The sequence below is a fragment of the Chiloscyllium plagiosum genome, unplaced genomic scaffold, assembly GCF_037043375.1.
Source record: "Chiloscyllium plagiosum isolate Xiang-an unplaced genomic scaffold, Cpla_swu_hap1 HiC_scaffold_17, whole genome shotgun sequence".
In the NCBI taxonomy this organism is placed as follows: Eukaryota; Metazoa; Chordata; class Chondrichthyes; order Orectolobiformes; family Hemiscylliidae; genus Chiloscyllium; species Chiloscyllium plagiosum.
The window spans coordinates 54,130,138-54,201,615 of NW_028270155.1; the positions used below are offsets into that span (position 1 = coordinate 54,130,138).

At 50.5% G+C, this 71,478-nt stretch overlaps 2 protein-coding genes across 2 annotated transcripts; both read right to left on the reverse strand.

The window, feature by feature from the left end:
- Window positions 1–1,479: 1,479 nt before the first annotated feature.
- On the reverse strand, window positions 1,480–3,305 carry LOC122558683 (leukotriene B4 receptor 1-like). Its single transcript, XM_043707470.2, has one exon. The coding sequence runs from the start codon at window positions 2,993–2,995 to the stop codon at window positions 1,997–1,999; it is 999 nt and encodes a 332-aa protein (XP_043563405.1). The 5' UTR covers window positions 2,996–3,305; the 3' UTR covers window positions 1,480–1,996.
- Window positions 3,306–10,327: 7,022 nt separating this feature from the next.
- On the reverse strand, window positions 10,328–30,963 carry LOC122558449 (leukotriene B4 receptor 1-like). The gene is made up of 4 exons (XM_043707039.2): window positions 29,992–30,963; window positions 22,626–22,678; window positions 20,564–20,690; window positions 10,328–10,443 (listed from the first exon to the last, which is right to left on the reverse strand). The coding sequence occupies exons 1-4, from the start codon at window positions 30,950–30,952 to the stop codon at window positions 10,328–10,330; spliced, it is 1,257 nt and encodes a 418-aa protein (XP_043562974.2). The 5' UTR covers window positions 30,953–30,963.
- Window positions 30,964–71,478: the final 40,515 nt, after the last annotated feature.

Sequence of the window (71,478 nt, forward strand, 5' to 3'; positions counted from 1 at the left end):
TTGACAATGCCCTCCAGCACATCTCCTCCACATCACGCATCACCATCCTTGAACTCCAACCCTCCCAACACAACAAGGACTGAACCCCCCCCACCCGCCCCCAGTCTTCAATTTCCACTCCACCAACCTCTGGATACAATGCAACATCCTCCGCCAGTTCCGCATCGTACCAGCAGAGATAAATTTCCCTCCCCCCCCATCAGCGTTCTGAAAAGACCATTCCCTCCGCGATTCCCTCGTCAGGTCCACCCCTCCCCCACCAGCACACACCCCATTCCTGGCACCTTTCCCTGCCACTGCAGGAAGTACAAAGGCTGCGCCCACACCCTTCTCCTCACCTCTGTCCAAGGCCCCAAGGGATCCTTCCACATCCGTCAGAAATTCACTTGTACCTCTGCCAATGTCATCTACTGCATCTGTGGCATCCGGTGTGGTCTCGATCAGCAAACACATCAATTTGGACCCCATTTACTAACCTCTCAGAAACAGAACCGGAAATGATATCACCCACCACAACAGACATAAATATAAAGTAGGACAGAACACCAGCGCTTCACCAGAGGCTCACTGATGATGTTGCCTAGTATGGTGACGAAATGTCTGAGAACAAACCTACCAACTCAGTGAGCAAACTTACAATATGAATGTAGTCTCTAACTTCACACCACATTTACCTGCATGGACTTCAGAGGCAGAGAAACTGATATGTCTTTTTCCCCCCATGGACCACAGAGCCTGCCTGGTGCTCTACACAGCTCAGGCTTGCTCCGTAACAGATCGATTCAGGGCAGAGTGTGTGTCACAAAAGTCCTTAGCCCATCCTGCACTTCCTCTCTTTTTATTATTTATTCACAGGAAGCGGGCATCACTGCTAGTCCAGTATTTATTGTCTATTCCTATTTACCCAGAGAACTGTTATGAGTCAACCACAATGCTGTGGGTTGGGAGTCACATGTAGACCAGACCAGTTGAGGATGGCAGATTTCTGAGAATTGACAATGGCTTCATGGTCATCAGCAGATTTGGAATTCCAGATTTTTTTTTAAACTGCATTCAAACTTTAAACTGCTGAGTTTAAGCTCAGTTCAAATTTTAAACTACTGAGTTTAAGCTCAGATGCAAACAGCTATTTTTACAAGCCCCACCCCAGAATGATATATCAGTGATGATTATGAAAAAGAACAGAGCAAGAGAAAATAAGCCTGTGTTGCAATGATGAGAGGGCAGGGTGTGATCATGCTGAGTTTAGTTGCTTGCCACAGAATCATTAAAAGCATCCCCTCTATGATTAGGCTGTGTACTTCTGTGATTTAGGTTTGTAATCAGATAGCTTTCAAATTCTTGAATGAGTACTGCAATCGGTGTTGGCTAGGCACCCTCATTTTTATCAGTCGGGGACAAACTCGCAGATTTAATTCCTGTCATTCAACCTGAGAAGATTTGCATAACTCATCTGGGCATGAGCCACCTACATTTCGCCCCACACATATATACTGCATGCTCACTGGCACCTTAATGCCACACCCCTGGCTGTTGCTGTGACCAGAATTGATGGTGCCATGTTGTCACAATCAGTGCTGGTGACATAACCAGTTTTACTGGCATCACAGCCAATACTGGTCTCAAATGCTACAGTACACAGGCGGTCCACTGGTGCCTGTAACCACTGGGTTTTCTCTCTGAAAAAAATCCATCTCCTGCTCCTGACAAATGCCCAACTATCAGCTTCTACAGGTGGCCAAAACATGAGCAATAAAAGGCTCCTGGTTTCAAATTTTCCTTTTGTAATCCAATTAGTTATGAACTGATAACAAAGCATTATGAGATACAAAGCAGTTTACAAAATTTCCAACATTTTTCAGGTCATGTTATTCAGCAGCAAGGACGTGCTGTAACACACAACTAATCTATAACCATTCCTCACTTCTTTTTAGCTAGAAAAGGCAACAATACATGGTCACATTGTCTTAATTTCTATAACAAAAAGGTTCCCCTGTTAAACTCTTGATTCAGATTGACGTTCCGAGTCGTTCATCCCTTTCTCCCTTCTCTCCTTAAAACTGTTCAGTTGTTCAAAGAGTTTTGCAAAATTTGAAGTTTTAAATCCATCCTTGAAGTTCCGAGCAGCAAAGGCATAAAGAATGGGGTTGATGGAGCTGCTTATGAAAGCCAGCGCCCCAGATGCATCTTTCATTGACTGGTAAGCCTTGTCCAGTTTCTGTGAGAGTTCTGGATTTGAACTCTTCACCAAGAGTGAAGAAATTTTAACAATGTTTCCTGTGTGATAAGGAAACCAGCAAATGGCAAACACCAGCACGATGCCTGCAATGAGCTTCACCGATCTGTTTCTTCTCTGAGAGACCATTTGTTTGATTCTTTGAGAAGCACTGACATATGAGATAGACAGAGTGATGAAAGGAATAAGAAACCCCACCAGGGTTTCCAACAGAAAGAGACCTATCTGGTGTCGGTCAGAGGAATAAGCTCTTTGATACGGCCGTCCATTTTCATCCAACTTGAGCTCAACTGCCACAGAAGGAACAGCCAGAAGTAAAGCCAGAATCCAAACGCACGCAGCCACTTTTCTGACTGCTGCCCTCTGCCACCAGGCCTGGATGCGGAATGGGTAGAGCGCGGCCACCAGGCGCTCCACACTCAGCGCAGTGATGAAGAAGACGCTGGCGTACATGGATGTGAAGATGAGGTAGACCGTCAGTTGCCAGAGCCGGATCCCAAAAATCCACGAATCGGCCAGAAAGTAAATCCAAAACGGCAAAGTTACCAGCACCACAAAGTCGGCCACGGCCAGAGACAGAATGAGAGTGATGGTGGAAGATCGCTGCTTAATGTTACCGAGAATTGTCACAATCACGACCAAGTTCCCCGGGACTCCGACGAGACAGGCCAGACTGAGGACAGCACACGCCACTGCATTTTGCACTGGCATCGCCTGGAGCGTCCCATTCCGACCCCCAGTTGTGTTGAAAAGGACCATTGCTTCTGCAGACGCCTTTCAACAACTAACTGCTTCTCGCGAACAAAAGCCAAGAGGGACTTCCTTGAATTTCACACTCTCTAGTTAATATCTTGCAATCTCTCCACCCGATAGAATCTTTCAGTGAAGAACAGTTTATCTATAATTACTTTCGTACTGCGAGAAGGCAAGTGCTGCTCCCTAGCAGATAAGTATTTGTTAGAAACAGGCACTTAAAGTACAAAGTATAGAGAGAGAGAGAGAGGGCAAGAGAGTACATTTCGAGTCGAGAAGACTTCGTCAGAGCTGAAGCGTAGAGAAATGTGTAGGAAGTGTGGCTTCCTCCAGTTAGCAGTGACTTTCACTGGAACCCTGCAGCATACCAAGGACAGACATGTGGGCATTTCTGCTATAGTTTAGGAGAGGATTAGTGGGTATAGGGGACTGATGGGGAAAAGATATTAGTGAAGATGAGATGTTCATCCAGTTTGCGCTGTGTTTCACTGGAACACTGCAGCATGCCCAGGACAGACATGTGGGACGCGAGCGAATGTTAAAATGACTGGCTATGGGAAGGTCTGGGTCCTGCTTGTGCATAGACCGCAAGGTTTCCGCAAAGCGGTCACCCAGGCTGCTTTTGTGTCTCCAATGTCGAGTAGGTCACATTTGGTGCAGCGAGTACAATACACAAGGCTAGAGGAGGTACAGGTGAAATGCTGCTTCATGTGGAAAGACTGTTTAGGCCCTTGGACGATGAGGAAGGAGGAAGTGAAGGGGCAGACGTTGTCCCTTCTGCAGGCGTTGTACATGGGAAGGTGTGCCACTCCCCAGTTTTATTTTGTACTTCACTTCATCCATCGCCTCAACAAAAGACTTTTTGCTCTTTCTTACAGACATCAAGGCATGTAAGCTCCAGCGACTTATAGATTTATGCCCCCCCAGCACCCAGCCCTTCCCAGCCCTCAAATACCATCACTTCCTGTCTCCCTGAGGTCACTTGCCCAATCCCAGCCCTTGGCATGCGTTCTCCATATCTGCTGACCTTCTCTTCTCTATGGCTGAACGTATTGTCTTTGACAAAGAACTCAGCTTCATACCCTTACGCCCCCACCTTTATGAATTCCAGGCTCGCCGTGATGGTGAACTGTTTTTCTGCCTCCTTCTTCTCCGCGCTCAATTCTTGGGCAGGAGCCCCCTCGCTTCCCGTTCCACTGACCCATTCACCCACCTCCAGTATTCACCCTCCACTTGGACCCCTTCCCCAGCCTCTTACCTGCCTTCAATCTCTTCATTGAAAACTGCCGTGTGACATTAGCCGTTTCAATGTCTCTGCTCCTCTCACTCGTTCTAACCTAATCCCTTCTGAAATTGCCACACTTCACTCTCTCAGGTCTAACCCTAACTTTGTTATCAAACCGGCTGTTAAAGATGGCGCTGTTGTAGTCTGGCACACTGACCTTTACCTGGTGGAGACTCAGTGCCACCTCTTGGACACTTCTTCCTACTGTTCCCCGGACCACAATCCCACATCCAAATATCAAGTTATTGTTGCCAGGACTGTTGCTGACCTCATTACCTCCAGAGATCTCCCCACCCCCATTGCCTCCAACCTTATTGTCTTCAAACCCTCAGCAGCCCCTTCTACCTCCTTCCCAAATTCCAGAAACCAGACTGCCCCAGTAGGTCCATTGCATCAACCTGTTCCTGCCCCCTGAGCTCATTTCCTCCTATCTTGACTCTATCCTCTGTCCAGACCCGGCCCACCTATATCTGCGATTCATCTGATGCCCGCCACCATATTGAGAATTTCCAGTTTCCTGTCCCTAACTGCCTCCTGTTCACCATGGCTTTCCAATCCCTCTCTACCTCCACACCCCACTAGGGATGGTCTGGGAGCTGTCGGCTCCTCAACCAGAGGCCTGAACAATCCCCGTCCACCACCACTCTCCTCCACTTAGCTGAACTTGTTCCTTCACTGAACAATTTCTCCCAATATTAATCTCACTTCTGCCAAGTCAAAGGAGTGGCTGTGGGCACCCGCACAGGTTCCACTTATGCCTGCCTCAATATGGGGTGTGTGGAACAATCCTTGTTCCAGTCCTACACTGGTCCCCCTCCCACAACTCTTTTCTCAGTACATTGACAACTGCTTCGGTGCTGCTTCATGGTTCTGCCAGGACTTTGAAAACTTCATTCATTTTGCCTCCAATTTCCACTCCTCTATAACTTTCACATCGTCCATTTCTGACACTTCCCTTCTTATCATTGACCTCTCTGTCTCCATTTTGGGGAATAAACTCTCCACAGCCATCCACAACAAAGCCACTGACTCTCATAGCTATCTTCACTACAGCTCGTCACACTCCACATCCTGCAAGGACTCCATCCCATTCTCCCAGTTCCATCACCTAGGTTGCAACTGTTTGGATGATACCACCTTCCAAAACAGCACAGTTGACATGGCATGCTTCTTCCGTGACCATTTCCCACCCTCCACTGTGGTTGACAGGGCCCTCAACCGAATCCAACCTATCACCCGTGCTTCCACCCTCACCCTTGCCCATCATTCACAACACAGTGATCGGCCTGCCCATCTCCTCACTTTTCATCACATCAGCCTCCACATTCAAAGGATCATTCTCCACCATTTCTGACAACTCCAGCAGAATGCCATCATCTTCCCCTCACTCACCCGTCTGCACTTTGCAGGGATCGTTCCCTCTGGGGCACTCCAGTCCATTCCACAACAATCAACAGTACCTCCCCCACCTCTCCACAGCACCTTCCCATGTAACTGCAGAAGGTACAACACTTGCCCCTTCACTTCCTCCTTCCTCATCGTCCAAGTGCCTAAACAGTCTTTCTACAGGAAGCAGCATTTCACCTGTACCTCCTCTAGTCTTGTGTATTGTACTCGCTGCACCAAATGTGACCTACTCGACATTGGAGACACAAAAGCAGCTTGGGTGACCGCTTTGCGGAAACCTTGCGGTCTATGTACAAGCAGGACCCAGACCTTCCCATAGCCAGTCATTTTAACAAAGTGTCCCACTCGCGTCCCACATGTCTGTCCTGGGCATGCTGCAGTGTTCCAGTGAAACACAGCGCAAACTGGATGAACAACATCTCATCTTCAGCCGAGGCACTTTGCAGCCTTCTGGATTTAATATTGAGTTCAACACCTTTAAAGTGTGAACCATTTCTTTTAGCTTGTGCTCATGTCCCTCCCCTCCCACATTCCACACACTGTCATATCAAGTCTATACCGTTGTCCTGCCATTCTCACATTCTGTTCACTGAAATGGAAACCACTAACATCTTTTCACCTGCACCCATCACCGCACCATCCCCTCCCCAAACTGCAGCATAAATGCTGTCCCTCCACGCTGCACTTCAGCTCTGATGAAGAGTCATCTAGACTCGAAACATTAGCTTGCTCTCTCTCCGTGAATGCTGCCTGACCCGTTGTAATTTCCTGCATTTGTTGTTTTCAGTACAGATTCAAGCATCCGCAGTAATTTGTTCCTACAAAATACATGGAGACATTTGCATTTACATGTTGTCTTTCATAATATCCTTAAAGTGCTTCAAAATAATGAAGTGCATTGATCACTATTGTAATGTCGAAAATACAGCAGCCAAATTGCATAGTTGCAGAGCACAAAACACCAAAACCAATATCAGGAACAATTTACACTTAGATAGCTCCTGCATCATAGTAAAATGCTCAACGTTGCTTCAGGAGAGTATTATTAAATAAAATTTGACATGTGCCACACATGGAGATCTTTAACAAATGACCAAAGTCTTCATCAAAAATAAGTGAAATTTCTGCTCATCAAGTACTGATGTCTGACAATCTGTTTGACAGACGAGACCCAGTAGGAGGTACGAGAGAAGAGCTGGTGAGCCAAGTGAATGGTTCATCAATTGTTGATATTGTAGATGGATAAACCATAACCAGAACATCGGGAGAGCTGCAATATTTCTCTTCAAGACAATGCTATGGGATCAACACCTCACTCAACATCTCATCCAAAAATGGCACCCCTCCTTTAGGGTGACACTGCAAGAGTGAGTTTGTTGAAATGAGATTTAAGAGACAACGTTTGGTAGTTAGCTGTGTGTGTGTACCATTAAACCAAGACTAACTCCCACATGCAGAACTGTTGAAGGAACTAATGCTATTGCCAAAGCTAAACTCTTATTCTTTCTATCAAATCGTGTTCTCCTCCTGTCTGCGTGAGTTTGCATCAGGTGCTCTGGTTTCCTCCCACAATTCAAAGATGTGCAATTTAGGTGGATTGGGCATGCTAAGTTGTCCATAGTGTCCAGGGATTTGCAGACTAGGTGGGGGAATGCAGGGTTACAGGGATGGAGTGGGAGGGCTAGCTGTGGGTGGGATGCTCTTCAGAGGGTCAGTGCAGGGCTTGATGAGTCAAATGGCCTGTTTCCACACTATAGGGATTCTGCAATTCTATGAAAAGCAGTTGCAAGTTTCTCTTTGAAAAGTTAATTTCTAAATTATGAGCTGCCAGAGGAAGTGGTGGAGGCTGGTACAATTACAACATTTAAAAGGCATTTGGATGGGTATATGAATAGGAAGGGGTTAGAGGGATATGGGTCAAGTATTGGGAAATGGGACTATGTTAGTGGGTGGCACTGTCTGTGTGGAGTTTGCATATTCTCCCCAAGTCTGTGTGGGTTCCCTCCAGATTCTCTGGTTTCCTCCCACAGTCCAAAAATGTGCAGGTCAGGTGAATTGGCCATGCTAACTTGTCCATCGTGTTGTGTAAAGGGGTAAATGTAGGAGAATGGGTCTGGGTGAGTTGCTCTTTGGAGGGTCGGTGTGGACGTGTTGGGCCGAAGGGCCTGCTTCCACGCTGTAAGTAATCTAATCTAAGTTAGGTTAGGATATCTGGTCGGCATGGCCAAGTTGGACCGAAGGGTCTGTTTCCGTTCCGTCTGACTCTATGGTTCTGTAATTACTAATGAAATTATAGGAATCTGGGATTTCGAAATGTGGCATTTCGATGTGCTAATTTCTTAGCAATAACTAAAAAGCAAGTCACCAAGCAAAATTATCAACATTCCTAAATGTTTAGTTTTTCCAAGACAGTTCGTTAAATAGTTAGCTTCCAGAAACATCAATACTTGCGAAAGGCAGATATGTAAATAAGAAGGTATTGATTCCACCTTGAGTTTTTTCAAGTGCTGACCACTTCTGCAATATAATAAATGTACACAGTCTTGATGCTGTAGAACAACTCCTAATGTACACAGGAAATGACAAATGCTGAAATATTTCACTGACAACAGTTCCTCAATCATTAGTTAGAAAGGACCATGTTTCTCTCTACAAACAAAGCCCAGATATACGTAATGTGGTCAGAACATATGTCTAGCTGTCAGACCTATATTCCTGCTGTTTGCGACACTCAGGTTCTTAGTTGTGGTGAAATTTGTTGTTACCCTCATTTTACTATTCCTCATACACTACCAGCTATTGTCAGCTGCCTACCTGAAAACTGGCTGTCCCACAGTGATACTACAATTGATATGTTCTGCCTGGGTCTAGGACAGCTGCCGACCAGTAAGATTGCTCTGTGCTCTGAGCAGCACCAGAATGCAGTGGTGGCCAGGCCACACACAAGAGGGTCCTGGCTAACTGCTCGGTCTGGGGATTTCTAACAGGTCTGACTGGAGCCGGGCTAGTGATGGGGAATACAGTGGGCTGCTGAGTCTTTAGAGGCCGGGAGGAGGAGAATGACCTCGCGACTGGAGGAGTGCCCTCCTCTCCCTGTCTGACAGCAGCCCATGCAGTGAAAGCTTCAGTGCTGTTCGTCACACCTATCATGTTCATCTACTGCACATGTAAAGTGGTAGAGACAGAATGAAGCCATTGAAAGGCCATTAATTGGCTGCTGTTGAGCCTCATTAATTCAAGATTAGAGCGGTGCTGGAAAAGCACAGCAGATCAGGCAGCATTCGAGGAATAGGAAAATCGATAGTTTCGGGCAAAAGCCCTGTTGATTTTCCTGCTCCTCGGATGCTGTCTGACCTGCTGTGCTTTTCCAGCATCACTCTCATCTTGACTCTAATCTCCAGCATCTGCAGTACCCACCCCCGCCTCATTAATGCAGGCAGGCTTCCTGATATCTTCTGAATCCAATACAATACAGGAGGCAGGTCGGGGGTGCGCAGAAAGCTGGGTGGCAGGCCGCCTGTTTTATTTTACGAGTGCCTCCAGCCCCACAGCAAATATTCCAACAGTGGGGCCATAAAATATAGACCGATATGTTTTCAGCCCCTGAACCGTATTCATAAAATCAGCATGAACTGACATAGTGTAACCCAATGACCACCATCACTATCCTCTCTGCCCTAATTGGCTCAGGGTTCAGAGTAAGAGTTGCTTGAGGTAGCTTGCTGCCACCAATTATGCTTCATTCACTCATGGGATGTGGGCATCACTGGCTAGACTAGCATTTATTGCTCCTTGCCAGATGCCCTTGAGAGCGGCCTTCTTGAACCGCTGTTGTCCATGTGCTTTAGGTAGACTCACAACAGCGTCAAAAAAGAAAATCCATGACTTTGTCCCAATTCTTTGTCTGTACATTGCTTGACCTGTCTAATGATCACTGGTAGATATATCACAGTAGAGACCTTTGCATTGTCGTCAGTTAACAAGATAGTTAATTGCAATAATATTAAAAAGAACTGCATCCCTAGTTATGCATAATTGTCAGAACTCTCAGTAACTGTGCAGAACACAGCCGCTCCTCATGAAAGATATTGTAGAACTTCCTGTCCCGCAAAGAATAATATTTTAATATTGTTAGCTTCAGCCGTTGTATTAAATTGTATTAAATACATTTTGTTCATGTGCCTTTGGTGAATATCACGCAATGAGACAGTCTCTCCATTTTTATCTCATGTTTCTAGGATTAAAAGTGCAAAACTGATAGCTGCCAGTTATTGGAACATTTGCTGATTTTTTCCTTATTATATTTTTTATTATTTTATCAATTTTGACTTTGAGCTGTGAACAGGGAGCTATGCACTAAAAATGACTTGTAGACTTTGGGAAACAACTTGTGGTAAAAGATCAAATCAAAGAAGCTTTTGTTTATTTATGAATCTAGGATAGAGAGTTACTTGCAGTTGAGACTTGATTAAAAGGGTTTCTACAGACACAGTAACCACCTCCTCCCTCAGGAAGAATATTCTGTTTAAAACAATAGCAAAAGGTGGCTATTAACCTGGGAATTGGTGCTGGCAAGTCTGGAACAAGCCTTATGTTTAAGCAGATAGCAATTGTTGAGCAGTAGTGGAGATTTCAGAAAAAGGCAGTCAGTCTAGCAGGGCGAGGCCATAGTTGAAGTTCTGTCTTTTGGGAGATGCATTTGGCTGTTGATGACACAGCATGAAGAGTTGAAAGCTCCCTGCCCAATCTCCCTCCCCAGCTTCTAGGAAGCCCAAAGAATAGAAAGCTGAGTTAGAAATTTAACTATCGTTACCTGAGTGAACTGAAAAGTGACCCTGATTGATATTTTCAGAAAAGCCACCAAGCAGCCCACGTCTATGGTTGTGAAAGAATGCATTTAAGTAATCTGACCAGTTTTGTTATTTTCTGTATCCTTTAACAGTGTTTGTTTGTCTGGCTTTTGTGTGAATGGAGACCGAAAACAAATGTTGCAGGTTTAAGGCATAAACATTAATTTAATTATCTTGCTATTTAGTTTTTCTCTGCTAAAGCTATTGTATATTTCATAAATTGTTGAGTCTTGCATTTCAAATCAAACACCAGTGTCTTGAATTAATTATGCACAAATTCTGGGATTGGTTATTCAAAAGTCTTGTTAGGAACCATTGGAGTAACTACTGAGGGTCTTGTAGAGTTAAATGTTGCTGTGCATTGAGTACAGAGGTAAAAGGCTGATTTGATTTGGCTGTTTGTCTCTATGTTGTAACATGGTTTAGAGGCAAGTAAATTACTATGAATGCACACACCGGATAAAAAGTGATTATAAACTGGGTAAGCAAAGATTTCAGCACATGCTCAGAGCAAGTCTGGACTGCTCCACTGATATCACAAGGCTGGAGCTCAGAATGGGAGAAATGAAGTAGCTCAGACGTTGGAGGGAACAGACGTTTTAAGGAAGCAGAGCATAAAGAGAGCAGGGAATCGAGAGGCCATGATCCAGATCAAAGGCTGTTGCTGAGAGGCTGACAGATCACGTTCTCCAAATCCAACCCCAACCCATTCCTGTTTGAGCTGCTTCCTGTACTTGTCACGCCTCACTGAGGCACCGTGCTGGGAATCAAGATCTGCTACTCCCAGGGTCATCACAAAAGATAAAGATTTTATCAAAGGATGCAAGATTCCCCAATTCACCTGCCTTTAAGCTTGGGTTAACATTAAACACAGCCAGATTTCTGTATTTAACAAGAATTATTATCTGTTACTGGTAAACAATTATGAACTGCTGATAAAGAACTCTATGTGTTAAATCTCTAACGCACTTGTAAAACTCTCTCAATGAACACATAGAGACAAACACAAAAGAAAATGAAGGCAACTCAATGTTCCCTGTCAACAGCGTTTGCTGAGACACTTGTCAGGACTTGCTGCTCCTTGATCTCTCTCCTCCAAGTACTTTTAATTCCTTCCAGGAGGCACAGAGTAACTTACTCTCAACTTGTAAAGTTTCTGACTAGTTGGTTAAAAGCCGCAGCTTACCACAACAGGCAAGGGAAAAGAGCCTGGTTATTCTCAGACTTTAGTTGTTTCTTACTGCAGAGACCAGGAGATCACCACACATTCCAGAGATCTGAAGGTTTCTGACCAACTCATTCACACCCACAACCTGTTCAGCTACCTGGGAGCCAGTCACACAGAAGGCCTATGGCATCAAAAACTTATCATCACTTCACTGTCCAACCTATACTTCAGCTGGCAACTGCCAAACTTCATTTTGTACACTCTACCTGCTACCACTTCATCTGCAACTAAACATCCTCTGCTGGTTAAACAAATATCAGTGTAAACACAGCTTAACATAAATACTCGTAACTTGCCAATAAAAATCCCTTGGTTTTAAAAACTGTCCTTTTCCAATTTCAGTCATAACTTGATAGAGATGTACAGCTTGGAAACAGATCTTTCAGTCTAACTCATCCATGCTGACCAGATATCCTAACCTAACCTCATCGCATTTGCCAGCACTCAGCCCATACCCCTCTAAACCCTTTCTATTCATATACCCATCCAGGTGCCTTTTAAATGCTGCAACTGTTCCAGCCTCCTCCACTTCCTCTGGCAGCTCATTCCACGTGTGCACCACCCTCTGCTCCTTGGGCCCCTTTTATAGAACATAGAACAATACAGCGCAGAACAGGCCCTTCAGCCCTCAATGTTGCGCCAACCTGTGAACGTTTCTCAGCTCGTCCCCCGACACTATCCCATCATCATCCATGTGCTTGTCGAAGGATTGTTTAAATCTCCCTAATGTGGCTGAGTTGACTATATTAGCAGGTAGGCCATTCCACGCCCTTACCGCTCTCTGTGTAAAGAACCTGCCTCTGATGTCTGTCTTAAATCTATCACCCCCCAATTTGTAGTTATGCCCCCTCGTACAAGCTGACATCATCATCCTCGGAAAATGTCTTTCACTGTTTATCCTATCTAATCCTCTGATCATCTTGTATGTCTCTATCAAATCCCCTCTTAGCCTTCTTCTTTCCAATGAGAACCGGCCCAAGTCTCTCAACCTTTCCTCATAAGACCTTCCCTCCAGACCAGGCAACATCTGAGTAAATCTCCTCTGCACCTTTTCCAATGTTTCCACATCCTTCCAGAAATATGGGGACCAGAACTGTGCACAATATTCCAAGTGTGGCCGCACCAGCATTTTGTATAGTTGCAGCATGATATTGCTGCTCCAGAACTCAATCCCTCTACGAATGAAACCTAACACACCGTATGCCTTCTTAACAGCACTATCCACCTGGGTGGCAACCTTCAGGGAGCTATGAACATGGACTCCAAGATCCCTCTGCACATCCACATGACCAAAAATCTTTCCATTGACCCAGTACTCTGCCTTCCTGTTATTTTTTCCAAAGTGCATCACCTCACATTTAGCTGCATTGAACTCCATTTGCCACCTCTCAGCCCAATTCTACAGTCTATCCAAGTCCCCCTGCAACCTGTAACATTCTTCCACACTGTCCACTACTCCATCGACTTTAGTGTCATCTGCAAATTTACTAATCCATCCACCTATGCCTGTGTCGAAGTCATTTATAAAAATGGCAAACAGCAGTGGTCCCAAAACAGATCCTTGTGGCACGCCACTAGTAACTGGACTCCAGACTGAATATTTTCCATCAACCACCACTCGCTGCCTTCTTTCAGAAAGCCAGTTTCTAATCCAAACTGCTAAATCACCCTCAATTCCATGTCTCTGCATTTTCTCCAAAGCCTACCATGTGGAACCTTATCAAAGGCTTTACTGAAGTCCATGTATACCATGTCAACTGCCCTACCCTCATCTATATACTTGGGCACCTTCTCAAAAAACTCAATGAGGTTTGTGAGACACAACCTGTCCTTGATGAAACCGTGTTGACTATCTGAAATCAAATTGTTGCTTGCGAGATGATTATAAATCTTATTTCTTATAATCCTTTCCCAGACCTTTCCTACAACAGAAGTAAGGCTCACTGGTCTATAATTACCTGGGTCATCTCTGCTGCCCTTCTTGAACAAGGGCACATTTGCAATCCTCCTGTCCTCAGGTACTAGACCTGTAGACAATGACGACTCAAATATCAAAGCCAAAGGCTCTGCTATCTCCTCTCTAGCTTCCCAGAGAATCCTCGGATAAATCCCATCCAGCCCAGGGGACTTGTCTACTTTCACTCCTTCTGGAATTGATAACACCTGTGCATAACTAACCTCGATCCTTTCTAGTCTAATAACTCGTACGTCATTCTTCTCCACAATATTCTCCTTTTCCTGAGTGAACACCAATGAGAAATATTTGTTTAGCACCTCTCCGATCTCTGCGGGGTCCACACTCAACTTCCCACTTCTGTCTTTGACTGGACCTATTCCTACCCTAATCATCCTTTTATTCTTCACATACCTATAGAAAGCTTTAGGGTTCTCCTTTATTCTATTTGCTAAAGACTACTCGTGTCCTCTCTTTGCTCTTCTTAACTCTCTTTTAAATCCTTCCTAGCCGATCTGTAACTCTCCATCGCCTCATCTGTACCATTTTGCCTCATCAACACATAAGCCTCTTTCTTCTTCTTAACAAGAGATGCAATTTCTGTAGAAAACCATGGTCCCCTTACCTTATCACTTCCTCCCTGCCTGACAGGGACATACCTATCAAGGACACGCAATATCTGTTCCTTAAACCAGCTCCACATTTCAATAGTCTGCACCCCCTGCATTTTGCTACACCATTCTATGCATCCTAATTCTTGCCTAATCGCATTATAATTGCCCTTGCCCCATCAATAACTCTTGACCTGTGCCATGTACCTATTCCTTTCCATCGCTAAACTAAATGTAACTGAATTATGGTCACTCTCTCCAAAGTGCTCACCTACAACTAAATCAAATACCTGGCCTGGTTCATTACCAAGCACCAGATCCAGTGTGGCCTCCCCTCTTGTCAGCCCTTCGACATCCTGTGTCAGGAAACCCTCCTGTACACATTGAAGAAAAACTGATCCATCCGACATACAAGAGTTTTAGCATTTCCAGTCAATGTTGGGGAAGTTAAAGTCCCCCATAATGACCACCCTGTTCCTTTCACTCCGACTCAGAATAAGTTTGCTAATCCTCTCTTCCACCTCCCTGGAACTCTGCGGAGGCCTATAAAAAACTCCAAGCAGTGTGACCTCGCCTCTCCTGTTTCTAACCTCAGCTCAGTAGATGAGGTTTCTAACCTCAGTAGACGAGTCCTCATCAAAAGTTCTCTCAGCCACCGTTATACTATCTTTGACTAACAAGGCCACACCTCCCCCTCTTTTACCGCCTTGCCTGTTTTTAATGAAAGATCTAAACTCTGAAACCTGCAACTTCCATTCCTCACCCTGCTCTATCCATGTCTCCGAAATGGCCACAACATCGAAGTCCCAGGTACATAGCCATGCTGCAAGCTCACCTACCTTATTCGGATACATCTGGCATTGAAGTAGACACACTTCAAACCAGTTTGCTGTCTGCCAGCACATTCCTGTGACCCTGAAATCTTGTCCCTGTCCTTCCTACTCTCATCCTCCTGTACACTGCAGCTACACCTCCAGTTCCCATCCCCCTGCTGAGCTAGTTTAAACCCACCCAAATAGCACCAGCAAATTTCCCACCCAGGATTTTAGTACCCCTCTGGTTCAAGTGAAGACCGACCTGTTTGTAGTGGTCCCACCTTCCCCAGAATGAGCCCCAATTATCCAAAAACCTGAAACCCTCCCTCCTGCACCATCCTTGCAGCCATGTGTCAGCTGGTATCTCTCCCTATTCCTTGCCTCGCTATCACGTGGCACGGGTAACAACTAGAGATAACAACTCGGTTTGTTCTATCTCTCAGCTTCCACCCTAGCTCCCTGAAATCCTGCCTTACATCCCTATCCCTCTTTCTATCTATGAGGTTGGTACCTACATGGACAACGACTTGAGGCTGGTCCCCTCTCCCTTCAGGACCCCAAAGATATGATCCGAGACGTCACGGACCCTGGCACCTGGGAGACAACACACCAACTGCGAGTCTCGTTCGTTCCCAACAAACCTTCTATCTGAGCCTCTAACTATTGAGTCCCCAATGACTAACACTCTCCTCCTTTCCCTCCTTCCCTTTTGTGAAACAGGGACAGGCTCTGTGCCAGAGATCTGGGCCCCACTGCTTGCCCCTGGCAAGTCATCCCCCTCAACAGTATCCAAAATGGCATACATGTTTTTCAGGGGAACGACCACTGACTTATATAGCAGAATGGAAATAAAAATAAGAAGTCCCTCCTTTCCCAGAAACCTCTTCTCTCTGACTTCAAATATAAAAGCACAAATCAGTGACTCACTGCTCCCAGCAGGCCCCTGGTGCCAGCTCCCACCCTTCAAGTTGCTGCTGCCACTGAAAAACAGAAATGGAGGACTCCCGCACTCGTGGTAAGTTTTTAAAGGCTCAAATCAGTGACCCACCGCTCCTGGCAGGCCCCTGGTGCAAGCCCCCACCGTTTAGGTTGCTGCTGCTGCTGCTGAAAAAATCTTTCCTCCTCACCCTAAACCTTTTCCCTCTAGTTCTGTAATTCCACCACCACCACCCCCACCTCCCCTCCAGGGAAAAGACGTTGTTTATTTATCCTATCCATGCCCCTCATGATTTTATAAACCTCTAAAAGGTCACCCCTCAGCCTCCAACACGCGAGGGAAAACAGCCCCAGCCCATTCAACCTCTCCCTATAGCTCAAATCCTCTAACCCTGGCAACATCTTTGTAAATCTTTTCTGAACCCTTTCATGTTTCACAACATCCTTCCTGTAGGAGGGAGACCAGAATTGCACACAATATTCCAAAAGTGGCCTAACCAATGTCCTGTACAGCCACAACATGACCTCCCAACTCTGTACTCAATGCTCTGACCAATAAAAGAAAGCATACCAAATGCCTTCTTCACTATCCTATCTACCTGTGACTCCACTTTCAAGGAACTATGAACCTGCACTCCAAGGTCTCTTTCCCCAGGACCAAGACCCATTGTGGTAAGTAGGTAAGTGCTGCATTTTGCTTGTTGTATACTTTAAACCCAGTTTTTTTTTAAAAAAAAGGTTACTTTCAGGAGGATGGCAGTGAAGGCAGTGCAATGTTCCTCTTGCAACATGTTTGAGGTGAGGGATGCCATGGATGTCCCTGCTGATTACATTTGCAGGAAGTGCACCCATCTCCAGCTCCTCTAAGACCGTGTTAGGGAACTGGAGCTGGAGTTGGATGAACTCAGGATCATTCGGGAGGCAGAGGGGGCCATAAATTGGAGCTTTAGGGAAGTAGTAACTCCAAAGATGGCAGATAGATGGGTGACAGTGAGGGGGACTGGGAGGAAGCAGCCAGTACAGGGACCCCCTGCGGCCGTTCCCCTCAAGAACAAGTATACTTGTGGATACTTGTGGGGGGGATGACTTACCAGGGGTAAGTAACGGGGCTCAGGCCTCTGGCATGGAGCCTGTCCCCGTTACTCAGAAGGGAAGGGTGGAGAAGAGCAGAGCAATAGTAATTGTGGACTCGATAGTTCGGGGCACAGATAGGAGGTTTTGTGGGAACGAGAGAGACTCACGTTTGGTATGTTGCCTCCCAGGTGCAAGGGTACGTGATGTCTCTGATCGTGTTTTCCGGGTCCTTAAGGGGGAGGGGGAGCAGTCTGAAGTCGTGGTCCACATTGGCACCAATGACATAGGTAGGAGGAGCGCTGAGGATGTTAGGCAGGCTTTCAGGGAGCTAGGTTGGAAGCTCAGAGTTAGAACGAACAGAGTTGTTGTCTCTGGTTTGTTACCCGTGCCACGTGATAGAGAGTCGAGGAATAGGGAGAGAGAACAGTTAAATGCATGGCTACAGGGAAGGTGCAGGAGGGAGGGATTCCGGTATTTGGATAACTGGGGTTCTTTCTGGGGAAGGTGGGACCTCTATAAACAGGATGGTCTGCACCTGAACCTGAGGGGCACCAGTATCCTTGGTGGGAGGTTTGCTAGTGCTCTTGGGGGGGGGGGGTTTAACTAACTCTGCAGGGGCATGGGAACCCAGACTGTAGCTTTAGGGTGAAGACCTGGAATGTAGGGAGGTTAGGAACATGGCATCAATTTCAAAGGAGGGTGCCTGTAAACAGGAAAGTGGCTTGAAGTGTGTATACTTCAATGCAAGAAGTATACGAAATAAGGTAGGTGAACTTGCAGCGTGGGTTGGTACCTGGGACTTCGATGTTGTGGCTATTACGGAGACATGGGTAGAACAGGGACAGGATTAGCTGTTGCAGGTCCCAGGATTTAAATGTTTTAGTAGGGTCAGAGGTGGGGGTAAAAGAGGGGGAGGTGTGGCATTGCTTGTCAAAGCTAGTATTACAGCTGTGGAAAGGACGATGGATGAAGACTCGCCATCTTAGGTAGTTTGGGCTGTGGTTAGGAATAGGAAAGGTGAGGTCACCCTGTTAGGAGTTTTTTTACAGGCCTCCTAATAGTCCTAGAAACGTAGAAGAAAGGATTGCGAGGATGATTCAAGAGAAGAGTGAAAGTAATAGGGTGGTTGTTATGGGGGACTTTAACTTTCCTGATATTGATTGGGAAAGCTATAGCTCAAGTTCGTTAGATGGGTCATTGTTTGTCCAATGTGTGCAGGAGGGTTTCCTGACACAATATGTAGATAGGCCTACAAGAGGTGAGGCCATACTGGATTTGGTTCTGGGTAACGAACCAGGCCAGGCCAGGTGTTAGAATTAGAGGTAGGTGAGCACTTTGGGGACAGTGACCACAATTCGGTGACTTTTACTCTAGTGATGGAGAGGGATAAGTGTGCACTACAGGGCAAGAGTTATAGCTGGGGGCAGGGAAATTATGATGCGGTGAGGCATGACTTAGGATGTGTGGCTTGGAAAAGTAAGCTTCAAGGCAAGGGCGTAATTGATATGTGGAGCTTGTTCAAGGAGCAACTATTGAGTGTCCTTGATAAGTATGTACCCGTCAGGCAGGGAGGAAAGGGTCGTGTGAGGGAGCCGTGGTTTAATAAGGAATTGGAATCCCTTGTTAAATGGAAGAGGGCGGCCTATGTAAAGATGAGGCGTGAAGGTTCAATTGGGGCGATTGAGAGTTATAAGGTAGCCAGGAAGGACCTGAAGAGAGAGCTAAGAGCAGCAAGGAGGGGACATGAAAGGTCCTTAGTTGGTAGGATTAGGGAAAACCCTAAGGCTTTCTATAGGTATGTCAGGAATAAAAGAATGACTAGGGTAGGAATAGGTCCAGTCAAGGATAGTAGTGGGAAGTTGCGTGTGGAGGCTGTTGAGATTGGGGAGACACTGAATGAATACTTTTCGTCAGTATTCACTCAGGAACAGGGCATTGTTGTCGATGTGAATACTGAGTCACAATTAAGTAGAATGGATGGCTTTGAGGTATGTAGGGAAGAGGTGTTGGAAATTCTGGAAAGGGTGAAAATAGATAAGTCCCCTGGGCCTGATGGCATTTATCCTAGGATTCTCTGGGAAGCAAGGGAGGAGATTGCAGAGCCATTGGCCTTGATTTTTATGTCCTCGTTGTCTACAGGAGTAGTGCCAGAAGATTGGAGGCTAGCAAATGCGGTTCCCTTGTTCAAGAAGGGGAGTAGGGATAACCCTAGTAACTATAGGCCGGTGAGTCTCACTTCTGTTGTGGACAAAATCTTAGAGAGAATTGTAAGGGATAGGATTTATGAACATCTGGATAGGAATAATGTGATCAAGGATAGTCAGCATGGTTTTGTGAAGGGCAGGTCGTGCCTCACAAACCTTATTGAATTCTTTGAGAAGGTGACTAAGGAGGTGGACGAGGGGAAAGCGGTAGATGTGGTGTATATGGATTTTAGTAAGGCGTTTGATAAGGTTCCCCATGGTAGACTACTGCAACAAATACAGAGGTATGGCATTGAGGGTGAGTTGGAGGTTTGGATTAGGAATTGGCTGGCTGGAAGAAGACAGAGGGTAGTAGTTGATGGCAAAGGTTCATCTTGGAGTGCCGTCACTAGCGATGTTCCGCAATGATCTGTTTTGGGACCATTGCTGTTTGTCATTTTTATAAATGACCTGGAGGAGGGGTTAGAAGGTTGGGTGAGCAAGTTTACGGATGATACGAAAGTCGGAGGAGTTGTAGACAGTGAGGAAGGATGTGGCAGGTTACAGCGGGATATAGATAAGCTGCAGAACTGGGCAGAAAGGTGGCAAATGGAGTTCAATGTAGCTAAGTGTGAGGTGATTTACTTTGGTAAGAGTAACAAAAAGATGGGGTACTGGGCTAATGGTCGGATACTTGGTAGTGTGGATGAGCAGAGGGATCTTGGTGTCCATGTACACAGATCTCTGAAAGTTGCCACTCAGGTAAATAGTGCGGTGAAGAAGGCATATGGCGTACTGGCTTTTATTGGTAGAGGAATTGAGTTCCGGAGTCCTGAGGTCATGTTGCAGTTGTATAAGACTCTGGTGCAGCCGCATCTGGAGTATTGTGTGCAGTTTTGGTCACCATACTATAGGAAGGATGTGGAGGCACTGGAACGGGTGCAGAGGAGGTTTACCAGGATGTTGCCTGGTATGGTAGTAAGATCGTATGAGGAAAGGCTGAGGCACTTGGGGTTGTTTTCATTGGAGAAAAGAAGGTTTAGGGGTGACTTGATAGAGGTGTACAAGATGATTAGGGGTTTAGATAGGGTCGACAGTGAGAATCTTTTTCCACGTATGGAGTCAGCTATTACAAGGGGGCATAGCTTTAAATTAAGGGGTGGTAGGTATAGGACAGATGTTAGGGGTAGGTTCTTTACTCAGCGAGTCGTGAGTTCATGGAATGCCCTGCCAGTAGCAGTGGTGGACTCTCCCTCATTATGGGCATTTAAGCGGGCATTGGATAGGCATATGGAGGATAGTGGGCTAGTGTAGGTTAGGTGGGCTTGGATCGGCGCAACATCGAGGGCCGAAGGGCCTGTACTGCGCTGTATTCTTCTATGTTCTATGTTCTTACCATTAAGTGTATAAGTCTTGCTCTGATTTGCCATTCCAAAATGCAGCACCTCACATTTATCTAAATTAAACTCCATCTGCCACTCCTCAGCCCATTGGGCCATCTGATCAAGATCCTGTTGTATTCTGAGGTAACTCCTTCACTGTCCATTACACCCCACAACAAAAAGTACCTAAAAATATTTACATTCTCCATCTCCATCAACATGCCACCACCAACCGCCCTACCCTGACACTAGATCAGGTTTTACACTACCCTCTCCTTCCTTCAACTGGGGTCTCAATCTCCATCTTGACCCTCTGTAGGTTTCCACTGAACACTCTACGATCCATCCTTCATCCAGCCGATTACAATTAAGTTCTATAGATTCTAACCTCCTCTCTGTTCTCCTGACATTTCTTCCCTTCAGATTCTTGCCTTCTCTCCTTATCCCAAGTTTCCAATCTTTTCCACATTGAGGTCTTCATCTTCTTCCTGCCCCCTAGCCAAATTCCCAATATCCCCAAAAGTCTTGGACCCTTACCATCTTAGAAGGTAGAAAATTGTCAGCCAATAATCATTTAGAGTCATTGAGTCATAGAGATGTACAGCATAGAAACAGATCCTTCGGTCCAACCCGTCCATGCGACCAGGTATCCCAACCCAATGTCAGTTCGGGGGTGGGGGTGGGTGTGGGTATGGGGGTGGGGGGGGTGGGAGTGTTACTCAATTCTATTATCAGGAACAGCATCACGGAGTCCTTAAAAATACATGTATCAGACATAAACAACACAAATTGCAAAAGGTCACTCATATCTAACTAAGATCATTCATTTTGATTTGTGATGAATAATTATGCGCACTTAGGTAGCAGCAGTCGTAAATCTTTACATCCCACTTGAAAGGGAGATTGGGTCCAAGTCTAATATTTTAAATATAACTAAGGGCAACTATGTGGGTATGAAAGCTGAGCTGGATGAAGTAAACTGGCATATTAGGCTAATGATCGATCAATGGGGATGTGCTGGCAGTCACTTCAGTGAATATTTCAGAATACTCAGAATTAGCTTATTCCAAGATGAAAGAAAACGTCTAAATGGAGAACCCATTATCTGTGGTTAACTAAAGAAGTTAAGGGGAAACATCACACTTCAGGAGGAAGCACATAACTGGGCCAAGACATGCAGCAAGGCAGCCAATTTGTCAAAATATAAAGAATGGCAGAGAATTACTAGAAGGTTGATCAGGAGGAAGAAATTAAAGGGAGAGAAGAAGCTAGCTGGGAATTTAAAAACACAGATCTCAAGAGTTGTTGCATGTATTTAAAAAGGATAAAAATAAGTGAAAGTTGGTTCTCCAGCGAGTGAGAACGGGGAGGTAATAGTTGATAATACAGAAATGGTGGATGAGATAAACTAATATTTTGCATTTGTTTTCACTATTTGGTGTACAGACAACATTCATATCTGCAAGTCAAAAAGTAGAAGGGAGAGAGAGGAATTTACCGAAATTACAATATGAGTCACACAAAGCAGACTGATGGAGCTGTGGTCTTGTGTTCCAGATGGAAGTCATCCTAGAGCATAAAAGGGATAGCTAATGAGCCTTTCTGTTAATCTTCCGAAATTCCCTCAAAACGAAAGATTCCATCGGACAGTTAAGTAGCAAATACTATCCCTCTGTTTAAGAAGGGAGGGAGGCATGAAACTACAGGCCAGTTAGCTTGACATTTTTTGTGGAGAAAGCGTGTGAATCAGTCATTAAATTGATTAGATTGTAATTGTGCTTTAGGAAAACCCCAGAGAAGTCAGAAAGAGTTGCCATGGTTTCATTAACTGGAAATCATGTCGAGCCAACCAACTAGAGTTCTTGGAAGGAGCAACATGTATTGCAGCTAAAGGGGAACCTGCAGCCTCACCGTATGTAGATTTCTAGAAGGCATTAGATAAGTTGACACATGAAAGGTTATTGCTGAGAGAAAAAAAGGAGCTTATAGTATAGAGATGGCATACAAGCATGGATTGAGGATTGACTGGCTGGAAACCAGAGAGTTTGCTTAAATTGTTGTTTGTTTGATTGACAGGACGTGTGAATGGATGCCATGGCTAACCCACCTGGTGAAAGTGAGGACTGCAGATGCTAGAGATTAGAGTCGAGAGTGTGGTGCTGGAAAGCGCAGCAGGTCAGGCAGCATCTGAGAAGCAGGGGAGTCGACGTTTCGGGCAAAAGCCATTCATCAGGAATGAGGCTGGGAGCCTCGGGGATGGAGAGATAAATTGGAGAGGGGGTTGGGGCTGAGGAGAATGTAGCTGAGAGTGCGATAGGTAGGTGGAGATGGGGATAAAGGTGATAGGTCAGAGAGAAGGGGGGAGTGGATTGGTGGGTAAGAAGATAGACAGGTAGGACAGGTCATGAGGGCAGTGCCGAGTTGGAGGGTTGGATCTGGGATAAGGTGGGGGGAGTGGATATGAGGAAACTGGTGAAATTCACATTGATGCCATGGGGTTGGAGGGTCCCGAGGTGGAAGATGAGGCGTTCTTCCTCCTGGCATTGAGTAGTGAGGGCGTGGTGATGGAGGAGGTCCAGAACCTGCATGTTCTCGGCAGAGTGAGAGGGGGAGTTGAAGTGTTCGGCCACAGGGTGGTGGGGTTGGTTGGTGTCCTAGAGATGTTCTCTGATTTATCATAGCCAATCCACCTAACCTGCACACCTTTGAACTGTGGGAGGAAACCAGAACACCCAAAGGAAACCCACGCAGATATGGAAAAGAACGTGCAAACTCCCCACAGTCACCCACGGTTGGAATTGAACCTGGTCCCTGGCACTGTGAGGCAGCAGCGCCAACCACAGTGCCATGGTGGCCCTTGTGGGGTATGTTTGTGGATTGAAATGCAATCATGGACAGTGTCCTTCCTGATCTGCCATAGCCACGTTACCTCTACTATGAGACAGATTTGAAGGGTAGTGGAGGCATTGACCAGACCATTTGCCTTTGGGCCAATTGAGCCAGAAATTATTGGTAGAGTTGCAGCTTAAGCTCTGTGAGCTGGCATGGGGCAAAATGGGGGACCCCCTTTACTGGTTCCCTGTGCCCTTCAGAAGCATCCAATTGAGTTAATATTGCCTCATTTACTCTCCTGCACTGGCATCTCAAATTCAACTCTCATTCTCATCAACCAGCCACCATACCTGATAGCATGTCGTAGACAATATGCTGCCATTCTTTAGCTGTCTGAGTTTCTCATCTTCTGTACAATCCATGGGGACAGCAGTAGCCAGTTCTCCCACTAGCTTTCACTGGGACTACTGGACATCCAACTGGCCAATCGGACTCTGATGTGGCTGTTGGTGAGGAAGTCTTCTCAAGGTAATTAGCGTTATGTTAAATGCATTAGGGAAGGGATCCAACCCATCTTTTTGACTGGGGACATGGGGACCCTGTAAAATCCAAACTGACGGCTTCTAAGCAAGCCCTCACTGACAACAACCCTGCCCCCATGGGGAAATACAGCTTGGTATACTTACTCATTGGGAATCAAACATACTCACTTTGCATTGAAACGTCTTTTATTGAGATATTTCTCATTGAAGACTCAGCATATCTTTACATATTTAAATTAACCTACAACTACTTCACTCATTTGGATGTTCCCAAACTGAGGAAAATTCAGTGGTCATTCATACTCCTGACATTTGTTGGAAAATATAAATGTAAGGATATGAGGCTGTTGAAAAGCCAAGCTCCCTTATGAGCTCCCCACATGAGTGAATAAGTAAATTCCAGTCACCTTTTAGCAAATTAATCCCATGGACCTGGTTTCTCAGGGTTGGTATCATTGGCCACTTTCAGTGTCAGGCCTCATGATACCCATGACTGGAATGAATCTTTCTTTTCCAATATTCATATAAATAATGAGAAAATGCAGAGATCACAACAGGAAATTTGATCTGCCATTCTTTAGCTGTCTGAGTTTCTCATCTTCTGTACAATCCATGGGGACAGCAGTAGCCAGTTCTCCCACTAGCTCTCACTGGGACTACTGGATATCCAATTGGCCAATCGGACTGTATATGTGAAACCCTATGATCTTCCTCTCTTTGAGAAGTAGGCTGAATAAACACCATCCCCAGAAAAGGTTTTCAATCAAAAGATAAGTTTTATTTTCATAAGATAGATGAATGAACAAAAAACATAGTGCAACATCAATAACTATATCCTCATAACTTAAAATGTGCCACTCCGGTTTGCTTCCAATTCCTCGGGCTGGTGTGGCCAGAAACAGGGAGATAATGGACTTGAACGTGTGGTTGGGGAACTGGTGCAGGAAGCAAGGATTTAACTTCTTGGATCACTGGGGTATATTTTGTGGTAAGCATAAGTTCTACAAGAGAGATGGTTTGCACCTTAATAGGTTAGAGACCAGCATTCTGGCAGGCAGGTTTTCTACTGCAGCACCGCTACATTTAAACTAGCGGGGGGGAGGGGACAAACTGGATGTTTAAAAAGGAAATTGAAGGGAAAGTTAGAACAAGAGAAGTCAAGAAAGACAACTGTATCAACGAGGCAGAAAACTTGGAAAGGGATCATGCTGTAAGGTTGAGTGAAATAGGGGTTGATGGGAAGGGTGAGAGCAGTAACAAATTAAAAATACTATACATGAATGCACGAAGCATTAGACATAAGATGGATGAGCTTGAGGCTCTTTTGGAAATTGGCAGATACGATATTGTGGGGATAACTGAGACGTGGCTTCAAGTGGACAGGGCCTGGGAAAGGAATATTCAAGGATACACGTGCTATCGTAAGGACAGACTGACGGGCAGAGGGGGTGGGATGGCCTTGTTGGTTATTCAGTCCATTGCACGGGGGGACCTAGAGTCAGGGGATGTAGAGTCAGTGTGGATAGAGCTGCGAAATACTAAGGGTAAAAAGACCCTCTTGGGAGTCATCTACAGGCCCCCAAGCAGTAGTCTGGATGTCGGATGTAAGTTAAATCAGGAGCTGAAATTGGCCTGTCGCAAAGATGTTACTACAGTTGTTATGGGGGATTTTAACATGCAGGTAGACTGGGAGAATCAGGATAGTGTTGGACCTCAAGAAAGAGACTTTGTGGAGTGCCTCAGAGATGGATTCTTAGAGCAGCTGGTGCTGGAGCCGACCAGGGAGAAGGCAATTCTGGATCTGGTATTGTGTAACGAACCAGAATTGGTCAGAGACCTCGAAGTGAAGGAGCCATTGGGAAGTAGTGACCATAATACATTAAGCTCCATTCTGCAATTTGAGAGGGAGAGGGTACAGTCGGAAGTGACAGTACTTCTGTTGAATAAAGGGAACTATGGAACTATGAGGGAGGAGCTGGCCAAAGTTCAATGGTGCAATACCTTAGCAGGGATGACCGTGGAGGAACAATGGCGGATATTTCTGTGTATAATGCAGAAGTTGCAGGATCAGTTCATTCCTAAAAGGAAGAAAGATCCCAGGAGGAGGCATGGGCGGCCGTGGCTGACGAGGGAAGTTAAGAAACAAAGTTAAAAGAGAAAAAATATAACATAGCAAAGATAAGTGGGAAAACTGAGGACTGGGAAGCTTTTAAAGAGCAACAGAGGATTACTAAGAAGGAAATACGCAGAGGAAAAATGAGGTACGAAGGTAAACTGGCCAATAATATAAAGGAGGATAGTAAAAGCTTTTTTAAGTATGTGCAAGGCAAAAAAATGGTTAGGACTAAAATTGGGCCCTTGAAGACAGAAACAGGGGAATATATTATGGGGAACAAAGAAATGGCAGAAGAATTAAATGGGTACTTCAGATCTGTGTTCACTGGGGAAGACACAAGCAATCTCCCTGAGGTAACAGTGGCTGAAGGACCTGAACATAAGGGAATCTATATTTGCTAGGATTTGGTGTTGGAGAGACTGTTAGGTCTGAAGGTTGATAAGTCTCCAGGGCCTGATGGTCTACATCCCAGGATACTGAAGGAGGTGGCTTGGGAAATCGTGAATGCGTTGGTGATTATTTTCCAGAGTTCGATAGATTCGGGGTCAGTTCCTGAGGATTGGAGGGTGGCTAATGTTATACCACTTTTTAAGAAAGGTGGGAGAGAGAAAGCAGGAAATTATAGACCAGTTAGTCTGACCTCAGTGGTGGGAAAGATGCTGGAGTCTATTATAAAGGATGAAATTACGGCACATCTGGATAGTAGTAACAGGATAGGACAGAGTCAGCATGGATTTATGAAGGGGAAATCATGCTTGACTAATCTTCTTGAATTTTATGAGGACGTAACTCTGAAGATGGACGAGGGAGATCCAGTAGATGTAGTGTACCTGGACTTTCAGAAAGCTTTTGATAAAGTCCCACACAGGAGGTTAGTGAGTAAAATTAGGGCGCATGGTATTGGAGGCAAAGTACTAGATTGCATTGAGAATTGGTTGGCTGATAGGAAACAAAGGGTAGTGATAAACGTCTCCATTTCGGAATGGCAGGCAGTGACCAGTGGGGTACTGCAGCTTTTTACAATATATGTTAATGATATAGAAGATGGTATCAGCCATAACATTAGCAACTTTGCTGATGATACAAAGCTAGGTGGCAGGGTGAAATGTGATGAGGATGTTAGGAGATTACAGGGTGACCTGGACAAGTTAGGTGAGTGGGCAGATGCATGGCAGATGCAGTTTAATGTGGATAAATGTATGGTTATCCACTTTGGTGGTAAGAACAGGAAGGCAGATAACTACCTCAATGGAATCAATTTAGGTACAGAGAGATCTGGGTGTTCTTGTACACCAGTCAATGAAGGTAAGCATGCAGGTACAGCAGGTAGTGAAGAAGGCTAATAGCATGCTGGCCTTCATAACAAGAGGAATTGAGTATAGAAGCAAAGAGGTGCTTCTGCAGCTGTACAGGGCCCTGGTGAGACCACACCTGGAGTACTGTGTGAAGTTCTGATCTCCAAATTTGAGGAAAGACCTTCTGGCTATTGAGGGAGTGCAGCGTAGGTTCACGAGATCAATTCCTGGAATGGCGGGATTACCTTACACTGAAAGACTGAAGCGACTGGGCTTGTACACCCTTGAGTTTAGAAGACTGAGAGGGGATCTGATTGAGACATATAAGATTATTAAAAGATTGGACACTCTGGCAGCAGGAAACATGTTTCCGCTGATGGGTGAATGCCGAACCAGAGGACACAGCTTAAAAATACGGGTTAGACCATTTAGGACAGAGATGAGGAGAAACTTCTTCACCCAGAGAGTAGTGGCTGTGTGGAATGCTTTGCCCCAGAGGGCAGTGGAGGCCCAGTCTCTGGATTCATTTAAGAAAGAGTTGGATAGAGCTCTCAAAGATAGTGGAATCAAGGGTTATGGAGATAAGGCAGGGACAGGATACTGATTCGGAATGATCAGCCATGATCATATTGAATGGCAGTGCAGGCTCGAAGGGCTGAATGGCCTACTCCTGCACCTATTGTCTATTGTCACTCATTTTGTATCTAACCATTGACCCTACAATGTAGGCACTTTTTCTCAAATTTCACTTGATGATTTATTAAAGAGACTCTGATCAAATTATTTTTTTTATTATAATGACTTCTTAATACAACAGGTGCTGCAGCAGCTCAGTTTTGACAGATTCTCTGAACATGAATGCCAATCTCTGCACCTAACGTCCTGCACCAGCTCTCCTCTGTGTTACAGAATATAAGGAACCCATTCAGTAAGGGAATCTTCTCTCCCCAAGCACCAGATAGTTTAACTTCACTCTGACCAGATGTTTTTATTCATCCAGTTAATAATACGCCATCATTGAAAAGATAACTATTGTTTAATGTGGAGCTGAAATGAACATCAGAATATAGTTGGTTCTGATACAACATGATAGTTCACTTCCCTTGCAATCCCGTTTTATAGGAAAATCACATAATAACAACGCCATTTAAACTAATGGGGCCAGGATTGCGTGATAGCCAATGCAGTTAAGAAAAGTCTGCGTTCTACAAATAATGGTCAAAATTCTTCGATTCGCATTATAGCCAATTTGCACTGAAGAAATGCATGTTCTACTAACGGTACTGGAAACAGTCAACCTTCTCGGGTCATAAACTCAAAGATGTACAACATGGAAACAGATCCTTCATGCTGACCAGATATCCTAAATTAATTTCGCCCCATTTGCCAGCACTTGACCCATATCCCTCTAAACCCTTCCTATTCATATAACCATCCAGATCCCTTTTAAATGTGGTAATTGTACCTCTGGCAGCTCAATCCATACACGTACCACCCTCTGTGTGAAAACGTTGTCCCTTAAGTCCCTTTTAAATCTTTCCCCTCTCACCCTACACCTCTGCCCTCTAGTTCTGGACTTCCCACCCCAGGAAAAAGACTTTGTCTATTTATCCTATCAATACCCCTCATGATTTTATGAACCTCTATTAGGTCACCCCTCAGCATGTGATGCTCCATTGAGTTTGGGATTCAAGAGTTGGAAGTAATCTGGTGTGCTGAGATTTTCTGGATGATTGCTGTAAAATTAAGGTACAGTACAGTATAAATTAATTGGATGAGCAAGTGAGGAGCAGTCATAAGAAATATGAGTAATTTAATAAGAACTATGGGTAATTTAGCATGGCCAATTCACCTAACCTGCACATCTTTGGACTGTGGGAGGAAACCAGAGCACCCGGAGGAAACCCACACAGACACAGGGAGAATGTGCAAACTCCACACAGACAGTTGTCCCAAGCTGGAATTGAACCCAGGTCCCTGGTTCTTTGAGGCAGCAGTGCTAACCACCATGCCACCCTATTGGTGAAAGATCAGTGGTTGTATAGCTTGAGGCTGCCACTCCTCATCAGGATGTGGATAAGGGAGCAGCCCTCTGTGAACTTGTACAGCCTGGACAGGGATGGAACTCAATGCCATTGGCATCGTTTTGTACAATACTCTCACGGTCTAGGCAGCTGAACCCACCAACCACAGCAAGTCGGATACAGACAATATTTACCTACGAAAGCTGCAAACAAAGTAGTTTAAAAGAAACAATAGTAGTCTGCTCTAGAGGCATGGGGGGAAGGTAGCAGGGTACTCAAGAAAAGAGAATCATGTATATATAATCTTAAACAGCAAATCCTTTACCCAAACCTAGTTCATTGGCTGAAAATGGCATCCTAGCCCTTGCTTTTTACAGCGTCTTTATCCACGAAGAAGCATTCAGGAAGACTGATCCCTGAGCATTGATGCCCGAATTGGAGCCGAAAATCATTTATTTAGTGCAGTACTTTGCTCTGCCAAGTCAACTGCTGATTTGTCCGATTTCTCCTTGAAACTGCTGTTCATTTCTTCAAAGAGCTTCGCAATATTGGACATCTTGAATCCGATTTGAAAATTCTGGAAAGTGAATGCATAGAGAATGGGGTTGATGCAGCTGTTGACAAAGGCTAAAATTGTCGTGAAAGCTTTCAAGTCTGAAACGGTTTTGAGTAATGCCTCTCTGGTGTGGCCAGTTGTGTGATAAGAACAGATGAGCAGGACATTAGTGATGTTCCAGGGAAGCCAGCAGAGTATGAAGGCCACCAGAACTCTCATAAGTAGCACTGCGCCTCTCCTTTTGGTTCTGAAGGCCATTTGCTTTAATCTTCTCACTACAAGTGCGTAACAGAGACACATTACAATTAAGGGAATGTCAAAGCCCAACAGATTCCCCAAAATATAAGCTGCTTCGTGCCGCAAGCCGAATTTCTCCGCACAGCCTTGGTGTAACTGGGAGCCTGTAAACGCGGGGCCAGCAGAAAGCAGAGCTACAGCCCAGAGAGCAGCAATGATCTTCTCAGTGGTTGCTCGCCTCTGCAAGTCCTGCAGAGTGAATATGTGCAGGACAGCCAGCAGTCGCAGGACGCTTATCGCCGTGATTGTGAACACACTGACATACATGAAGACCAGGAGGAGGTAGGTTGTCGTTTTTGGCATCCAGGAGAGAGAAGCGGGCAAGCACTCGGCGGTAATCTCATAGATAATGACTGGCACTATCAGCACGGTGAGGAGATCGGCTAGCGCCAGGTTCAACACCAGCTGGATGGTCGCAGAGCGTTTTTTAATGTGGCTCCGGATTGTCCAGATCACCATGAAGTTTCCCGGCATTCCCACAAGAAAGACCATGCTGAGAGCAAAGCCCATCACAATCTTCTCTTCCAGACTCATATCAATAGCGTTCTGTTCCGGAGATGAAGAGTTGAATTCCATTTCGACTATCAGGTAGACAGACGCTCTCCAGAATTACTTTTCACCTCTGCCCCTCCCCCACCTCCTTAAAACAACACTTCTGAAATTATGGAGTTGAAATTAATTACCAGAATATGGAGCAAGCTGTGAAAAGGAAGCAATTGTCTAAGTTCCTTCATTAGTTGTGCAAGATCCCTTTGCCATCTCTCTTCCCTATCGTGACAAGGCAAATTTCTACTTAATGACTACACCTCTGCCTTCAATACTATAATCTCAACCAAACTAATCTCCAAACTCTGGGATCTAGGTCTCTGCTCCACCTTCCACAACTGGATCCTTAACTTCCTGACCCAGAGACAGCAAGCAGTGTCCTGGAAGGCCGCGTACCCAGCCCCTTGTTGTGTTCCAAGTACACGTCATGACTGTGTGGCCAAATTTTGTCCGAACCCCAACAAGTTTGCTGATGCCACCACCGTTGTTGGTTGGATATCAAACAATGATGAGAAAGAACACAGGAAAGAGATAGAGTGCTTGGTGCATGGTGTAATGATAACAGTCTCTCCCTCAGCAAAAGTAAAGAGCTGATCATTGACTTCAGGAGAGACAGGCAGGAGACTGGGAGAACACAGCAAGCCAGGCAGCATCAGGTGGTGGACTGGGGGTGGGTGTGGGGGGAGCTGCAGATAAAGGAGTAGGCAGGGGCAGGGTGGTGAGGTGGGGATAGGTGAAGACAGGTAGAGGGTACAATCTAGTTGGTCAATGGGAGGAATGAATCCAATTGGTGGTTGGGAGGAGTGGAAGGGAGAGGATGGGGCTGGGAAGGGAGTCGGGGATGGGGAGGGAGGTTACTTGAAATTGGAGAACTCAATGCTGAGTCCTTCGGGCTGTCGGCCACCCAGGCAGAAGATGTATTGTTCCTCCAATTTGCGGTTTGATTCGTTGTGGCAATGCAGGATGCCAAGGATGGTCATGTCAGAAAGGGATTGGGAAGAAGAATTGAAATGGGCAGTGACTGGGAGGTCCAGTCGGCTGGCTGAGATACTCAGCAAAACATGCCCTGAGTTTACATTTGGTCTGACTTCAGGAAGCAAAGTGGAGGGCACGCCCCTATCTACACCAACAGAGCTGAGATAGAGAGGGTCAACAGCATTAAGTTCCTAGGAGTGATGATCACCGACAATCTGTCCTGGACCACCCACGTTGATGCAATGGTTAAGAAGGCACAACTTCCTCTACTTCCTCAGGAGGATAAGGAAATATCTATAAGGACCCTCACCACCTTTTGCAGATGCACCACAGAAAACACTCTATCGGGATGCACAACAACTTGGGATGGCAACTGCTCTGCCCAGGACTGTAAGAAACTACAGAGGGTTGTGAATACAGCATAATCCATCACTCCAGTTAACTACAGCATTTTTCAAAGTCTCAAATGGCATCTTATGTGGGTATGACAAAGGTAAACTTGCCTTCTTCAAAGCCTCTCTCCTGTCATCCGGCAGGTAGATTTGTTCAGAGATGCTGTGACACAACTTTGGAACAGGTACAATTTGAGCCCAGGTTTCCTGGTATGCTGTCACTGTACCACTAATGGTAGCACTGCGTTCATCAAGTTTCACATTCAGCTGGCTCATCCACTTCTCTTCCAAACAACCAAATGATATACTTTCATCCTGAAATGCCCTTAGAATGGCAACGCCAGGGACCCGGGTTTGATTCCAACCTCGGGCGACTGTCTCTGTGGAGTTTGCACATTTTGCCCGTGTCCGTGTGGGTTTCCTCCAGGTGCCCTGGTTTCCTCCAACAGTCCAAAGATATGCAGGTTAGCTGAATTGGCCATGCTAAATTACCCATAGTATTCAGGAATATGTAGGCTGGATGCATTAGTCAGGGGAAATGTAGAGTAATAGGGTAGGGATAATGGGACTGGGTGGGATACTCTTCAGAGGGTCGGTGTGGACTTTTAGGGATTCTATGATTCTTAACAACACTTTGGATCTACCGAACTCATATCAGCTGCAGTGGTTGAAAAAGACAGCTCACTACCACCCTCTCAAGGGCAATTATGGAGGGGAAACAAATACTCACCTAGCCAACAATGCCTCCATCCTGTGAATATCAGGGCAAAGTACTATGATTCTGAAATTGACTAAAACAAAGCCTCAAGGTAGAGGCCTGTTTCCAATCCTCACCTCTAACCCGGGTACGATTGAGAAACAAAGGGTCTGGGTTGTTGCCCATTAAGTCTGTGTGTTCCTAAGGTTGCCAAACCCACCCCATTTTATGCTCGGCCTGGACATGGCTATAGGTAGTACCCAACACCTGGATCTGAGCCTAGCAAGCCTCACATACAGGAGGACAAGCACAGAACAGGGAGAACATGAACATGCAGCTGTCCCAGTTCACGACAGTGCCCAGAGCCAATTTCCTATAACTTGCTGGTTATATCCACTGGCTACTGTAATATAAGCAACACATAATGAAAAAACTTGTAATCGCCTCTCTTCCTGCTTCTGCACTGTTATATCTCCTCAGGATCCCTCCTCAGCCTCCTCCTATTTCTCATTGACCATGCTATCCCTCAGCATGGTCATCCAAGACACAACATCAGTTTTTATAAGTACCAGGATTCAACATACAGGGGTTTCAGGGGAATTCAACCCGGAAACCTCACTAATAGCCTGTAAGCTCAATGAAGGGGCAAAAAATTCCAAGATTACACCTGTGCATTTTGATTGGAGAGGCAGTGTGATCAGGACCTATAAGGAGGTCATCCTTGAATCACAGATGAAGTGTCCATTATACTGCTCCAGCTCCACAAATTGCAAGGTCCTTCCCTCCCAATTTTGTTTTACTGGTTGTGTCTTTTGACCTTGTCCAGTTTTCCTAGGCATTAACCCATGGTTGTTGGGTGGAATCCCTTCCTGGGCTACAATGAGTCCTCCCATCAGCTCATTGAGCTCCTTGTCATGGAGTCATAGAGATGTACAGCACGGAAACAGACTCTTCAGTCCAACTTGCCCATGCAAGCCAGATATCTTAAATTAATCTAGTCCCATTTGCTAGCATTTGACACATATCCGTCCAAACCCTTCCTATTCATATACCCATCCAGGTGCCTTTTAAATGTTGTAATTGTACCAGCCTCCACCACTCCCTCTGGCAGCTCTTTCCATACACGCACCACCCTCTGTGTGGAAAAGTTGCCCTTTAGGTCTCTTTTAAATCTTTCCCCTCTCACCCTAAACCTCTGCTCTCTAGTTCTGGACTCCCCCACCCCAGGGAATAAACTTCCTCTATTTCTCCTATCCATGCCCCTCATGATTTTCTAAACCTTCATACGGTCACCCCTCAGTCTCCGACACTCCAGGGAAAACAGCCCCAGCCTATTCAGCCTCTCCCTATAGCTCAAACCCTCTAACTCTGGAAACATCCTTGCAAATCTTTTCTGAGCCCTTTCAAGTTTCTCATCTTTCCTATTACAGGGAGACTGGAATTGAATGCATTATTCCAAAAGTTGCCTAATCGATGTCCTGTCCAGCTGCAACATGACCTCCCAACTCCTGTACTCAATGCTCTGACCAATAAAGGCAGGCATATTAAGCACCTCCTTCACTACCCTCGTTAAGGATAGTGAGTTGCAAATGGCATGGGGTAAAGTGAATCTTCATTTGATTCCATGTCATGTTGCCATCCAGTTCCAATGTCTCAACAATAATCAGGCAGACTGGGGCGACAGCCTCAGTGTGTTTTGCATACACTGTAGTAGCCAGTGGATATGACCAGCAAATTATCGGAAATGGGCTCTGGGTACTGAACTGGGACAGCTGCCTGTTGATGTTCTGTCTGTTCTGTGCTTGTCCTCCTGTATGTGGAGGCTTGCTAGACCCAGATCCAGGCATTAGGTACCACCTATAACCATGACCAGGCCTAGCAGGAACCTTAGGAACACACAGACCTAATAGTCAACAAACCACACCCTACGTTTCTCAATCCTACACCAGTTAGAGGTGAGGGGTGGAAACAGGCCTCTACCTTAAGACTTTGTTTTAATCAATTTCAGAATCTTAGTACTTTGCACTGATATTTCTAAAATTGTATTAACTAGAATTGAATTGCAAGCATGTTATTTATCCTGCACAGTGAGGAAACGTTCATCTAACCTGTCAGTGAAACTCAATGGCCTACGATTAAAATTCTTGAGTCAGTTACAATAATCAGTCTCATTTAGTGTCATAGAGTGAGAGTCCTATAGCTTGGAGACAGGCCCTTTGGCCCAAACTGGTCCATGCCAGCCAAAATGCTCACCCCTTTTCCCTGCACTTGGCCCATCTCCGTCTAAACCTTTCCTATCCATGTATTTATCCAAATGCCTTTTAAATGTTGTTAATGTACCTGCCCCAACCACGTTCACTGGCAGCTCATTCCATATAGATTTGATTAGATTCTCTAAGGTGTGGAAATAGACCCTTCGGCCCAACCAGTCCACACCGACCCTCCGAAGAGTAACCCATCCAGACCCATTTCCCTCTGACTAATGCACCTAACACTATGGGCAATTTAGCATGACCAATTCACCTGACCTGCACATGTTTGGACTGCGGGAGGAAACTAGAGCACCCGGAGGAAACCCACACAGACACGGGGAGAATGTGCAAACTCTACACAGACAGACTGCCCGAGGCTGGAATCGAACCTGGGACCCTGGTGCTGTGAGGCAGCAGTGCTAACCACTGAGCCACCACGTTGCCCCGAGATACATACCACCCTCTGTGTGAAAAGGTTGCCCCTCAGGTTCCCTTTAATTCTTTCCCCTCTAGCCTTAAACTGATAGCCCTCTAGTCCTCGATTCCCCAACTGTCGGAAATAGACTGAGTGCATTCCCCCTTTCCATGTCTCTCATGATGTCATGCACTTCTACAAGATCCCCCTTAATCTCCTACACTGTAAAGAAAACAGTCTTAGCTTGTCCAACCTCTCCCTATAACTCAGACCATTGAGACCTAGCAACATTCTTGTAAATTTTTTTCTGCACTCTTAAGTTTAATAACATCCTTCCTATAGCAAGGTGACCAAAACTGAGCACAATACTCTAAGTGTGGCCTCACTAATGTCCTGTACAACTGCAACATAACTTCTCACCTCCTACACTCAAGGCCCTGACTGATGAAGGCCAGTGTGCCTAAAGCTTTCTTCACTGTCCTGTTCCATTCAGAGAACCGTGGACCTAAACTCCAAGGTCCCTCTGTTCCACTACACTCCTTAGGGCCGTACCATTCACCATGAAACTCCTACCTTGATTTGACTTTCCAAAATGCAAGACCTCACACTTGCATATATTAAACTCTATTTGCCATTTCACAGCCCACTTCCCCAGCTGGTCAAGGTCCACGATACTGCCTATTTTAGTGTCATCTGCAAGCTTACTAATCATGCCTTGCACATTCTCGTTCAAATCATTGATATAGATAATAAACAGCAATGGGCCCAGCACCAACCCTTGAGGCACACCACTAGTCACAGGCCTCCAGTCCGACAAGCATTCTTCTACTGTTACCCTCTGCCTTCTACCATCAAGCCAACTGTACATCCAATTCCTTATTGTAATGTGAGACTTAAACAGATAGGCTGCTCAAACTTAACAAAGCCTGGATTCTTTATGCCTCCGTGATCAGGTCTTTGAAAATGTGAAGGAAAATTACGACACTATTAAGAAACAGAGTATTTTGTTGTTCGGATCCGGGGGCGGAAACCTTTTGTCTGTCTGTCTGTCCCTCTCTCCACGAGGCTTCCTTCTCCCAAAGACACCCTTTCTTCCAAAAAGTGTCTATTTGACTGCTCAAGCTCCCCTGCTTGGTCACCACCTCCTGCCGGAAGTCCAGTTACACACTTCGTCGCTTGAGACCTGCAACTGAATGGGGCACATGGCTATCAAATCCAGAGCAGGGGATAGGATGCAAAGCCGAGATATTGATCCAGCACTGAGGGAAAAGGGGCTTGGGATCCTGGTTCAATGGGTGGTGGGGTACGTGGGTTGATCCCAGAAGGGGCAGGGTCTCAGGTATAGAGCGATGTGTCAGGTCCAGTAGCAGGGGGTATGGTGTCTTGGGAGAAGAGGGCATTGTTGGGTCAGATCAGGGTCTCAGGGGTATAACAGTTATAAGTATGCATAGATCAGGGTGCTTTTTTTCATTTATTCTCTTTTCCTGGAATTGAGCACTTGCAAAGAGTTTGCAGCCTCTCTCAGTGAACCACAAGGGAGAAGAGGCAATGTTCAGAGATAAAATAGAACACCTATTGAAAATGTAATCGGAATTACATTTCTAATCAGAAGCAATGAAAGTCTGGAGCAAATGTGTCCAGAGTGTTTGTTGAACTCGATCGGATGATTCCAAAATTTTGAATATCACATCAACATTGACCCAGCTCTGAGACCAGTGAGCAATCCTCATATCAAGTACCCAAGAACATAAAGAAAGCTTCAAAAAGAGTGCTCTGATAGATGGAAGTCAGGCAGATATTCAACACGGATTCTGGATCAGTGGTGCTGGAAGAGCACAGCAATTCAGGCAGCATCCGAAGACAGACAAAATCGACGTTTCGGGCAAAAGCCCTTCATCAGGAATAAAGGCAGAGAGCCTGAAGCGTGGAGAGATAAGCTAGAGGAGGGTGGGGGTGGGGAGAGAGTGGCATAGAGTACAATAGGTCAGTGGGGAAGGAGATGAAGGTGATAGGTCAGGGAGGAGAGGGTGGAGTGGATAGGTGGAAAAGGAGCTGGGCAGGTCGGACAAGTCCGGACAGGTCAGGGGATCGAGTTGCTGGAGGTTAAAAGCTAGGATGAGGTGGGGGAAGGGGAAATGAGGAAACTGTTGAAATCCACATTGATGCCCTGGGGTTGAAGTGTTCCGAGGCGGAAGATGAGGCGTTCTTCCTCCAGGCGTCTGGTGGTGAGGGAACGGCGGTGGAGGAGGCCCAGCACCTCCATATCCTCGGCAGAGTGGCACCACTGATCCAGAATCTGGTTTCCAGCATCTGCAGTCATTGTTTTTACCTCGTTGATTTTAACCCTACTGCGAATCCTCTTGCAAGGATGCCTGCCTTGAAGAAGTTTTCCTCCTCTCTCTACAAGAATCTCAGGGAGTCTCTCTCTCACTGCAACTCCCAGGTCATTTCCTCAGCCCTGAAGCTCTTCAACCATGTCCTGAAACAAACTCGCTATCACAGCCACATTTGCTTCCTCAGTGCCTGTCTCCGTAACCAACTCACCCCACACGGACTCCGGACCACCTTTAAACCAGCAGAGTTCGGACCCGAACAGGACAAACAGTACAGATTACAGATTCAAAAACACCAGCAACGGTTCTCCATCAAGATCCTCCGCTCCACGCTTGCAGCAATGCGCCGGTACCTAACCTCTCTACAGTCTGCCCTGCCTCAGCTGAGGGCCACACTCTCTCAGAATTGCAAAGGACCCACTCTGTACTACATCCTCAGGAGAATTCATACTCTCAACAAACAGTATTTCAATTCCATCTCAAACATCAAAAACTGTAAGTACAACAAACTTTTATCTACCCAGCTCCATAACCAGCGCTCCTTGAACATTCCAGAAGATTCCCCTGGCCTCGGAAACGCCATTAGCCATGCGGCTGATGCAGCTACCACCCCCACGCTGATTGATGATGTCACTTCTGCCCCCATCATGGCCACTCCCACAGCCACTTCCGGCCCTCACATCATCGCCGATGCCACACGCTCAGTGACTTCCGCCACCCCTACTGCCGTGTCTGCCACCACTTCCGACCCCACCAGCGCCACTCACCTGCATTCTGCTGACACGCCTCCCACAGACCCCACTGTCACTATCCCCACCCCCCAGAACCCCGAGGGGAACACTACCCCTGCTCATGACTCTACCCCCATTCCCCCACCATCACACCCACTCCAGGTACTGGCTCCGACCCCACTCCCAGCTCTACACCCACACTAGCTCCCAGCTCCCAGCCCTGCCGAGTTTTCATCATCCCCCCAGACCTCCCCCTCACTGAGGACGAACGATCAGTCCTCAGCAAAGGACTCACCTTCGTCCCCCTCAGTCCACGCATCAATGAATTTAATACACGCCGTGACATCGAACAACACTTCCGTCGCCTCCGCCTCAGAGCTTACTTTCATAATCAGGACTCCCGCCCACCTTCCGAGAACCCCTTCGCCCACCTCCAACACACTACATCCACCTGGACACCCCGCGCTGGCCTATTACCTACCCTCGACCTCTTCATTTCCAACTGCCGCCGGGACATTAACCGCCTCAACCTGTCGACCCCCCTCCCCCACTCCAACCTCTCACCCTCACAACGCGCAGCCCTCCAATCCCTCTGCTCCAATCCTGACCTCACCATCAAGCCAGCGGACAAAGGGGGCGCAGTGGTAGTCTGGCGCACTGACCTCTACATCGCTGAAGCCAAACGCCAACTCGAGGACACCTCTTCCTACCGCCCCCTTGACCATGACCCCACCCCCCATCACCAAACCATCATCTCCCAGACCATACAGAACCTCATCACCTCAGGAGATCTCCCACCCACAGCTTCCAACCTTATAGTCCGGGAACCCCGCACTGCCCGGTTCTACCTCCTTCCCAAGATCCACAAGCCTGACCACCCTGGCCGACCCATTGTCTCAGCATGCTCCTGCCCCACTGAACTCATCTCTACCTACCTCGACACTGTCCTATCCCCCCTAGTCCAGGAACTCCCCACATACGTTCGAGACACCACCCACGCCCTCCACCTCCTCCAAGACTTCAGTTTCCCCGGCCCCCAACGCCTCATCTTCACCATGGATATCCAATCCCTCTACACCTCCATCCGCCATGACCAGGGCCTCCAAGCCCTCCGTTTTTTCCTCTCCAGACGTTCCCAACAGTACCCCTCCACCGACACTCTCATTCGTTTGGCCGAACTGGTCCTCACCCTTAACAATTTCTCCTTTGAATCCTCCCACTTCCTCCAGACCAAAGGGGTAGCCATGGCCACACGTATGGGCCCCAGCTATGCCTGTCTCTTTGTTGTCTACGTAGAGCAGTTGATCTTCCGTAATTACACCGGCACCACTCCCCACCTCTTCCTCCGCTACATTGATGACTGCATTGGCGCCACTCCGTGCTCCCGCGAGGAGGTTGAGCAATTCATCAACTTCACCAACACATTCCACCCTGACCTTAAATTTACCTGGACCATCTCTGACACCTCCCTCCCCTTCCTGGACCTCTCCATCTCCATCAGTGACGACCGACTTGACACTGACATCTTCTACAAACCCACCGACACCCACAGCTACCTGGATTACACCTCTTCCCACCCTACCTCTTGCAAAAATGCCATCCCGTATTCCCAATTCCTCCACCTCCGCCGTATCTGCTCCCAGGAGGAGCGGTTCCACCATAGAACACACCAGATGGCCTCCTCCTTTAGAGACCGCAATTTCCCTTCCCACGTGGTTAAAGATGCCCTCCAACGCATCTCATCCACATCCCGCACCTCCGCCCTCAGACCCAACCCCTCCAACCGCAACAAGGACACAACGCCCCTGGTGCTCACATTCCACCCTACCAACCTTCGCATAAACCAAATCATCCGCCGACATTTCCGCCACCTCCAAACAGACCCCACCACCAGGGATATATTTCCCTCCCCACCCCTCTCCGCCTTCCGCAAAGACCGTTCCCTCCGTGACTACCTGGTCAGGTCCACGCCCCCCTACGACCCACCCTCCCATCCTGGCACTTTCCCCTGCCACCGCAGGAACTGTAAAACCTGCGCCCACACCCCTCACCTCTGTCCAAGGCCCCAAAAGAGCTTTCCACATCCATCAAAGTTTTACCTGCACATCCACTAATATCATCTATTGTATCCTTTGCTCCCGATGCGGTCTCCTCTACATTGGGGAGACTGGGCGCCTCCTAGCAGAGCGCTTTCGGGAACATCTCCGAGACACCCGCACCAATCAACCAACTCGCCCAGTGGCTCAACATTTCAACTCCCCCTCCCACTCTGCCGAGGGTATGGAGGTGCTGGGCCTCCTCCACCGCCGCTCCCTCACCACCAGACGCCTGGAGGAAGAACGCCTCATCTTCTGCCTCGGAACACTTCAACCCCAGGGCATCAATGTGGATTTCAACAGTTTCCTCATTTCCCCTTCCCCCACCTCATCCTAGCTTCTAACCTCCAGCAACTCGATCCCCTGACCTGTCCGGACTTGTCCAGCTCCTTTTCCACCTATCCACTCCACCCTCTCCTCCCTGACCTATCACCTTCATCTCCTTCCCCACTGACCTATTGTACTCTATGCCACTCTCTCCCCACCCCCACCCTCCTCTAGCTTATCTCTCCACGCTTCAGGCTCTCTGCCTTTATTCCTGATGAAGGGCTTTTGCCCGAAACGTCGATTTTGCCTGTCTTCGGATGCTGCCTGAATTGCTGTGCTCTTCCAGCACCACTGATCCAGAATCTGGTTTCCAGCATCTGCAGTCATTGTTTTTACCACCTAGATATTCAACACGGTCCACAGAGCCTATAGATAAATGCCATCACCGTGAGAGAAAAGCCAATTGGAGAGCTAGGAATTTGCCTGGTTCCTAATGTTTTTAATCAAATATAAAACAGGAATCACTATCTAATTCCATAATGAAAGAGATGTTATCCAACTCTACAGGGTAGGTTAAAAAATTGTGACCTCCAGCTACGGGAAGCCATGGAGAGACCCAAGAAAGCTGGAATCAAGCTAAATACAGACAACCACATTTAGAAGCCGATGGGATATAGATGCTCAATACGTTATCCACAACTGATAGAATTGACTCAAATCCTGAAACAGTCATGGCCATCTCTGACACGGAAGCTCCAAGAAACAAGAAGGATGTGAGAAATTCCCTCGGTTTGATCCAGTACATGTGTTCCTTCATAAATCCTGCCAGGACACACTATAAACTTACAAGAGTTTATGGAAGAAGTTGCTGCATACTCTGTGGTCAGAGTCACAGGAGAAATCCATGGAAGTAATACATGAGGAAATATGATTTGCAGGTGATAAAAAAAGAAACCTGTCACTCTTAAAGTTTCCACTTTCTACAAAAGGATGAGGAGCAACCATAGTGCAAGAGTGAAATCCAACGGCATTTCCATCGAAAGCTGTAACATCAAAGGAAACCAGGAATGCTAGCATGGAACTCGTGGATGTGCACATTTCCACACCTACTTTGATTCATTCCAAGGTATGCACTTCACTGGCTGGGTCAGCATTTGGTGTGTGTTCTTAATTGCCCTTGAACAGGTGGTGAGTCAAGAGCATGGTGTTGGAAAAGCTCAACAGCTCAGACAGCACCCAAGGAGAGTTGATGTTTCGGGTATAAGCCCTTCATCAGGAGTAAAAAAGGGCTTATGCCCAAAACACTGACTCTCCTGCTCCTCAGATGCTGCCTGACCTGCTGTGCTTTTCCAGCACCACACTCTCGACTCTGATCTCCAGCATCTGCAGGCCTCACTTTCTCCTTGGAAAGATGGTGGTGAGTGAGCTGCCTTCTTGAACTACTGCAGTCGCTTTGCTGTAGGTAGGTCCACGAAGCTGTTAGAGAGGGTGTTCCAAGATTTAACCCAGTGTTATATTTCCAAGTCAGGTCGGTAGATGGCTTGGTGATATTGCCACACATCATGTTACCTTAGACCTTCTATATGGTAGTGGCTGTGGTTTTGGATGCTTTTGTTTAAGAAGCCATGGTGAATTCCTGCAGTCCATCTTGTAAATGGTACATACTGCTGCTACTGTACATCAGTGGTGGAGGGAGTGGATGTTTGTGGATGTGGTGCCAATCAAACGGGCTGCTTTGTTGTGGATGATGGCAAGCTTCTTGAGTGTTATTGGAGCTGCACCCATCCAGGCAAGTAGGGAATATTCCATCACCCACCTGACATGTGCCCTGTCAGTGGCAGATAGCTTTTGGGGAGTCAGGAAGTAAACTATTCATTGAAGGATTCATAGCCTTTGACCTGCCCTTGTAGATTATTTTGTCATGTTAGGACACATGTCTAGAATAGGTGGAACTTGAACCCTGGCCTTCTGTGCAAAGGTAGGGTATACTACCATCATGCCACAGACCCCATCACTAGTTGTTGTAGCTACAATATTCATAGGGCAGGTCCAGTTCAGTTTCTGGTCAATGGTAACTTCCAGGATGTTGATAGCAGGGGTTTCAGTGACAGTAATGTCAGTAAGTATCTATAGAGGAAGGTTACATGTGATTTTAATGAGGTTAAGCCAAGTAGTCTTGACAAAATATAAATTCCCAGATTGGGGCAGTTAATCTGGTCCAATCGGGGAGCCCTGACTGACAGATATAAACAGGAGATTTAAATTTTTTAAAAATTATTAAAGAGAAAAAAAAATTTTAAAAAAAGAAAATAAACAGGAGATTTCACGCCTTGGCGTGCCCATTTGCCACCGGGTGGTGGGGATCCCCAGTGGAGGGCTCTCTACGTGGGAGTCCTCCCCCTTTCTCTCGGGGATCTGGGGTGGAGGGTGCTGCACGCAGCAGTCCCCTGCAACCGCAGATTGCGGTGGTTCACGGACTCCCAGCCCAACTGCTTGTTCTGTGGCGCTGTGGAGTCCGTGGATCATGTATATATTGGGTGTGGGCGTTTGCACTCCCTTTTTGATTTTCTGAAAAACCTTCTCCTCTGTTTCTGGCTGCACTTCAGTCCCACGCTCCTGATCTTTGGGCACCCGGTACGGAGGAAGGAGGGCAGGTCTGAAGATCTCCTCGTGGTTCTGCTCCTGGGCCTGGCCAAACTGGCCATCAACAGGTCCAGGCAGCGGGCCGTGGAGGGAGTCGTTAGGGCCGACTGCCTGCCCCTCTTCCGCGGTTATGTTAGAGCCCGGGTGTCCTTGGAGAAGGAGCACGCGGTGTCCACCAACACCCTGGAGTTGTTCAGGGAGAGGTGGGCGCCGCAGGGAGTGGAGTGCATCATTTCTCCCTCCAACTCTATTTTGATTTAGTCCCTACCCTCCCCTTCACTGTTTGATCACACAGCACTGTCCTTTGATGTGAAGGGCAGTGTTTGTCACTGGCCACCCGGGTGTTTTCCTATCTTCCTGGTGGTGGAAATTGAATAAAGATTGGTGCACTTTGTGTCTTTCACTGTGTCTCACACCTGCACACACACACCATGGGTGCTGGGGATAAAATAAGCACTACCGCACTTAGGTGGTAGTGTGGGGGTTAAATTTAAAAAAAAGGAAAAAAAAAAAAAATATAAACTGGAGTGTTCACTACCGCACTTAGGTGGTAGTGTGGGGGTTAAATTTTTATATTAAAAAAATTTAAAAAAAATAATTTTTTAAAAAAAAAAAATAAACAGGAGATTTAAATTTTTTAAAAATTATTAAAGAGAAAAAAAAATTTTAAAAAAAGAAAATAAACAGGAGATTTCACGCCTTGGCGTGCCCATTTGCCACCGGGTGGTGGGGATCCCCAGTGGAGGGCTCTCTACGTGGGAGTCCTCCCCCTTTCTCTCGGGGATCTGGGGTGGAGGGTGCTGCACGCAGCAGTCCCCTGCAACCGCAGATTGCGGTGGTTCACGGACTCCCAGCCCAACTGCTTGTTCTGTGGCGCTGTGGAGTCCGTGGATCATGTATATATTGGGTGTGGGCGTTTGCACTCCCTTTTTGATTTCCTTAAAAACCTTCTCCTCTGTTTTTGGCTGCACTTCATCCCACGCTCCTGATCTTTGGGCACCCGGTACGGAGGAAGGAGGGCAGGTCTGAAGACCTCCTCGTGGGTCTGCTCCTGGGCCTGGCCAAACTGGCCATCAACAGGTCCAGGCAGCGGGCCGTGGAGGGGGTCGTTAAGGCCGACTGCCTGCCCCTCTTCCGCGGTTACGTTAGGGCCCGGGTGTCCTTGGAGAAGGAGCACGCGTGTCGACCAACACCCTGGAGTTGTTCAGGGAGAGGTGGGCGCCGCAGGGAGTGGAGTGCATCATTTCTCCCTCCAATTCTATTTTGATTTAGTCCCTACCCTCCCCCTCACAAAAAAAGAAAAAAAAAAGAAAATAAAAAAAATAAATAAAATGGTGTCCCTTCACTGTTTTGATCACACAGCATTGCCCTTTGATGTGAAGGGCAGTGTTTGTCAATGGCCACTCGGGTGTTTTCCTATCTTCCTGGGGGTGGAATTTGAATAAAGATTCGTGCACCTTGTGTCTTCCACTCTGTCTCACACCTGCACACACACACCATGGGTGCTGGGGATAAAATAAGCACTACCGCACTTAGGTGGTAGTGTGGGGGTTAAAGGAAAAAAAAATAAACAGGAGGGGTCTCACACCTGCACACACACAAAAAAAAAGAAAAAAAAGAAAAAAAGAAAAGAAAAAAAATAAACAGGAGATTTAAATTTTAAAAAAATTATTAAAGAGAAAAAAAAATTTAAAAAAAAGAAAATAAACAGGAGATTTCACGTCTTGGCGTGCCCATTTGCCACCGGGTGGTGGGGATCCCCAGTGGAGGGCTCTCTATGCGGGAGTCCTCCCCCTTTCTCTCGGGGATCTGGGGTGGAGGGTGCTGCACGCAGCAGTCCCCTGCAACCGCAGATTGCGGTGGTTCACGGACTCCCAGCCAAACTGCTTGTTCTGTGGCACTGTGGAGTCCGTGGACCACGTATATATTGGGTGTGGGTGTTTGCACTCCCTTTTTGATTTTCTTAAAAACCTTCTCCTCTGCTTTTGGCTGCACTTCAGTCCCACGCTCCTGATCTTTAAGCACCGGGTACGGAGGAAGGAGGGCAGGTCTGAAGACCTCCTCGTGGGTCTGCTCCTGGGCCTGGCCAAACTGGCCATCAACAGGTCCAGGCAGCGGGCCGTGGAGGGGGTCGTTAGGGCCGACTGCCTGCCCCTCTTCCGCGGTTACGTTAGGGCCCGGGTGTCCTTGGAGTAGGAGCACGCGGTGTCGACCAACACCCTGGAGTTGTTCAGGGAGAGGTGGGCGCCGCAGGGAGTGGAGTGCATTATTTCTCCCTCCAATTCTATTTTGATTTAGTCCCTACCCTCCCCCTTCACTGTTTCGATCACATAGCACTGCCCTTTGATGTGAAGGGCAGTGTTTGTCACTGGCCACCCTGGTGTTTGCCTATTGAGAGTGTATGTGCAAGGGCTCCTCTTGAAGGGGACTATCCCTGGTCCAGCTGCCCTACAGAGAGAGAGAGAGAGGAAGGAAGAAAGAAGAAGGAGAAGAAGAAGAAGAGACCAGCACTCCCACTGCTGGACTCTGGGACCCGCCCAGATTTGCCTCAGCTGTTGCTGCTTGGGGCCTACCTCACTGCTGCTGCCTGGGACTTGCCTTGGGGCCCCTCCCAGGACCTCCACCACTGCCACTGCTGAAGGCCCACCTCCATTGCTGCTGCCTGGGACTCAATTTTGGGGCTGCCTGGGACTTGCCTTGGGGACCCTCCCCAACAGGTCTGCCCCCACACCGCTGCGACCAAAGGCCTGCCCAGGACTTGCCAGAGGCCTAACTCCACTGCTGCTGTTGTCTGAGACCTGCCTCCACCACCGCTGCCTGGGCCCCTCCCTTGGGCCCCTCCCCAGGACCTCCACCGCTGCTGCCTGGGACTCAATTTTGGGGCTGCCTGGGACTTGCCTTGGGGACCCTCCCCAACAGGTCTGCCCCCACAGCCGCGACTGAGGGCCAACCTAGGACTCGCCCGAGGCCTGTCTCTACTGCTGTTGTCGCCTGAGGCCTGCCTCCTCCACCACTGCCTGGGACTCGCCTTGGCCCCTCCCTACAACCTCCACCACTGCTGCTGCTGGAGGCCCACCTCCGCCACCGCTGCCGGGGACTTGCCAACGTCCAGCAGCAGAGTATGGCGAGCCCGAAGGTCACGGGGCCCAGCCGCACCTACGCCGGGGTAGCCACTGCCTTGGGCTCGGCTGTCCCAACCCCGGCTGCAACGTCAACCCCCTTCAGGCACCTGACCAAACGCCTGGGGGTCAAGGCCTATCCCCACCCAAACATGTCCATCGAGGCCCGCAGCAAGGCCATGGCTAGTGTGGTCGGCCCACTGGCCATCGTCGCTGCGGCCCGGATGTACGGGAAGGCCGTCTTCTTCCTGAAGACCGAGCAGGCGGTCCACCTGGCCATGGAGAGGGGGCTCACTGTGGGCGGGACACATTTGCCCGTCGACCCTCTGGAGGTTACGGCCCAGAGGGTCGTGATCTCAAATGTCCCGCCCTTCATTTCGAGTGAGCTCCTTCTTCCCCACCTCACCACCCTGGGGGAAATCCGGTCAGGGGTCCAGCCGCTCCTGCTCGGTCTGAAGGACCCTGCCCTCCGACACATCTACTCCTTCCGACGCCAGGTGTTTATTTGCTTGGCCTGGGAGGAGGTCACCGAGGGCAATTTCACCATCCTCCATGAGGGCGTGGCCTACCGCGCCTTCTGGACGGCAGATGGCGTGCGGTGCCACCTGTGCCACGAGGTGGGGCACATAAGGAAAAACTGCCCCACCCAGAAGGCTGCCCAGCCCATGCCAACAGCTGATGGTGGTGCCGCCACACACACTCCCCCTCCCTCGAAGTCAACACCATCAGCTCCGGCACCGAAACCAGAGGCTTCCAACACTTCAGCCTCTGGCAGGGAGGGGGGTGAGCGTCCGGCCGGCCAGAAGACGCAGAAAAAGACGCGGCGCGTCAAGCCTGCCCACGGGGAGACCACCCTATCCCCTTCCCCGACACCTAGCCCACGACCTGCCCTTCCCCGGCACGACAATGCCCCTGCGGCCGTGCCAGCGTCGCCCCGGCGCGGGAACCCTGACCCTCAAACCCCCGAACCCGTACCTGACCCTGACCCCACATCCACTCCCCACCCCGATAGAGAAACCCCTCGGGATTCAACGCCTGCCCCTGGCACTGTAACACCTCGTCCGGGGGCACCCGAGCCCGAGCCCTGCCCAACCCAGCCACACCCTGGCACTAACCTGGGGGAACCACCGCTGCTCCACCTCCTGCAGCGACCGTGTCTCCGAGACCCGGAGAGGGAACTGGGCCCCTGCCCCTGCCCCGCCCCGCCCCGCCCGCCCTCACCTGATAAACCGGGGGCGGGGTAGGAAGCGACACGGCTGACCCTCCCCACCATGGCCACGCCCCCTGTCTTCCCCCAGCCATTCGTATTCCTGGAAAGGCTGGGGGGAGGGACCCTGGGCCCCATGACCACCGAGGCGGGTGGGGAGGGGAAGGCCCATAAATACCCCCCGGTCTCTCTGGGGAAGAGGCACCGGCCCTCGGAGGGGAGGGACTCTCCTGCAGCGCGCCGGCGGGAGTGAGTAACTGTCTGTGTGCTGGGACTCTCCTCCGCTATCGCCGAAGGAAGGAAGAAAAAAAAGAAAAGAAGAAGAAAGGCAGGAGGTGGGAGCCTTTTTGGTCTGGCTCCTGGTCTTGGAGCTGTGGCCTAGGCCTCGCCACTGCAGGTCTCTGGGGCTCTGCCCGGACCTGTCTCGGCTGTTGCTGCTTGGGGCCTGCCTCCAATACAGCCTGGGACTTGCCTTGGGGCCCCTCCCGGGACCTCCACCGCTGCTGCTGTGGTCTGAGGCCTGCCTCCGCAACTGCTGCCTGGGACTCGGCTTGGGGCTGCCTGGGACTTGCCTTGGGGACCCTCCCCAACAGGTCTGCCCCCACCACTGCAACCGAGGGGACTTCCCAGGACTCGCCAGAGGCCTGCCTCCACCGCTGCTGCCTGGGACTCGCCTTGGGCCCATCTCCACCACTACTGCCTGGGACTCGACTTTGGGGCTGCCTGGGACTTGCCTCGGGGACTCTCCCCAACAGGTCTGCCCCCACCACTGCGACCGAGGGCTTACCTTGGACTCGCCCGAGGTCCGCTTCTGCCACCGCTGTCGCTGCCTGGGACTTGCCTCTGGCGACTCGCCTCGGGCCCCTCCACCACTGCTGCTACCAGGGGCCCACCTCCACCGCTGCCTGGGGCCGAAGTACAAAGCGGCAGAATATGGCGAGCCCCAAAGTCGCCGGGCCCAGCCGCACCTACGCCGGGGTAGCCGCTGCCTTGGGCTCGGCTCCCACAACCCCGGCTGCGACGTCGACCCCCTTCAGGCACCTGACCAAACGCCTGGGGGTCAAGGCCTATCCCCACCCCAACATGACCATCGAGGCCTGCAGCAAGGCCATGGCTAGTGTGGTCGGCCCACTGGCCATCGTCGCTGCGGCCCGCATGTACGGGAAGGCCGTATTTTTCCTGAGGACCGAGCAGGCGGTCCACCTGGCCGTGGAGAGGGGGCTCGCTGTGGGCGGGACACATTTGCCCGTCGACCCTCTGGAGGTTACGGCCCAGAGGGTCGTGATCTCTAACGTCCCGCCCTTCATTGCCAGCGAGCTCCTTCTCCCCCACCTCACCACCCTGGGGGAAATCCGGTCGGGTGTCCAGCCGCTCCTGCTCGGTCTGAAGGACCCCGCCCTCCGACACGTTTACTCCTTCCGGCGCCAGGTGTTCATTTGCCTGGCCCGGGAGGAGGTCACCGAGGGCTCATTCACTGTCCTCCATGAGGGCGCGGCCTATCGCGCCTTCTGGACGGCGGACGGCGTGCGGTGCCACCTGTGCCGCGAGGTGGGGCACATTAGAAAAAACTGCCCCACCCAGAAAGCCGCCCAGCCCACACCGACGGCTGATGGTGGTGCCGCCGCACCCACTCCCCCTCCCCCGAAGTCAACACCACAGGCCCCGGCACCGGAGGCTAAGCCAGAGGCTCCCAATGCTCCAGCCTCTGGCAGGGAGGGGGGTGAGCGTCCGGCAGGCCAGAAGGCGCTGAAGAAGACGCGGCGCGTCAGGCCCGCCCACGGGGAGACCACCCTATCCCCTTCCCCGACACCTAGCCCACGACCTACCCCGCCCCGGCACGACAATGCCCCTGCGGCCGTGCCAGCGTCGCCCCGGCGCGGGAACCCTGACCCCCACACTCCCGAACCCTTACCTGATCCTAACCCCACTGACCCCACACCCACTCCCCACCCCGATGGAGAAACCCCTCGGGTTTTGACGCCTGACCTTGGCGCCGTGACACCAGGCCCGGGGGCCCCTGAGCCTGAGCCCTGCCCAACCCAGCCACGCCCTGGCACTAACCTGGGGGAGGACACCGCTGCTCCGCCTCCTGCAACGGCCGTGTCTCCGGGCCCCGGAGAGGGAACCGGGCCCCTGCCCCGCCCGCCCTCACCTGATAAACCGGGGGTGGGGAAGGAAGTGACACGGCTGGCCCTCCCCACCCTGGCCACGCCCCCTGTCTTCCCCCAGCCATTCGTATTCCGGGAAGGGCTGGGGGGAGGGACCCCGGGCCCCATGACCACCGAGGCGGGCGGGGAGGGGAAGGCCCAGAAATCCCCCCCGGTCTCTCTGGGGAAGAGGCACCGGCCCTTGGAGGGGAGGGACTCTCCTGCAGCGCGCCGGCGGCGCTGCCCCTCTCCGGGGGACGAGCCAACGGTGCCCCTCGACTGTCCCGCACCGCGGCCCGACTCGCCCAAACCCCTGGGGGCTACAGCAGGGCCTCCTGCTGCCTCGACTCCTCCGGCCCCTGGGGAGGACCTCGATGACCACGAGGGCCGTGGTGCGGGCGACGACGGAGGACCCTCTGCTGGGTCGTCGAGCGGTGGAGGGGAGGAGGGTGTTATCCTCGCTCCTCCCTCCCAGACTGTTTTTCCGGGGGCCTTGGCCCTGGGGGACGACCTTTTCCTGGGGGATGACCTTTTCCCCGAGGAGCCAGGCGTCCCGGTGTCGGGAGAGGAGCGGGGCCCCGAGCCTCTGCCGCCCGACGACCCGAACTCGGGGCGTTCCGGGAAGGGGTGCGTCGAGGAAGGTACCGCCGGTGACCCTGGGGGTGGGGTCGCCGGGGGTTTGAGGCCGGTTGGCGGCGCCGGACCAGCCCCCATTCTCTCGGTGGGGGAGGGGTCGGTGACCGAGGGCGACCTCCCGGAGGAGGGTTCGGGATCGGTGGCGGACACCGGGGACGACGCGGACTCCGTCTGCAGTGACTTTTTTGAGTCCCGGGTGCCCCCCACCGATCTCTCCCTCATCCCCCTCGAGGAACTCCGGGAATTTGTCGAGGAAACTCGGAGTCGCCGGGATAGAGCCCAACTGGCGCTCGACCGCTGGAGCTCTTTTGAGAAAGTTTACTGGTCGGCCCTCGCTGCCCGCCAGGCGCCTGGGCTCGATGTCAATGAGCGAAAGCGAGTCAGGAACTTCCTGGGAGCACTCCTGGTGAGGGCGAGGGACTTCAGTGCCCCTCCCTCGTCCTCCCTGTAAATATATACACGGGTTTGTTAATTGTACTGGTGGTGGTTGCACAACGCTTCCGACATGGAGACAACTATAGCCAGCCTCAACATCAACGGCAGCAGGGAGTCGCAGCGCAGATTCCAGGCCCTCTCGGTCGTTCGGGACGGGAGGTATGCGGTGTGCTTCCTGCAAGAAACCCACACTACCCCGGGAGACGAAGCCACCTGGCTCCTGGAGTGGCGAGGGGGGGTCTACATGAGTCACCTCACCCGCAGATCTGGCGGGGTGGCTATCCTGTTGGCCCCGCATTTTCAGCCGGAGATCTTGGGGGTCAGGGAGCCAGTGCCAGGCCGTTTGCTTCACCTGACGGTTCGGCTGGGGGGCGCGGTGCTTCACTTGGTGAACGTCTACGCTCCCCCGGCCGGGCCGAGGCAAGCGAGCTTCTTCCAAGAAGTGTCCGCTCATCTCGCTTCCATCGACGAGGGCCAGTGCGTCGTCCTCGGGGGAGATTTTAATTGCGTCCTCGAGGGCAGGGACCACGGCGGTGCCCGCACTGACCGCGCGTCAGGGAAGAGGTTGGGGGACTTGGTCAAGTCCTTCGACCTGGTGGACGTCTGGCGGAATCTCCATCCCGACTCCATCGCCTTCACCTTCGTGAGGCCTGGGGTCGGAGTGTCCAGAATCGACCGCCTGTACGTTTCGCGGGCGTACGCCTCCTGTTTCCCGAAGGCCTCCACGCGGCAGGTGTCGTGCACGGACCACCACCTGGTGTGGGCGGAACTCCTTCCGTTCGGCGCCAGGCTCGGCTCCGCGTACTGGCACTTTAACAACCTGCTGCTGGAGGACGAGCGGTTCCGGGACTCGTTTCGTCGCTTCTGGGCCGGCTGGAGAAGGAAGCGGGGAAGCTTCCCCTCCCTGAGGCTATGGTGGGACGTGGGCAAGGCTCACGTCCGCGTCTTCTGTCAGGAGTACGCGAGGGGGTCGACGAAGAGGCGGAAATCCAGGATCGGGGAGTTGGAGAGGGAGTTGCTCGACCTGGAGTCACGCCTCGGTCAGCCCGACGCGGACCCGGCCCTGCGCGGGGTGTACGAAGAGAAGAAGGCCGCGCTCCGGGACCTGCAGCTCGTCGGGGCTCGGGGCGCGTACGTGAGGTCGCGGATCCAGCTCCTCCAGGACCTGGACCGCGGCTCCCCCTTCTTCTACTCGCTGGAAAAAAGGCGTGGCACCCGTCAGCAGCTCCTTGTGCTGCTGGCCGACGACGGGTCCCTCGTCTCGGATCCGGAGGGCGTCAGGGCCCACGTCCGAAACTATTACACAGCCCTGTTCTCTCCGGATCCGTCCAGCGAGGATGCTCGCAGAGTTCTGTGGGAGGACCTGCCGCAGCTCGGCCCGGAGGACGCCGGAAGGCTCGACGCTCCCGTCACTTTGGAGGAGCTGACCGGCGCCCTCGACCGGCTCTCGAGGGGCAAAACCCCGGGGCTGGACGGGCTGACTGTGGAGTTCTTCAGGGCGTTCTGGGACGTCCTGGGGAGCGACTACGCACAGGTCCTGGGGGAGTGTTTAAATGCCGGACAGCTGCCCCTTTCTTGGCGCAGGGCGGTCATCGTCCTGCTGCCAAAGAAGGGGGACCTTCGTTCCTTAAAGAACTGGCGTCCGGTCTCCCTCCTCGGCACGGATTACAAAATCTTCGCCAGGGTGTTGTCTTCTCGCCTGGCCTCCGTGCTGGCCCACATGATCCACCCGGACCAGTCCTACACGGTCCCGGGCCGGAGGATACACGATAACGTCCACCTGGTCCGGGACCTGATCCATTTCTGTCGACGGGCTGGTCTGCCGAGCGCCTTCCTGTCTCTCGACCAGGAGAAGGCGTTCGACAGGGTCGATCACGAGTACCTGCTCGGGACTCTGCGGGCATTCGGGTTCGGGGCGCAGTTCGTCGCCCGGATCCGACTTTTGTACGCCGCCGCAGAGTGTCTGGTTAAAGTTAACGGGTCCCTGACGGCGCCCCTTCGCTTCGGGAGAGGAGTGCGTCAAGGCTGCCCCCTGTCCGGCCAGCTGTATTCCCTGTGCGTGGAGCCTTTCCTGCGCCTCTTGCGGAGGAGGTTGTCGGGGCTGGTTCTGCGCGGCGCGGGCACGGGGGTGGTCCTCTCGGCCTACGCCGACGACGTGCTCCTCACTTTCACCGACCCGGCTGACCTGGGGAGGATGCGCGAGTGCCAGGCCGTGTACTCGGCGGCGTCTTCCGCCAGGATCAACTGGGCCAAATGTTCCGGACTACTGGTCGGCCCGTGGCGGGTGGACTCTCTGCCGGAGGAGTTACGGGGGTTCAGCTGGAGTACCACCCATCTCCTCTACCTGGGGGTCTACCTCAGCCCGGCTGAGGAATCCTGGCCGGCCAACTGGCAGGAGCTGGAGGCCAAAGTCTCGGCTCGCCTAGGCCGCTGGACAGGACTGCTCCGAGTGCTATCTTACAGGAGTCGAGTGCTGGTCATAAACCAGCTGGTGGCCGCCATGCTGTGGTACCGGCTGGTCACTTTGGTCCCTCCTCTTGGCTTTGTCGCTGACATCCAGAGAACGTTGGTCGATTTCTTCTGGGACAAAAAGATGCACTGGGTCGCCGCGCAGGCTCTGAGTCTCCCTATTGAGGAGGGCGGTCAGTCGCTGGTGTGCGCCCGCACCCAGGTCGCGACGTTCCGCCTTCAGACCTTGCGGCGATACCTTTACGTCGAGCCTCCTCCTAGATGGTGCGCCCTGGCGACGTATTTTTTCCGCCAGGTGCGTAACCTCAACTACGACACGCAGCTCCTGTTCGTCGACCGTGACGGTTTGCAGGTCGCCCTCAAGACGCTGCCTGTCTTTTACCAGGACCTGATCACTGTCTGGAACATGGTCGAATCGCGTCGCGCCTACCCTCCGGCTGGAGTAGCGGCTGTCGTCAGGGAGCCGTTGCTCAGGAATCCGCACCTCCGTACTCGCGGGTTCGAGTGGCTGTCGGAGGAGAGGGCCGCGGCGGCGAGGGTGACCAGGGTCGGGGACGTGCTGGGTGCCGGGGGCCTGGGCTGGACGCTGCCGCAGGACATAGCAGGCAGGGCGGCGGTAGACGTCCAGTACGTGGCCACCGCCATCCGACGCCTCAAAACGGCGGTGCTCGGACCCGACGTAGTACACCAGTTGGAGGACGCTCAGGTGTGCGGTGGGATCCCGTCCGAGCTCACCCCAGCCCGGACGGAATTTCACATTGGCCCCAAGGTCCCGTACTTCCCGCGGGAGCCTGTGCCCCACAACCTGAGCCGCCTCCGAAATTTTAATTTTGTTTTGTTTAAAGAAATAAAAAGAAGAGCCCTGTATCGACTGCTGCTGCACACCATCCACCTCTTCTCCCTCATCCACCGTCCGGACACGCCTTGGCGTGCCCATTTGCCACCGGGCGGTGGGGATCCCCAGTGGAGGGCTCTCTACACGGGAGTCCTCCCCCTTTCTCTCGGGGATCTGGGGTGGAGGGTGTTGCACGCAGCAGTCCCCTGCAACCGCAGATTGCGGTGGTTCACGGACTCCCAGCCCAACTGCTTGTTCTGTGGCGCTGTGGAGTCCGTGGACCATGTATATATCGGGTGTGGGCGTTTGCACTCCCTTTTTGATTTCCTGAAAAACCTTCTCCTCTGTTTTTGGCTGCACTTCAGTCCCACGCTCCTGATCTTTGGGCACCCGGTACGGAGGAAGGAGGGCAGGTCTGAAGACCTCCTCGTGGGTCTGCTCCTGGGCCTGGCCAAACTGGCCATCAACAGGTCCAGGCAGCGGGCCGTGGAGGGGGTCGTTAGGGCCGACTGCCTGCCCCTCTTCCGCGGTTACGTTAGAGCCCGGGTGTCCTTGGAGAAGGAGCACGCGGTGTCCACCAACACCCTGGAGTTGTTCAGGGAGAGGTGGGCGCCGCAGGGAGTGGAGTGCATCATTTCTCCCTCCAATTCTATTTTGATTTAGTCCCTCCCCTCCCCTTCACTGTTTTGATCACACAGCACTGCCCTTTGATGTGAAGGGCAGTGTTTGTCACTGGCCACTCGGGTGTTTTCCTATCTTCCTGGTGGTGGAAATTGAATAAAGATTGGTGCACTTTGTGTCTTTCACTGTGTCTCACACCTGCACACACAAAAAAAAAAAAAAAAAAAAAAAAAAAAATAAATACCCCCCGGTCTCTCTGGGGAAGAGGCACCGGCACCTGGAGGGGAGAGACACTCCAGCAGCGCGCTGGCGGTGCTGCCCTTCTCCAGGGGATGAGCCAACGGTGCCCCATGACTGTCCCGCACCGCGGCTTAGCAAAACCCCCAGGGGCTGCAGCGGGGCGTCCTGCTGCCTCGACTCCTCAGGCCCCTGGGGAGGACCATAACAACCACGAGGGCCGTGGTGTGGGCGACGACGGAGGACCGAGGGGAGGAGGGTGTTTCCTTGCTCCTCCCTCCCAGACTGTTTTTCCGGGGGCCTTGGCCCTGGGGGATGACCTTTTCCTGGGGGAGGACCTTTTCCCCGAGGAGCCAGGCGTCCCGGTGTCGGGAGAGGAGCGGGGCCCCGAGCCTTTGCCGCCCGACGACCCGAACTCGGGGCGTTCCGGGAAGGGGTGCGCCGAGGAAGGTACCGCCGGTGACCCTGGGGGTGGGGTCGCCGGGGGTTTGAGGCCAGTTGGCGGCGCCGGACCAGCCCCCATCCTCTCGGTGGGGGAGGGGTCGGTGACCGAGGGCGACCTCCCGGAGGAGGGTTCGGGATCGGTGGCGGACACCGGGGACGACGCGGACTCCGTCTGCAGTGACATTTTCGAGTCCCAGCTGCCCCCCACCGATCTCCCCCTCATCACCCTCGAGGAACTCCGGGAATTTGTCAAGGAAACTCTGAGTCGCCGGGATAGAGCCCAACTGGCGCTCGACCGCTGGAGCTCCTTTGAAAGAGTTTACTGGTCGGCCCACGCTGCTCGCCAGGTGCCTGGGCTCGACATAAATGAGCGAAAGCGAGTCAGGAACTTCCTGGGGGCACTCCTGGTGAGGGCGAGGGACTTCATTGCCCCTCCCTCGTCCTCCCAGTAAATATGTAGATAGGTTTGTTATCTGTACTGGTGGTGGTTGCACAACGCTTCCGACATGGAGACGACTATAGCCAGCCTTAACATCAACGGCAGCAGGGAGTCGCAGCGCAGATTCCAGACCCTCTCGGTCCTTCGGGACGGGAGGTATGCGTTGTGCTTCCTGCAAAAAAACCCCTAAGCCACCTGGCTCCTGGAATGGGGGGGGGGGGGGGGGGTCTACATGAGTCACCTCACCCGCAGATCTGGCGGGGTGGCTATCCTGTTGGCCCCGCATTTTTAGCCGGAGATCTTGGGGGTCAGGGAGCCAGTGCCAGGCCGTTTGCTTCACCTGACGGTTCGGCTGGGGGGCGCGGTGCTTCACTTGGTGAATGTCTACGCTCCCCTGGCCGTGCCGGGGCAAGCAAGCTTCTTCGAAGAAGTGTCCGCTCATCTCGCTTCCATCGACGAGAACCAGTGCGTCGTCCTCGGGGGAGATTTTAACTGCGTCCTCGAGGGCAGGGACCACGGCGGTGCCCACACTGGCTGGGCGTCGGGGAAGAGGTTGGGGGACTTGGTCAAGTCCTTCGACCTGGTGGACGTCTGGCGGAATCTCCATCCCGACTCCATCGCCTTCACCTTCGTGAGGCCTGGGGTCGGAGCGTCCAGAATCGACCGCCTGTAAGTTTCGCGGACGTACGCCTCCTGTTTTCCGAAGGCCTCCACGCGGCAGGTGTCGTGCATGGACCATCACCTTCCTGTTTCTCGACCAGGAGAAGGCGTTCGACAGGGTCGATCACGAGTACCTGCTCGCGACTCTTAGGGCATTTGGGTTCGGGACGCAGTTCGTCGCCCGGATCCGACTTTTGTACGCCGCCGCAGAGTGTCTGGTTAAAGTTAACGGGTCCCTGACGGCGCCCCTTCACTTCGGGAGAGGAGTGCGTCAAGGCTGCCCCCTGTCCGGCCAGCTGTATTCCCTGTGCGTGGAGCCTTTCCTGCGCCTCTTGCGGAGGAGGTTGTCGGGGCTGGTTCTGCGCGGCGCGGGCACGGGGGTGGTCCTCTCTGCCTACGCTGACGACGTGCTCCTCACTTTCACCGACCCGGCTGACCTGGGGAGGATGCGCGAGTGCCAGGCCGTGTACTCGGCGGCGTCTTCCGCCAGGATCAACTGGGCCAAATGTTCCGGACTACTGGTCGGCCCGTGGCGGGTGGATTCTCTGCCGGAGGAGTTACGGGGGTTCAGCTGGAGTACCACCCATCTCCTCTACCTGGGGGTCAACCTCGGCCCGGCTGAGGAATCCTGGCCAGCTAACTGGCAGGAGCTGCAGGCCAAAGTCTCGGCTCGCCTAGGCCGCTGGACAGGACTGCTCCGAGTGCTATCTTACAGGAGTCAAGTGCTGGTCATAAACCAGCTGGTGGCCGCCATGCTGTGGTACCGGCTGGTCACTTTGGTCCCTCCTCCTGGCTTTGTCGCTGACATCCAGAGAACGTTGATCGATTTCTTCTGGGACAAAAAGATGCACTGGGTCGCCGCGCAGGTTCTGAGTCTCCCTATTGAGGAGGGTGGTCAGTCGCTGGTGTGCGTCCGCACCCAGGTCGCGACGTTCCGCCTTCAGACCTTGCGGCGATACCTTTACGTCGAGCCTCCTCCTAGGTGGTGCGCCCTGGCGACGTATTTTTTCCGCCAGGTGCGTAACCTCAACTACGACACGCAGCTCCTGTTCGTCGACCGTGACGGTTTGGAGGTCGCCCTCAAGACGCTGCCTGTCTTTTACCAGGACCTGATCACTGTCTGGAACATGGTCGAAACGCGTCGCGCCTACCCTCCGGCTGGAGTAGCGGCTGTCGTCAGGGAGCCGTTGCTCAGGAATCCGCACCTCCGTACTCGCGGGTTCGAGTGGCTGTCGGAGGGGAGGGCCGCGGCGGCGAGGGTGACCAGGGTCGGGGACATGCTGGGTGCCAGGGGCCTGGGCTGGACGCTGCCGCAGGACATAGCGAGCAGGGCAGCGGTAGACATCCGGTACGTGGCCACCGCCATCCAACGCCTTAAAACGGCGGTGCTCTGACCCGACGTAGTGCACCAGTTGGAGGACACTCAGGTGTGCGGTGGGATCCCGTCCGCGCTCACCCCAGCCCGGACGGAATTTCACATTGGCCCCAAGGTCCCGTACTTCCCGCGGGAGCCTGTGCCCCACAACCTGAGCCGCCTCCGAAATTTTAATTTTGTTTTGTTTAAGGAAACAAAACGAAGAGCCCTGTACCGACTGCTGCTGCACACCATCCACCTCTTCTCCCTCATCCACCGTCCAGACACGCCTTGGCGTGCCCATTTGCCACCGGGCGGTGGGGATCCCCAGTGGAGGGCTCTCTACGCGGGAGTCCTCCCCCTTTCTCTCGGGGATCTGGGGTGGAGGGTGCTGCACGCAGCAGTCCCCTGCAACCGCAGATTGCGGTGGTTCACGGACTCCCAGCCCAACTGCTTGTTCTGTGGCGCTGTGGAGTCCGTGGACCATGTATATATTGGATGTGGGCGTTTGCACTCCCTTTTTGATTTCCTGAAAAACCTTCTCCTCTGTTTTTGGCTGCACTTCAGTCCCACGCTCCTGATCTTTGGGCACCCGGTACGGAGGAAGGAGGGCAGGTCTGAAGACCTCCTCGTGGGTCTGCTCCTGGGCCTGGCCAAACTGGCCATCAACAGGTCCAGGCAGCGGGCCGTGGAGGGGGTCGTTAGGGCTGACTGCCTGCCCCTCTTCCGCGGTTACGTTAGGGCCCAGGTGTCCTTGGAGAAGGAGCACGCGGTGTCGACCAACACCCTGGAGTTGTTCAAGGAGAGGTGGGCGCCGCAGGGAGTGGAGGGCATCATTTCTCCCTCCAACTCTATTTTGATTTAGTCCCTACCCTCCCCTTCACTGTTTTGATCACACAGCACTGCCCTTTGATGTGAAGGGCACTGCTTGTCACTGGCCATGCGGGTGTTTGCCTATCTTGAGAGTTGGATCAGTGTGAGTGAGTGCGCACGTGCAAGGACTCTCCTCCTTGAAGGGGACTGTCCCTGGACTAGCTGTCCCACATCAGGAGAGAGAAGAGGAAGAGGCAGAAGCAGAAGGAGGTGAGAGCTTTAGAGTCTGGGGCCTACGTTTGGAGCTGCAGCCTGGGCCTCACCCAGGTCAAAGCAGTGTTGCTGCTGACCTGGGTCCCACTCCCACTGCTGGGCTCTGGGACCCCGCCCGGACCTGCCTCAGCTGTTGCTGCTTGGGGCCTGCCTCACTGCTGCTGCCTGGGACTTGCCGTGGGGCCCCTTCCAGGACCTCCGCCACTGCTGCTGTCGTTAGAGGCCCACCTCCACTGCTGCTGCCTGGGACTCGCCTTGGGGACCCTCCCCAACAGGTCTGCCCCCCACCGCTGCTGCAAACAAGGGCATGCCTAGGACTTGCCAGAGGCCTGCCTCCACTGCTGCTATTGCCTGAGGCCTGCCTCCACCACCGCTGCCTGGGACTCGCCTTGGGGCCCCTCCCCACAGCCGCTGCCTGGGACTCTATTTTGGGGCTGCCTGGAACTTGCCTTGGGGACTCTCCCCAACAGGTCTGCCCCCACCACTGCGACCGAGAGCCTACCTTGCATCGCCCGAGGCCTGCTTCCACCACTGCTGTTGCTTGAGGCCGGTCTCCTCCGTCGCTGCCTGGATTCGCCTTGGGCACCTCCCACTACTGGTGCTGCCAGAGGCCCGCCTCCATTGCTGCTGCCTGGGGCCTACCAATATACAGCAGCAGAGTATGGCGAGCCCAAAGGTCGCCGGGCCCAGCTGCACCTATGCCGGGGTAGCCACTCCCTTAGGCTCGGCTATCCCAACCCCGGCCCCAGCCGCGGCTCCCTTCAGGCACCTGACCAAACGCCTGGAGGTCAAGGCCTATCCCCACCCCAACATGACCATCGAGGCCTGCAGCAAGGCCATGGCTAGTGTGGTCGGCCCACTGGCCATCGTTGCTGCGGCCCGGATGTACAGGAACACCGTATTTTTCCTGAAGACCGAGCAGGCGGTCCACCTGGCCGTGGAGAGGGGGCTCACTGTGGGCGGGACACACTTGCCCGTTGACCCTCTAGAGGTTACGGCCCAGAGGGTCGTGATCTCTAACGTCCCGCCCTTCATTTCGAGCAAGCTCCTTCTTCCCCACCTCAACACCCTGGGGGAGATCCGGTCAGGTGTCCAGCCGCTCCTGCTTGGTCTGAAGGACCCTGCCCTCCGACACACATACTCCTTCCGGCGCTAGGTGTTCATTTGCCTGGCCCGGGAGGAGGTCACCGAGGACACTTCCACCATCCTCCACGAGGGAGCGGCCTACCGCGCCTTCTGGATGGCGTGTGATGCCAACTGTGCCGCGAGGTGGGGCACATAAGTAAAAATTGCCCCACCCAGAAGGCTACCCAGCACGTGCTGATGGTGGTGCCGCCGCACCCACTCCCCCTCCCCTGAAGCCAACACCTCAAGCCCCAGCACCGGAGGCTTCCGATGCTCCAGCCTCTGGCAGGGAGGGGGGTGAACGGCCGGCCGGCCAGAATGCGCCGAAGAAGACGCGAAGCGTCAGGCCCGCCCACGGGGAGACCACCCTATCCCCTTCCCTGAAACCTAGCCCACGACCTGCCCCGCCCTGGCACGACAATGCCCCTGCGGCCGTGCCAGCATCGCCCTGGCGTGGGAACCCTGACCCCCAAACTCCCAAACCCGTACCTGATCCTAACCCCGCTGACCCCACATCTATCCCCCACCCCGATGGAGAAACCCCTCGGGCTTCAACGCCTGCCCCTGGTGCCGTGACACCTGGCCCGGGGGCCCCGAGCCCGAATCCCGCTCCAACCAGCCACACCCTGGCACTAACCTGGGGGGAACAACTGTACCCCACCTCCTGCAGCAACGTGTCTCCGGGCCCCGGAAAAGGAACTCGGCCCCTGCCCCGCCCACCCTCACCTAATAAACCAGGGGTGGGGCAGGAAGTGACACGGCTGACCCTCCCCACCCTGGCCACGCCCCCTGTCTTCCCCCAGCCATTCGTATTCTGGGAAAGGCTGGGGGGAGGGACCCCGGGCCCCATGACCACCGAGGCGGATGGGGAGGGGAAAGCCCATACATACCCCCCCCCCCCCCCCCGGTCTCTCTGGGGAAGAGGCACCGGCTCCTGGAGGAGAGAGAGAGAGAGAGAGAGAGAGCGAGCGAGAGCGAGACTCCAGCCGTGCACTGGTGGCGCTGCCCCTCTCCAGTGGACGAGCCAACGGTGCCTCGTGACTGTCCCGCACCGTGGCCCGGCCAACCCAAACCCCCAGGGGCTACAGCAGGGCCTTCTGCTGCCTCGACTCCTCCGGCCCCTGGGGAGGTCTTTAACGACCACACAGGCTACGGTGTGGGCAATGACAGAGGACCCTCTGCTGGGTTGTCAAGCGGTGGAGGGGAGGAAGGTGTTATCCTCGCTCCTCCCTCCCAGACTGTTTTTTCTGGGGGCCTTGGCCCTGGGGGATGACCTTTTCCTGGGGGAGGACCTTTTCCCTGAGGAGCCGGGTGTCCCGGTGTCGGGAGAGGAGCGGGGCCCTGAGCCTCTGCCGCCCGACAACCCGAACTCGGGGCGTTCTGGGAATGGTGCGCCGAGGAAGGTACTGCCAGTGACCCAGGGGGTGGGGTCGCCGGGGGTTTGAGGCCGGTTGGCGGCGCCGGACCAGCCCCCATCCTCTCGGTGGGGGAGGGGTCGGTGACCGAGGGCGACCTCCCGGAGGAGGGTTCGGGATCGGTGGCGGACACCGGGGACGACACGGACTCTGTCTGTAGCGATATTTTTCAAATCCCAGGTGCCCCCCACCGATCTCCCCCTCATCCCCCTCGAGGAACTCCGGGAATTTGTCGAGGAAACTCGGAGTCGCCGGGATAGAGCCCAACTGGCGCTCGACCGCTGGAGCTCCTTTGAAAGAGTTTACTGCTTGGCCCACGCTGCCCGCCAGGCGCCTGGGCTCGATATTAATGAGCGAAAGCGAGTCAGGAACGTCCTGGGGGCACTTCTGGTGAGGGTGAGGGACTTCAGTGCCCCTCCCCTGTCCTCCCAGTAAATATGTAGATAGGTTTGTTAATTGTACAACGCTTCCGACATGAAGACAACTATAGCCAGCCTCAACATCAACGGCAGCAGGGAGTTACAGCGCAGATTCCAGACCCTCTCGGTCCTCCGGGACGGGAGGTATGCGGTGTGCTTCCTGCAAGAAACCCACACTACCCCGGGAGACGAAGCCACCTTGCTCCTGGAGTGGCGAGGGGGGGGTCTACATGAGTCACCTCACCCGCAGATCTGGCGGGGTGGCTATCTTGTTAGCCCCGCATTTTCAGCTGGAGATCTTGGGGGTCAGGGAGTGGAGTGCATCATTTCTCCCTCCAATTCTATTTTGATTTAGTCCCTACCCTCCCCTTCACTGTTTTGATCACACAGCACTGCCCTTTGATGTGAAGGGCAGTGTTTGTCACTGGCCACCCGGGTGTTTTCCTATCTTCCTGGTGGTGGAAATTGAATAAAGATTCGTGCACTTTGTGTCTTTCACTGTGTCTCACACCTGCACACACACACAATGGGTGCTGGGGAAAAAATAAGCACTACTGCAGTTAGGCAGTAGTGTGGGGGTTATAAAAAGAATAAGAAAAAAAATAAACAGTAGATTTCCTGGTGGTGGAAATTGAATAAAGATTCGTACACCTTGTGTCTCTCACTGTGTCTCACACCTATATACACACACACACACTATAGATGCTGGGGAAAAAAATAAACAGGAGATTCTGAATCTCCTCAGTTTAGGGGACTGACTCTGTGCTGGCTGGTAGGTGTTACTGTCAGTATGTTACTGTTTATTTCTATTGCCTTTTTTTCTGGAAGGGGAAAACCTGATTCCTGAACTGGCTGAATTATTTAGCCAGTTTGTTAACTGGCATTCCTTTTAGTGAGGACTGATTGTTAAACTCCTGATGCACATAATGTGTTTCAGGTGAAACTCAGTTCTCATTAGGGGGTTGTTGTTTCACTGGCTGGTTACAGCCTGTGTATTACTCTTTTTGAAAAAGGACAATGTTAATTTTGTGGTAGGGCTTAGCCCTTGGACTCTAGTTTCCTTTGTTTTTTTGTGTGTCTTCACTTTTTATTGGTGTTTGGACTGAGCCGTGTGGAAGACATATATTTTACCAGAGGAGCTGTTCCTGTGGGGAGGCCCTGGGACTAGGCCTCTGAAGATTGAACACCTGTGTGTGTGCTGGGAGGTGAGCATTTGCTGTATCTTGGCGTTTGGCAACAGACCTTTCCTTCAGTGGACCAAACCCCTGTGAGTTAACTGCACCTGTACTATGTTCCTGTGAGTGGGTCTGGTTTTCCAAGGCTGGGCCAGGACTCCATGGAGACTGAACACCTGTGTGCTGTGGGGTGTGCATTTGCTGCCTTCAGGAGTGGACTCTGCCCTTGGTTGTGGACTCTGTTTTTAGCAACAGACTCTGCAGTTTGGAGTGGACTCTATTTCCAACATTGAACATTGAATACTGGAGTGGACTCTCCCTGGAAATGGATTCTATATTTTGAAGACTGTATAGATTTGGACTATGTACCAGAAAGGACTTTTTTTTTGGTAATTTAACAGTATTGTGGTGTTTCCTGGGTCTATCACCTACACTGTCTTGTGTGTCCCTGGGTCTGGTAGGCCTTGCTGTGAGCTGGGAGGCTCATGAGTTGTCCTGAAAGCTGTCACCCCGAGAGCCGGAGGGTGGGTAGGCCACCCTAATGTCAGTTGGCTGTTCTGGGCGCTGTCGTCCCGTGAAGGGGTAATCGGAACAGGCTGTCCTAGAGGTGGTCGAAAGGTGTCAGAGCAGCTGAGAGCCAGAAGGCACGTAGAGGTGGGCTGAGATCCAGAAGTCTTGTGGGCTACCCTGCAATCTGTTGTCCCAGGGAAGGGGACGGGCTGGCCTAGAGGTGGCCGGAAGGTGTCAGGGTGGACTGAGAACTGGAAGGAGCATAGGGTTGACAGAGCCGGAGGGTGGGTAGGGGCGGGCTGCCTTAGAGTGGTCGGAAGGTGGGAGAGACGGAGGCTTGCTGGGTCTGTATTGTATGCACTGTTTATGTAATGGGATTGTTTTTATGTACAAATGTCATTGTCACTGTCTTGTCATATGTGAAACTGGGATTTGAGGTTTGTCCTCATCTCCCTGTAAACTGGTTGAACAGTAGGGTTTGGGGCTGAGCTTTGCTGCTCCTCTCCCTTGTAAAATTGCTGTTGTATGCAGCTGTAAATGTTCACTTTTTTGTAAACTGTTTTGTAATTTGTTAATAAAATATTATAAACAGGAAAAATAAAATAAACAGGAGATTGAGTCTCCTCAGTTTTGGGGACTGACTGTGTTGGCTGGTACTATAATCAGTATGTTACTGTTAGTTTCTGCTTCCTCTTTTTGGAGGGGGAAACCTGATTCCTGAACTGGCTGAATTATTTAGCCAGTTCCTTTTAGCAAGGACTGATTATGTGCATCAGGAGTTTAACAATGTGTTTCAGCTGAAACTCAGTTCTCATCAGGGGATTGTTGTTTCACTGGCTGGTTACAACCTGTGTGTTGCTCTTTTTGAAAAAGGACAATGTTAATTTTGTGGTCGGGCTTAGCCCTTGGACTCTAGTTTCCTTTGTTTTGTAGGTGTCTTCACTTTTTTTTAATTGATGTTTGGACTGAGCCCCTGTGGAAGACATACATTTTTACCAGAGGAGCTGTTCCTGTGGGGAGGCCTAGCCCTGGGACTGGGCTTCTGAAGATTGAACACCTGTGTGCTGGGAGGTGAGCAGTTGCTGTATCCTGGAGTTTTGGGGAAGATCTTGCCTTCAGGAGTGGACCAAAATCCCCTGTGAGTTAACTGCACCTTTTAAAATGTACTGTTCCTGTGAGTGGCCCTTGCTCTGCAAGGATGTGCCAGGGCTCCATGGAGACTGAACGCCTGTGGGGTGTGCATTTGCTGCCTTTGGGAGTGGACTCTGCAGTATGGACTGGACTCCATTTTGGGCAATGCACCTCAAAAGTTGGAGTGGACTCCATTCCTGGGAATGGACTCTGTATTCTGAAGACTCTACATTTGAACTGTGTACCAGAAAGAACTCTGTTTTTTAGCAACCAACTGTATTGTGGTTGGGCTATTACCTGCACTGTCTTGCATCCCTGGGTCTGGCAGGTCTTACTGTGAGCTGGGAGGCTTGTGGGTTGTCCTGAAAGCTGCCACCCCGAGAGCCGGAGGGTGGGTAGGCCATTCTGAGCACTGTCGTCCCAAGAAGGGGTAATCGGGACGGGCTGTCCTAGAGGTGGTCAAAAGGTGTGTCAGAGCAGCTGAGAGCCAGAAGGCGCATAGGGGCGGGCTGAGATCCGGAAGGCTTGTGGGCTACCCTGCACGCTGTCGTCCCAGGGAAGGGGACAGGCTGTCCTAGAAGTGGCCGGAAGGTGTGCCAGGATAGCCCACTGGCCGGATGGCGCATCGGGGTGGGTGAGAGCCCAATGGTACATAGGGGCAGACCGAGAGCTGGAAGGCGGGTAGCTGTCCTCAGTGCTGTCATCCGGGGCAGGTACCGGGGCAGGCTGTCCTAGAGGTGATCGAAAGGTGTCAGAGTGGACCAAGAACTGGAAGGGGCATGGGGTGGACTGAGAGCCGGAAGGTGGGTAGGGGCAGGCTGCCTTAGAGTGGTCGGAAGGTGGGAGGGACGGGGGCTTGCTGGGTCTGTATTGTCTGCACTTTTGTATGTAGCAGTATTGTCTAATGTACGAATGTCATTGTCACGGTCTTGTCATATGTGGAACTGGGATTTGAGGTTTGTCCTCATCTCCCTGTAAACTGGTTGAACGGTAGGGTTTGGGGCCTAGTTTTGCTGCTCCTCTCCCTTGTAAAATTGCTGTTGTATGCAGCTGTAAATGCTAACTGTTTTTTGTAAACTGTTTTGCAACTTGTTTAATAAAATTAAAAAAACAGGAGATTGAGTCTCCTCAGTTTAGGGGACTGACTCTATGCTGGCTGGTGTTATAGTCAGTGTGTTACTGTTGTAGTTGGTTTCTGCTCCCTTTTTCTGGGGTGGAAACCTGATTCCTGAACTGGCTGAATTATTTAGCCAGTTTGTTTTTTTTTTCTTAACCCCCACACTACCACCTAAGTGCGGTAGTGCTTATTTTATCCCCAGCACCCATGGAGTGTGTGTATACGTGTGAGACACAGTGAAAGACACAAAGTGCACGAATCTTTATTCAATTTCCACCACCAGGAAGATAGGAAAACACCCGGGTGGCCAGTGACAAACACTGCCCTTCACATCAGAGGGCAGTGCTGTGTAAGCCAGTTTGTTAACTGGCATTCCTTTTAGTGAGGGCTGATTGTTAAACTCCTGATGCATATAATGTGTTTCAGGTGTAACTCAGTTCTCATTAGGGGATTGTTGTTTCACTGGCTGGTTACAGTCTGTGTTACTCTTTTCTCTTTATCCTTTTCTCAAAAAGAGTAAAATGTTAATTTTGTGGTAGGGCTTAGCCCTTGGACTCTAGTTTCCTTTGTTTATTTTTTTTGGATGTGTCTTCACTTTTTTTTATTGGTGTTTGTACTGAGCCCTTGTGGAAGACATACATTTCACCAGAGGAGCTGTTCCTGGGGGGAGGCCTAGCCCTGGGCTTGGGCCTCTGAAGATTGAACTGCTGGGAGGTGAGCACTTGCTGTACCCTGGAATTTGGGTGAATACCTTTCCTTCAGGAGTGGATCAAACCCCTGTGTGTTAACTGCACCTGTACTATGTTCCTGTGAGTGGGCCTGGTTTTCCAAGGCTGGGCCAAGACTTCACAGAGACTGAACACCTGTGGGGTGTGTATTTGCTGCCTTCAGGAGTAGACACTGCCCTTGGTTGTGGACCCTTTTTTTTAGTGGTGGACACCATTTTGGACAATGCACCTCGTAAACTAGAGTGGACTCCATTCCTGGGAATGGACTCTATATTTTGAAGACTCTATTTATTTGGACTGTGGACCAGAAAGGACTCTGTTTTTATGTAATTAACTGTTTTGTGTTGTTTGGGTCTATCACCTGCACTGTCTTATGTCCCTGGGTCTGGCAGGCCTTACTGTGAACTGGGAGGCTCATGGGCCATCCTGAAAGCTATCGCCCCGAAAGCCGGAGGGTGGGTAGGCCATTCTGAGCGCTGTCGTCCCGAGAAGGGGTAATCGGGACGGGCTGTCCTAGAAGTGGTCGAAAGGTGTGTCAGGGCAGACCAAGACCTGGACGGGGCATAGAGTGGACTGAGAGCCGGAAGGTGTGTAGGGGCAGGCTGCCTTAGAGTGGTCGGAAGGTGGGAGGGACGGGGGCTTGCTGGGTCTGCATTGTATGCACTGTTTAATGTAACTGGATTGTCCATTTATGTACAAATGTCATTGTCACTGTCACTGTCACTGTCTTGTCACATGTGAAACTGGGATTTGAGGTTTGTCCTCGTCTCCCTGTAAACTGGTTGAACAGTAGGGTTTGGGGTTGAGCTTTGCTGCTCCTCTCCCTTGTAAAATTGCTGTTGTATACAGCTGTAAATGTTTTGTAATTTGTTTAATAAAATTTTTAAAAAATAAACAGGTTCTGTTCACTCTGAGAGCTAACTCGAGGGAGCTGGATCAGTGTCTCTGACTCTCCACCTGCAAATAAAGGGGGGGCTGGTGACAGGATACTGGCCTCTGTAGAGTTATTTAAGTTTATAGTACAGCGTGGTTATTGTACACAGGAGCAGATCTGCAAGAAGAATCAGTGTGGAGCACCACCAAGGCTACAACAATTCATCTTGAGGCTTCAGAGTTATGATTTCACTTTCAATTACAAACCAAAAAGAGATAATGCAAGTAGACATCCTACTGTGGTTGTCACCACAGCAGAAGATAAAATTTCATCATCTTGTGAATATAGCAGAACTAAAATGTAGTTGTTTTAGAAACAGGATATTTAGAGTTGAAGGGTTACAGATGCTTTCTCAGCAAATGATTCAGGAATGGCTTGTCCAGATAATATATAAAAGAAATATGCAAATGGGGAAATGCTCAGAACCAGATCAGTTGTATATTGGATAGTCCTCTACAAAGACAGTGGAAGAACTGTCTCTAATTGTAAGGGGGGCCCAAAGTATAGAAAGCGGTGACAGTTATTGAAGATCTACCCAGACAACAGCATACTGTGGGAGATCTCATTCACACCCATTCAAGAACAGCATTTCGTTGTTGCAGATTACTACTCAGTCACCTTTTTAATCTGAATGTTGAAAGACTTAAGTTGAGATGATACTTGTAACTCTTAATAAAAACCTAAAGAACTGCAGATGCTGTAAATCAGAAACAAAAATAGAAATTGCCGGAAAAGTTAAGCAGGTCTGGCAGTACCTGTGGAATGAAATCAGAGTTAACATTTCAGGTCACGTGATCCTTCCTCAGAACACTAAACAACACAGATTTTGTTAACTGGGGCAAAGGATTCTCAAGAGAGTAATATGTGACAGTGGGACCCAGGTGGTTTGCAGAGAAATTAAGGAATTCACTGATATTATAGGCTCAGGATCATCAAGAGGACACGGGTTTATGGAAAGGTTTGTCAAGGTGTTCAAAAGAAACTTCACAAAATGCTTTGTGACAAAAAAATACAGACGGTATGATTTGCCACCTGACTTCTGTTTCCCATCATTAACACAGAGGGTGTTGAATGGGAGAAAGTATTAGATAGGGAGACAGTGCAGTCTGCAGATGCTGGAGATCAGACCTGTCAGTAAGATACTCCCTTTAAGTGAGCAGATGGAAGTCAGACAGCAACTCCCTGCATAGGTCAGTGGAGATGAACACATCAACAAGAAGGCAGAATCCTTTCTGAGCTGTTGTGACAGCAAACCTGACATGTACACGTTCGTACGTAGAATCCAGAGTGGCGAGACTGAGACTCCAACATTGAATCTGAAACTGTTTAAAAAAAAATCCAGGTGGCACAGAATCCATGTTCAAACTGTTCCTGAGCTGGGAAAGCAGAAAGGATAACAACAATACCAGCAACATTGCTAAGCAGTGAGATAACTTCACTGCCAGCAACATCAAATGGCAAAACACAGTAAGTGATTAACAGCATTGAGCATGGCTCCTACAAAAGCATCAAGGAGCCATCAAGCCAACGCACCAGTGACAGTGATTGATGCCAACTTAACAAGACAGAGGCACTGGAAGCATCTCATCTTACCATCAAAGCCAGGGCCTCCCATGTATTCTCCCAAGGAGACTACATTTTGAACATTTAGATTCAAACAACCAAGACCCCAACCTTGTTGGGGGTAGTGTGATTTGAGGGGGGCTCACAGCCATTATAGTTTTGGAAGATTTGCTCCAAGCCATACTAGGAATAATATTTTCATTTTTTTTGGAAAAGGAAATAAGCAATAGAAGTCTGGTTCATTAACTTTTATTTAATCTGCTTTAGTGTACAACAGAGAAAGCAATTGATTTGAACAGTTATATTGAATTACATTTGCCATTCTTTAAAATATATATGTTTTTATATTATTCAGAAATATATAGGAATTAATTGCTATTGGTATGCCCATCAAAATGTCACCTTTTGCTCCTGCATTGCAGTCACATGCTAAGTTATATTAGTCGACCAGCCACTTGGAAAGCAGCAAAAATATATTTTGTGTAACGTGTGATGATTTCGAACTACATGGAATCAAACAACAGCACCAAATAAGTTCTCGAGAGCAATTGAATTATGACCGTTTGTTTCTCACTTTGTTTGATGAATAAATGTTGGCTAGAACAACTGTGATACTTCCCCTGCTTCTGCCCAGAATAGTGGCCTGTAATACAGCCTGCAGTCATCTCAACGAACACATAGCATTCTCTTCGCTACGGTAGAACCTGAAGAGAATCTCTTACTTAGGTGGATGCTGGCTTCTTCCTGCGGGAGACAGGGTGTGACACCTGGGAGAGAACACTGAGACACACTCACAACTTGCCCATGAGTGTAAGACCAGTATAGGGGATGGTCACACATTGGAGAAACCTCCCCTTAACCAATGGAAATTGAAACTGGCCAATCCATAACCTCTGATTTACACTCAATTGGGCAATTTGGAAATCTACCCTAGCAATGCTGAGCCCAGAACTCCAAATAGTAAATGGGAGCAAAGACCAAGGCGCAGAAGAGAAATGGGGAAATGGGATGTGTGAGCAGTGTAGGGTTTCTTACAGAGTTCTATTACCCTACTTCTGCAACCTATTCTTAAACTCATTGCAACACGGCACCATGTATTCGCCATCTGACTGGCAACACGGTTACAACAACAGTTCCAGAGAACCTGAGTAAGAAGTTGAAGGTTGACCACTTGGTTGAGTAAGAATCAGACCATTTCACATTCTCATCACTTACTCTGGGCAGAACCCAACTCCTGGCACCAGTCTCTAAGCTGCAGATGATCACAATGGTCCCGAACACACTGGGCCAATGCCAACAGGAAACAGTTGTGGGAAGATATACACCCCTTGGCTGCACAGGAATCTAAATGGGACTGGACAGTGTAGTGAATAGGCTGATCACAGTGAAGGGGATTTAGAGGGAATATTGCTCATAAAAGGGAAGTTAATTTTGGTGCAAGTTAGTACAGGGTCATTCTGCTGTAACACGACAGTTATGTTCCTCTGCAACCTTGTGCTACAGAAAACCCCCGTTATAGAAAATCACCCTGTGGAAGATCACTAATAGAAAATCACTATAACCTGTTCAGTAGAAAGTTTGTTATCCTAAGAATGTCCACAATTTGTCAATCGCATTATAGCCAATGTGTGCTGACGAAACACAGAACAACTGCAATAGAATCATTGAGAAATAGGTATTCATGTCAAAATATTATCCAAGCAGTAACAAGCACCTTTTGGTAATGGGTTTGTGTATCTACTACAGATGGCAGATACTTCCTTGACCTTCTAAAATCTCCATAATATAAGGACCAGAGAGGGCAAACAGCAAATGTTAGCCCAGGAGAAAGTTTACCTCAAAATGCTGTCTTAGCTAGACTCTGAGACCCACACGCAGTGCCACATTTATATTCGATCTCTCTCTCTCTCTCTCTCTCTCTCTCTGTCTCTCTCTGTCTCTGTCTCTGT

Excerpts from the sequence above, each read along its gene's own strand:
- LOC122558683 (XM_043707470.2), bottom strand. The coding sequence starts at position 2,995 with ATGGTCCTTTTCAACACAACTGGGGGTCGGAATGGGACGCTCCAGGCG.
- LOC122558449 (XM_043707039.2), bottom strand. The coding sequence starts at position 30,952 with ATGGAATTCAACTCTTCATCTCCGGAACAGAACGCTATTGATATGAGT. Across the intron at positions 22,679-29,991 it reads AGTTGACTTGGCAGAGCAAA|CAATAACCTTTCATGTGTCA; the intron begins GTACTGCACTAA and ends TTTTTCTCTCAG. Across the intron at positions 20,691-22,625 it reads CTTCTAGAAATCTACATACG|GGCCCTTCGGCCCTCGATGT; the intron begins GTGAGGCTGCAG and ends CAGCGCAGTACA.